Raw genomic sequence first — 72,089 nt, forward strand, 5'->3', positions numbered from 1 at the left:
GTAGTGTTATTCATTTAGGTTTGTTATCTCCGTTACAACTAAACTGTTTTTGCTCACAACTATATTCGTAATGGGTAGCGCAGTGAATATAATTGCATGACCTAATGTTTGTTAATATTCGTAACCCTTTAATGTGCAGGATAGATCTTTGAATACCTAACTTCCTTAAGCCTCAGTTTTCTCATTTGTCAAAGGGGGGACAATAATAGGATTCATTCAGAGTTACTCTGAAATGAAATGCAGTAATGTATAGAAACCTTAACGCCTAGCACAGCAAGCGCTCATTGAACACCAGCTTTTGTGAGATGCACCTCACTATGAAATAGGCGTAGAAACAGAAAACGACTAGCTCTCTTAGCCCCGTTTTCTTTTCTACATTCATATGTTGCTTTGAATTGGCAAGCAGCTTTTATTTGGACCCTCAAACGCTAAAACCTTGGTCTCTGCTTCGCGTCCTAACTGCGCTATGAGTCTAGTCATTTTCGTTGGAACGTGATAGATTTCCAAGCTCCAGAGTGGGGCCCTGACCAGGGAGGAAGTGTCCGCTTTAAGAGCTCCTGGAGGGGAGGAAGGGGCTCCTCAGCCCGGGTGCGAGAGTGAGTGAGTGAGTGAGTGGGCGGGCGGGCAGGGGGCGGTCCCGCCGCTCCTGCGTCAGAAGGGGTCCGGTTTTCGCACCTTCCCTGACGTCAAACCTCCATCAGGGTTGCAACGCCACGTTGCCTTGGATGCCTGCGTGAGTGGAGTCGCCACTCGGAGCCCGCGTCCTGCGAGACGCGCTCCCTCCCCGCTTCTCCCCTGCGGATTGCAGGGGCCGAAGGCGCCTATTTCTGGCTCCGCGGGCAGCGGGGCCGCGGCGCTTGGACGGTGTGGGGTTCGGCCGCCGCCACGGAACCGGAATAAGAAGGGCGACCGCCCGGCGCGGTCCTCGGTCTCCACCGCGGCCCGGAAGGAATCCGGGAGGCCTCCGCGGAGGTGAGTGCCACGGCGGGGGCGGGGCGCGGCCGGGGCGACGCCCGCGGGCGGGGCGTGCTCGCCGGGCGCCCGGGGCGCCTTCTTCCTGAGGGACGCCAGGACCACTCGCTGGGCTCCCGCGGCCGCCTCGCAGGTCCTCGGCTTCCCCCAATCCCGCGTCCCTTTCTGCCCCTGCTGCGTGAGAGGTGTCAGCGGCTCCGGGCCGGGATCGAGGTGGCGGGGCGAGGGGAGGGGAGGAGGTGGGGCGCGGGCTGCACTGCGCTTCTGTCCGGGGCCCTGGGTCAGAGAGGCCTCGGGCCCGGGCTCGGGGAGGGGGCGGCCTGCGGGGTCGGATTGAGGGCCGGGAACCCGCGGAGTCTTGCCCCTGGGCACCTGTGGGGCCGAGATTCCGAGCCACCTGTCCACACACCCCCTTTCCCCAGCGCCCTGCGTTGGGTGCAGTTGGCCCCAGACCTAGGCCTTTCCCAGCCTCGGGCTATTGTAGTTTATTTGGAAACGTTTGATTTTTGTGTTAGTGATCCTTTTACTACCGCCGTGCAACAGTTGTGTAAATGTGGTCATGTTACGCCATCGTTTTTACTTGCTCCTAAGAAGGCCCTTGCCAGCTCCTGCGATTATCCCACGCGATGATTCTTGGTAGCTCGTGGAAAAAATGCGTAACAAGATACTGGTTCTCAAGGGACCAAAACCCCACCCCCACCTAAAGGAAATAGCTTGTTTTTGTTTTTCTTTTTTACAGCAATATGCTACGTGTGGGGAGGGGGAGGGACGACGGAGGCAGCCTGTAGCGATCTCATCCTCGGGAGAATCTGCTAACAATTTGGGGGTGTATCTTTCCCTTCTCATTAATTAATACACAAACGTGTGTTACATAAGGGGTGTTTATTTGCTTTTTTCACTAAATACATGGAAGACCTTTTCTCTATCGTTTGAACCCAAAGCCTAGAAGGCAAGAAAGCAACTCGTTAGAGAGTTGATAAAGTATCACTGCAGTGGCCAGTGATTTGGATAGAAATAAGCTGAATTCAGGGTAAGAACTGGTTTCTATAAAATATTGTTTACTCTGCGTAATAATTGGAGGCAGTGTTTTTTCAAACTGAGTTTTTTCAGCCGGTTCGTGAATTGTGAAATTAATTTAGTGGGTCATGACTAGCATGCAATTTTTTTTAAAAAGATTGCATTAAAAAATCAGAATGCATTACATGTAGTGAGAGTATTGTTTTGTGAAAAATGTTTGTGCGCGTGTGCATTGTGAAATTTAGTGGGTCGTGACTAGCATGAAAGATCGCATAGAAAATATCAGAATGCGTTACATGTAATGAGAGTATTGTTTTGTGAAAAATGTTTTAACTGTGCGTGTGTGCCTGTGAGTGTGTGCTCGGTTGTAATTAAAAATGTATTGGTTCCTGTGTGTCATGTTAAATAATCTTGAAAGTCGCTAATCCAAGGTACTGTCAGCACTCAGCTGAGCAATGATGCAATTAAAATAAACATTAGTTTTATTTTTTTCTTTGGAATAGTGGTGTTGTTGATTGCAGCAAATAAGAGTCCTAATTATTTGTTTTCACCTAATATTAAAGCAAGTAGTATTCCTAAAAATACAGAGAGGAAGTGTCAAAGTCGTTAAAAGGTTAAAGCATAAACTACTCAAATTGACCAGTGATCACATCTCAGTTACGCTGGTTATTGGTGTGAGACCTGCAATGAGATACCTCTTTTCTCTCAGCCTCAGTTCCCTGATTTGTTAAATGGGAATTAATCATGGCAGCTACCTTATAAAGCTGTTTGTTATTTAGATGAGATAATGCACAGGAAGCTGTTGACAGAGCGCCTAGCTCAGATTAAGTACTAAGTATTAGCTATTATTATTTTATTAAGACTGAATAGAGGTGTCTAGGATAATGCTTGTCACCAGAGGAAAGCCAGCATAGCGTGGATAATCCAAAAAAGGGGAAAACTGAAAATTAGTAGTGTTGTGTGGAGGAACTGACACTGAATTAGTGTGGTCTTTTTATGTCATTCAGCCATTGTTTTGTCATTGCCCCTCAATTGCTTCCCTACTACTGGACAGAAAATTCAGATTGTCTTATTCAGAAAACCAAATGCCTTTCTATTGTCTTTCCTTATTACTATTTTTTATTAAGTTGATGTCTCTTTTGTCAGGCATTTGAAAAATATGTTTTATGAGGATTGTGGGTTTTGTTGGTTCTTACCACACTGCCACACTCAGTTTGAGAAATACACACACGACAACTCCAAACTCATTTCAGAAATATTTTTATCGATGTTTACCTCTGCAGCTGGTGCAGATCTCAGGTGTGCAAGAAATATTTCTTAAAAAAAAAAAAAAAACCAAAATTCTGTTTTATTTTTATTTTAAGACATTTCTACCTTAAGTCATCTGGGTAGCTCAGAAATCTCTGTTCACTGCCTGGGATAGGTTTATGCAATTTTAAATGTTACATAAATGAATGAAATAAGAAGGTGAACATAGTCATTTTTTAAAAATAGCATTGTTATTTTTATGAAAAATAAATAGAATGCTTTGGATTCATAAAAAGGTTATATTTGCAAAAGAACTGGGTATGATAACTGTGAAAGATTAGGGAAAAATGTTTACCATTGATCATAATTCTGCTCTCAGATTTGAAACTGCCTTCAGATTTTTGTTCTGCTTTAGAGGAACAAAAATGGAAACTCAGGGGTGAATTACGATGTAGTTTATGAAAAGACATGTCTTGAAACTCTAATCTGTCAAAAAAGAAAAAAAAAAAAAGCAACAACCCCCATACTAAAAATACCAGTGAAACAAAAAAAGCCCAATTTGGTCTTAAACATATATAAATTTAGAAGTTTTAAGTTAAATATTAAGGTTATGTGTAGATTTAAAAAATTATCTTACTGATTGACTTTAAGAAGTTAACCCACCAACTGCTGGTTCTTGTCTTGACAGGGCTTTTATCTACACTGACAAAATACCATGCAATCATTAAACATTCTATTTTATTTTACTTTATTTTCTTCTATTTTATAATAGCATTTTATAATGATATATAAAGGTACTCATTATATGTGGTTCAGTGAGAGAGGGTGGCTATAGAATAGAATGTACTGTACCATCCCATTTTTGTAAAAATATGTTTAGAACAAAGAAGAATACGACACGTTAATGGTGGGTAGATTATGACTGATTTTTATGCTCTTTATTTTTATAATTGTACTATTATAAATGTTTTACTTTTGTAATAATTAATAAAAGTCATTTTTAAAAGAAAAATTAAATGTGTGTTTTCTTGTTTTATAAGCATACATGACTATGCTTTAAGGGATACTGACTCTCAACTTGGAGATTTTGGGAATTGACTAATTCTCCAGTATTTTAGGAAATGGTGCTGAGTAGTTAATAGTTATGTCCCTTACCCTTTGGAAAGCTGTTTTGAGTAGGAGAGAATCATTTTTCCAGAATTTTCTTAAACCACTCTCAAGTATACCTCTTTCCAAAAAAAACTTCTACAGTGCCTAAAGGTACGGTCTAAGTTCTTTAGTCTGCATTTGAATACTACCATGTCAAAATCCAGTCTACTTTCCCTGCTTTATTGCCCCTTAAATTCTCAAATGAAACCTTAGATTCAGCTGGATTTGTTAATTTACTGTCTCCAAATGTACCTTGTATTTTCTTGCTTTTGTACCTTTGCTTGTTTGTTAATTGGAATATCATTTCCCAACCTTTGAGTGAGTAAATCCCGCCCATTTTCCAGTATCTGGTTAAAAAACCATATCCACAGTGGCATCCCTGGCCACTCTAGCTAAAACTGAACTTTGCAGTTGAACTCATTGCATTTATTATTTTTGCTGAGGCATTTCTTAGGCAGCACCTCATTCTTTGGCTTGAATTTCTCAATTTCATTTAAAATTTTTTTGAGGGCAAGAAAACTTGTCTCATATTTGTCTCTATCCCTTAAAGTTTCTACCATGGAACTCTGCATTGAGTAGGTGCTTAGTAGTTATTCTTTAGGCCGGGCGTGGTGACTCACTCCTGTAATCCCAGCACTTTGGGATGCCGAGGCAGGTGGATCACCTGAGGTCGGGAGTTCAAGACCAGCCTGACCAACATGGAGAAACCCTGTCTCTACTAAAAATACAAAATTAGCCAGGCATGGTGGCGCATGCCTGTAATCCCAGCTACTCGGGAGGCTGAGGCAGGAGAATTGCTTGAACCCAGGAGGTGGAGGTTGTGGTGAGCTGAGATCGTGCCATTGCACTCCAGCCTGGGCAAAAAGAGCGAAACTCCGTCTCAAAAAAAAAAAAAAGTTATTCTTTGATTATACCGTGGTGTCACTGGCTTTCTTGAGCCCATGTGTTGGAATTTTTTCTTAATCAGTGATCCTGGATAAGGAGCAGCGCTTTGCCCACAACAATGCGGAAGAATAAAAAACATGCTTCTGCTTAATAGTGTATTGATGTAGATAGGTGATAAAAGAATTGACAGTATTTTTCATTAAAGCTAACGTGTACCTAAGCCTCGGGAAGTTTCTTATGAAGCTAATTTTGGGTTTGACAGCATTTTTGTTCTCAACCTTACCAGAGGCACAATTCAGCCTTACAGTCTTTTACAGCTACAGTTCCAGGAACCCAGAGACCTGCAGTGTTTGATGGTGGGTTAGATGGGCCATCACAGTCACTGCGCCAGAACTTTAGGAGGTCATGTGTGAGATTCAGTGGGTCATAGTATGTAAAGTGCTTTGTGTTCCAAAGTTAATATTTTTTCTTTTATTATTGGGAACATGTCACTTTTCAAAATATATCTGGATATGTTTGGTCAATGGTAGACACTTATGGGACCTCTTTTTAAAAATGATTTTATTTTAATTTACAGATATTTGCCTGAACTAATACAGCTGATGAAATACCTGACTTTTTCCTGCTCCAGGTAAATAATTTGTTACTTTAGAAATATCAGGTTCTAGTAGAATTCAGAGTTTGTATAAAAAGACCTATTTAGGCATGCAAAGTAATGTAAATCCAGACCCTAAAGAGGTGATTCTTTAATAAATAAGTTTTATTAGTTTATAAAAAATGATGACTTATGTTATTGAGTCAACTTATAGCAGAATCACCTTGAGCATTTTATTTTATTTTATTTTTTTGAGACAAAGCCTTGCTCTGTCGCCCAGGCTGGAGTGCAGTGGCGTGACCTTTGCACACTGCAGCCTCCACCTCCTGGGTTCAGACGATTTTCTTGCCTCAGCCTCCCAAGTAGCTGGGACTATAGGCATCTGCCACCACACCTAGCTAATTTTTGTATTTCTGGTAGTGATGGGGTTTTGCTGTGTTGGCCAGGCTGTTCTCGAACTCCTGACCTCAGGCGATCCACCTGCCTTGGCCTCCCAAAGTTCTGGGATTAGAGGCATGAGCCACCATGCCCGGCCACCTTGAGCATTTTAAATATGCTTCATAATGTATGTCCTGGGTTCCCTCAACCCATGGGATTTTGATTTGGTAAGTTTCTGATGGGGTCCTAGCATGTTAATTTTAAAAAATGCCAACACATGCTTCTGGTTTATTGTAACTCACTGCCATTATGGCACTAGAGATGACGGAAGTGGCAGGTGATAATGCCACAAGAGTTAAGGACCATAGGGTTAAAGACTAAAAATATTTAAGTATTTACATTTTGTGTGTATGTGATATTAGATTAATGGTTTACTTTTGTCCTTTATTTAATGAATGTTTTAATTATATTTTCAATCCCCCAAAAGTTTATTTTAGGATTTTGCAAAGCTTACATTTAAGCTCTAGGCTCTCTCAGCTTGAAATTTGCCTTATGTGTAAGTACAATTTAAAATAAAAGTTTGTTCTGTTTTATTGCTGTAGGTTAATAAGTGAAGTAAATTAGTGGAAAAAAGACCAAATTTTAAGTAAGTAATGTCTTACATGTTTTTTGTGTCAGAGGCTGATTTAATTGATTAATTTTCCCCATAAATGTGAGAAGTCAGAAAATCAATTTCTCATAATAAGAAGTAATAGGTAAGTAAATATTATGCTAGCATTTTGACTTAATTAAGTTTTTTTCACCTCATCTTATGGTTTTAAGGCTGTGATTTCATTTTTCAGTTATTGATTTTAATGATTAAATTTTTCCCATTGCAGAAATACTCATAACACATTATAGAATGATTGTTACATATTTTCCAACAGATGAGAATGCTTAAATTAATTGAAATACAAAATTATTTGCAGTTCTATTTTCAGCTTAACAAAGCAGCAAATAAACTGCATTAAAGTTTTTACTTAAAATAATCATAAATTATATGTACTTTGTGTCAGTTAATACATTGGGCATGAAAATTACTGGGGGAATTTAAAAAATTCTGAATCCTAGGCTTACCTCAGCTCTACTAAAATTTTGGGTATTCATCCTGGTTTGGCAGCCATGCAGTGTGTAATGTTGAAGGATTACACTTTTAGGTGAGTGGAAACTGGAAAACTATTTATTTGTAGAGAAATCTAAACACTAGTAGGAAAAAGAATCTGTCCTGTTTCTCTGGCTTACATCATTCTCAGAAGAAAACTGTTTTGTGTTTCAGAGGCTAAATTCGTTATTCTGATTTTTAGCAACTGTGTTGGATAAATTATTTAAAAATCTGCCTCTTTGTGAGCTGAGCAGAAAATGCCATGTGGTGTCTTTACACTCATGATGACAGAGAATGAGACGTCGTCAGATAATCTGGGGTTTGATATGGAAACATGATGGAGAAATTAATGAGCTCCATTAGAGTATAGTAAATATACCATAACAATATCATAGAAGTAATTGGTCTTCACAAATTTAATCTTGTATTCTTTGTTACTAAATCAGTATCTAATATCTCTGATAAGTTATTAGAAAAACTAAATATTTAGTCATCTAGTCTTCAAATATTGGCAACTAACTATTCTTTCATAAGATACATAGTTCTTGTCTCTGCTCCAGGCTCACTTATTTATTCAGTGGCTCATAGCAGCCTTGTATATTTTCCTAATTATTAGAAGTAGAAGTGAATTTCTGTTTTCTGCTAATTATCATAGCCATTTTCCTCATAAGATAAGGAATTATCATGATTTTTGCCATTTTTCTATTTGTTTTTCAGCTTGAGTATTCAAAGACAGTAGACATCTGACTTCAGTTATTTATTCAAGATGCAGAAAAGACAAGGATATTGCAGTTATTGCCGTGTGCAGTATCATAACCTGGAACAGGTGAGAGGTTTCTATTAATATGATAATATCTCAAAGGACCTAGTTGTGACTTTCTCTTACATTTTATTAAATTCATTTATTTATTTATTGAACAGATCATATTGGGAATCTGTTAGTTGGCAGACACTGTTTAAGGTTCTAGGGATATGACCATGAACAAAAACCAAGCCTCTTTTTTCATGAAGCTTGTATTCTAGTGTAGTAAGACAGAAGATAAATAATATATAAATTTAGTACATAATATGTGAGATTGTGATAAATGTTATGAGGAAAACAAAATAGGGAAGGGGTAGGGTAGCCAGGTAAGGCCTTTTTAAGGAAGTGACATTGAGTTGAGATTTGGAGTTTGGGTCTCAGGTTTACATTTATCTGGGGAAAGAGTTTCTAGGTAGAGGGAAGAGACAGAGACCCCGAGGTTACGGAGTGGTTGGCACACTAACGAAGAGTCAGGAGGCTGGTGGCTGCATGGATATGGGGAGGTGGGTGAGAAGTAATAGGCAAAGAATTCAGACTAGTAAATTGTGTATTTTAGATTCAGGAGGTATATGGGCTTGTTTGTTACATGGGTATATTGCATACCTGGTGGGGATTGGGCTTCTACTGTACCCATTACCCAAATCAGAGAAGTCGATTCTTTAAGACATTGTAGGCTAATGTAAGGACTTTGAATTTTATTTCAAGTGAGATGGGAGAGCATCTCAAAGTTTGAGCATAGGAGTTAAGTCATCTACTTTGTGTTTTAAAAGGCTCATTCTGGCTGCTGAGGGAAAAATAGTTGGTGTAGAGATTTAAAAATTTTGTTATCGTGATATAACTCATACACCATATACTTGACCCTTTAAGGTGTATAATTCAGTGAGGTTTTGTTATGTTCACAAAGTTGTACAACCATTGTCTAATTCCAGAACATTTTCATCACCCTAGAAGGAAGCCCTGTACCCATTGAGCAGTAACTGACTCCTCCCTTCTATCACTAGCCCCTGGCAACCACTTGTCTATTTCCTGTCTGTGTAGATTTGCTTATTCTGGATATTGCATGTAAATGGAATCAAACATTGTGTGGCCTTTTGTGTCTGCTTTCTTTAATGTAGCATAATATTTTCACGGTTCATCCATGTTGTAACGTGCATCACGACCTCCTTCCTTTTTATGGCTGACAATGTTCCATTACATGGGTATATCATATTTTGTTTATTCATTGAGCAATTTATGGATATTTGGGTTATTTTTACTTTTTGACTGTTTTGAATAGTGCTGCTATGGATATATGTGTACAAGTTTTTGTGTGGACATATGCTTTCACTTTTCTTAGGTTTACGTGTAGGATGGAATTGTTCGGTCATGTGGTAATTGTGTTTAACTTTTTTGAGAGGGTGCCTCACTGTTTGTCAAAGTGGCTGTACCTTACCACCAGCAATGTATGAGGGTTCCAGTTTCTCCACATTCTTGTCAGCACTTGTGGTTGTCTTTTTTGTTGTTGTTGTTGTTGTTGTTGTTATAGCCATCTTAGTGGATGTGAGATGGTATCATTTTGGTTTTGATTTGCATTTCCCTAATGACATACAGTGTCTTTTCATTCGCCATTTGTATATCTTGTTTAGAGGGATGCCTATTCAGATCCTTTTCCTGTTTTTAATTGTGTTGTGTTTTTATTGTTGAGTTGTAGAAGTCTTTATATATTTTGGATACTTGACTTTTATCAGACATATAATTTACAAATACTTTCTCCATTCTGTGGGTTGTCTTGTTACTTACTCCTTTTTTTTTTGAGATGGGGTCTTACATCGTTGCCCAGGCTGGAGGGCAGTAGTGCGATCATGGCACACTGTAGCCTCAGCCTCCTGGGCTCAAGCAGCTCTCCTGCCTCAGCCTCCCAAGTAGCTGGGACTACTGGTGTGCACCACCATACCCAGCTAATGTTTTATTTTTTGTAGAGATGGGGTCTCACCATGTTTCCCAGGCTGGTCTCAAACTCCTGGGCCCAAGTGATTCTCCTGCTTTGGCCTCTGAAAGTTTTGGGATTACAGGCATGAGCCACCACACCTGGCCTTCTTTTCACTTTCTTGATGCTATGTTTTGATGCACAAAAATTTTAAGTTTTGCTATGTTTTGCTCATGTTTTTGGTGTCAGAAGTGTTGCCTAATCTCAGGATTGAAGACATATGCCTATGTTTTCTTCTAAGAGTTTTATAGTTACTCTTACATTTAGGTCTTTTATCCGTTTTGAGTTCATTTTTGTATAAGGGTGTGAGATAGGGCTATACTTTTTTTTTCTTGCATCTGTAAAATTAAATCTATTTCCTAGAAATCATGTTAAAATTCATGCTCATCAGAGCTCACCCTGTGCTACCCATAGTGGATTTATATATGTATGTATTTATATTGATTTGTTTACTTTTATTATTTTTACAATAATTATACGTATTTATGGGGTACAGTGTGATATTTTGATACATGTATATAATGTGTAATAATCAAACTGGTAATTAGCATACTAATCGCCTCAAACATTTATCATTTCTTTGTGTTGGAAACATTTAAAATCCTCTCTTCAATTGTTTGGAAATTTACAATCAATTATTGTTAACTATAGTCATCCTACAGTGTTATATAGGATACTAGAACAACTAGAACGTATTCCTCCTATCTAGCTGTAATTTTGTATTTATTAATTATCGTCTCCTAATTTCTCTCCCCTGACTTCTTCCCAGCTTCTAGTAATCACCATTCTGTTCTCTACTTTTATGAGCACAACTTTGATGACAAGATTTTCTTCTTTTATGGCTGAATTGTATTCCACTGTGTATATATACCACATTTCCTTTTTTTTTTTCTTTTTTCCTTTTTTTTTTGTGAGGTAGAGTCTTGTTCTGTCACCCAGGCTGGAGTGCAGTGGCATGATCTTGGCTCAGTGCAACCTTTACCTCTTGGGTTCAAGCAATTCTCCTGCCTCAGCCTCCTGAGTAGCTGGGATTACAGGAGCATGCCAACATACCTGACTGATTTTTGTATTTTTAGTAGAGATGTGGTTTCACCATGTTGGCCAGGCTGGTCTTGAACTCCTGACCTCATGTGATCCACCTGCCTCAGCCTCCAAAAGTGTTGGGATTACAGGCATGAACCTCTGTGTCTGGCCCTTTTTTCTTTTATCTGTTGATGGACACTTAGATTGATTCTATATCTTAGCTATTGTGAACAGTGCTGTAGTAATAAACATTGGGGTGCAGATATCTCTTTGATATACTGATTTCCTTTCTTTTGCATAAATACCTAGTCAGTAGGATTGCTGGATCATATGATAGTTATATTTTTAGGTTAGTTAGAAAACAGTTGTAGGTGCTTGGAGTGACTGTGGGACCAGAGTCCTAGGCTCATAGGTTTATGAACTTATTGTTGCACCTGGATCTTGGGGTACAGATTTGCTCTTTGGTGGAGTTGGATGTCTTTTCTCTTTCTCCTTTGCACGTCTGTTCTGCCAGTGAGTTTTTTACTTTTGGAAGTTTTCATGACAGTAACTATTGTCTTTTTTACTTGCCAGATGTAGGACTCCTTTGATCATTTCTTGTAAGACTGATCTAGTGGTGATGAATTCCTTCAGTTTTTGTTTCTCTGGGAAAGACTTGATTTTTCTTTCATGTCTGAAGGATAGCTTTGCTGGGTATAGTATTGTTTGGCTGTTGGAATGGTTTTAGCACTTTTAATATATCATCCCGTTCTTTGCTGGCCTTTGAAGTTTCGCAGATAAATCTGCTGTTAGTCTAATGATGATTCCCTTATATGTGACTTGATGCTTTTGCTGTTTTTCAGATTCCATCTTTGGGGGTCTTCGACCTTTGACAGTTTATAATGTGCCTCAAGGAGGACATTTTTGGGTTGAATGTATTTGGGATTCTTCGAGCTTCCCATATCTGAATGTCCATAGACTTGGGAAGTTTTTTGCTATTAGTTCATTAAATAGGTTTTCTATGCCTTTCTTCTTGTCTTCCCTGTCTGGATTCCCCTAACACAAATATTTGTTCACTCAGTGGTGTCCCATAAGTCTTGTAGGTTTTTTTCACCTCTTTTGCATCATTTCTTTTTTTTCCCTCTTACTGGGTAATTTCAAATGACTGATCTAAAAATTTAGAGATTTCTTTCTTCTATTTTATCAAATCTGCTGTTGAATCTCTCTATTGTATTTTTTATTTCATTCATTGAATTCTTTAGCTGTAGGATTCCTGTTTGGTTCTTTTTTATGATTTTTTTCTGTGTTGAATTTTTGCTCATATGTGAATGGTTTTTCTGATTTTGTTGAATTGTCTATGTATATTTTCTTGTCTCATTGAGTTTCCTTAAGATCTTTATTTTGAATTCTTTTTCAGAATTAGTTTATTTTCTTTTCATTGTTTTTTTTTTTTTTTTAAATGAGAAAGTTATGTTCCTTTGGTGGTGTTATATTTCTTTGCTTTTTTATGTTTCTTATATCCCTGCATTGATGTGTCTGCATCTGGTGGAATAGTCACTTCTTCCATACTTTCTGGAGTGGCTTTCATATTGAATAACTTTCACCTGCAGCTGGGCTTTAATGTGCTACTTGGGAGAGTGTGGTTACTCTGTTGCCAGATAGATGCAGTGGTATATAGTCTTCTTTCCGTTTCTTCAGCTGTGTTCACCATCAGCAATAACTGTGGGCACCTCAGTGGCCTACACTGTAGAAGTCTGTGGCGGTGGCAGCAGCATAGGCTGAATGTCCTTGATGTCAAGGGCTTCTGGAATCCACCAATGGGGAGACTTAGCTGAGGAGATTCCTCTTGGTGTTAGGTCTGATACGGCCTGTAAGCAGCTTTAGTAGCACTGTGTTCCAGTTGCAGGTGTTTGGAGTGGCTGTGGTACCAGGGTCCTAGGCTCATAGGCTTATGAACCTATTGTTGCACCTGAATCTTGGGGTACAGATTTGCTTTTTGGTGGGGTTGGATGTAGGTTGCCCACAGAGCCAGGACCTGTCACTTTTAGGCACCCCCTAGTAGCTGGGGCCCAGGGAGTCAGGTTGTAGCTGAGATTTCTACCCCTGAAGGGCAGGGCACAGCACTGACCTGACTCCAGGGAAAAATAGTTGCTCTGGAGGTTTGATCCTGGGGAACAGGGTGTGGCTGCAGTTCAGAAACGTGAGCCAGTAGAGCTCAGTGGCAACTTAGGTCTCAGGGGATGAGGCATTGTGTAGTAATGACTCTAGACACTGGAATGGTAGGACTCAGCAGCAGCAGATACATAGCTATTGTTTGGACCCTGGGTAGGGCAGGGAACAGTACAGTGACTCCATTCCCCAGGTAAAGGCATGTCTCAGCAGCTCAGACTCTAGGGGTCTAGTCTGGTCTAGGAAAGCAGAGTACTAGAGTTGTTTGGCTAGTAGGATGAGGTGTCTAAGCTTAGCCACTGCTCTCTTTCCCTGGGACATGAGGTACTCAGCCCTGGGGTACACAGCTGCTCAGCTTGGCCAGGACACCATTTCCCAGGGGGGCATGTGCTGCTTCAGTTCAGGTTTGGGAGGGGATCGGGGACAGTGGCGTGACTGTTCCGGGTGGCCATTTCTCTGGGTGCCACTTCAGCTTAGGTACTGGGTTGTGTGACTACTCTAAATATCTAAGGCAGTTTCCTGCAATTCAGGATGCTACTTCAACCTAGGCACTGGGGACGCGTGACTGCTTTGAGCCACAAAGGTACTATTTTCCTGGGAGGCAGGGTACCACTTTAGCTCCAGCCTGATAGGGTGAGAGCAGAGGTGGGTGAAGTGGCTTCATTTCTTCTTGATTCTATGAGGAAGGATTTAACTACTGTTTGTATCTTGGCCTGAGGATGTCAGGCCACTGGGCTGGGATGATTCAGCAGTGGCTTAGCCTCAGGGATGAAAGGGAGCCATGGCTGCTTGCCCTTGGAGCAAAACACGTTTCAGCCATAGTTCCACTTGCAAGGTGGTGTAGCCACATGTCCTTTCCAAATAGTTTACAGGGGCCAGGGCACAGTATTGGCTTCTTCTTTCAGGGGAACACAGTGGTGTAGACTCCAGATAGCGCCTTCAGCTGGTCTTCGTCCTTGTGAGGACTGCAGGGGTGAGGTCTGTAGGTGTACAAGGTATTAATGGGGGTTGATTGTTGGAATCCTCTTGCTTGCCTCCTTGCTATAGGGAGAAGTTCTTCCTGGTTCCCCGCTGATCCCGGTTGGGAATCGGGTGCTGGAGGCCTGGCATTCCCTTCTGCTTTCTGTGTTGCCATTCTGAGTTCTTTGCTCACCCTGGTTTCTGTTTCTCCTCTGATGCACTCCATTGCCCTTCTTAAGTTGTTTTTGTTAAGATATAGTGGTTTGTTCATTGTGCTGGCCATCTTTTTCCAAGTTTATTCTTTTGCATGTGATGTACAGTAGTACCAGCACCATTTGTTGAAGACTATCCTTTCCTGATTCAATTGCCTTGACATCCTTGTTGAAAATCAGTTGACCATAAATATAAGGTTTACCTCTAGACTTTCAATTCCATTTTATTTATCTATATATCTGCTCTGATGCCAGCACCACATAGTCTTGATTACTGCAGCTTTGTAGTAAAATTTGGAATCATGACATTTGAGTCCTCCAACTTTGTTCCTCTTTTTCAAGATTGTTTTGGCTATTCTTGGTTCCTTGTATTTCCATATGAATTTAAAGATTACCTTGTTGGTTTCTGCAGAAAAGCAGCTGGAATTCTGATAGGGATTGTGTTGAATCTGTAGATACATTCATGGGGAATATACATCTTAATATTAAGTCTTCCAGTCCATGAATAGAGGTATGTATTTCCATTTACGGAGAGATTTAAAATCTTTCAACAGTGTTTTGTAATTTTCAGTGTACAAGTTTTACACTTCTTATGCTAAATTTATTCCTAAGCATTTTATTCATTTTGATGCTATTGTAAATGGAATAGTTTTCTTAAGTTCATTTTGGATTGTTTGTTGGGAGTGTATGGAGAGCTTCAATAGATTTTTAAATATTGATCTTGTGTCATACAACCTTGCTGACCTTGTTTATTAGTGCTAATTGTTTTTTTGTCAATTCCTTAGGATTTTCTATATACTAGATTATGTCCTTTCCAAATAGTTTTACTGCTTTTTTCCCCAATCTGGATGCCATTATTTCTTTTTCTTGCCTAATTGCTCTTGCTAGAATTTCTAGTATGATGAGTGTTAAATTACGGTAGTGAGAATGGATATCCTTGTTTTGTTTTGAATCTTGGGAGAAAACTTTCAGTCTTTTGTCATTAAGTTTGATGTTAGTTGTGGGTTTTAGCCTTCTATTCCTAATTTGATAAGTGTTTAATCATGAAAGGGTATAGGCTTTTGTCAAACGCTTTTCTGCAACTATTAGATAAGTATGCGTTTTTTTCCTTTAGTCTATTAATATAATATATTACAGTATTCGTCAGCTCAGGCTGCCATAATAAAATACCATAGACTAGTTAACTTAAATCAGCAGTCCCCAGCCTTTTTGGCACCAGGGACCAGTTTTGTGGAAGACAATTTTTCCACAGACAGGGTGGAGGGGTGGTTTTGGGATTTAACTGTTCCACCTCAGATCATCAGGCATTAGATTCTCATAAGGAGCACGCAACCTAGATCCCTTGCATGCACAGTTCACAATAGAGTTTATGCTCCTATGAGAATCTAATGTCTCCACTGATCTGACAGGAGGTGGAGCTCAGGTAGTAGCGCTTGCTTGCCTGCCGCTTACCTCCTGCTGTGTGGCCCGGTTCCTAGCAGGCCATGGACCAATTCCTAACAGCCCTTCTTACTGTGTCCTTCTGTAGCAGAGGGAGAGGGCAATTTCTCTTCCTATTTTATAAGGCCACCAATCCTATTGAATGATGTCGCTACTGTTATGACTTCATTTAACCTAAATTACCTCCTAAAAGCCCTGCTTCCAAATACAGTCACATTAGGGGTTAGAACCTCAACATGTGAATTTTGGGGGGGATGCAGTTCAACCTATAGCAGTTAGATTGGTTGGTTTTCAGATGTTAAACTAATCTTGCATTTGTGGGCTAAATCCCACTTGGTCATGGTATATAATCCTTTTTATATGTTGCTGGATTTGGTTTGCTATTAATAATATTTTGTTGAGGATGTTTGCAGCCTTGTATTTCAAGGCTTTGGAGAACTATAAAAGCAGTGAAGTAATATGGGGCCCATATCTAGTGAAGTACTTAACAGAAACAATGGAAGCCAAAAGAAAGAAAACAACTGCGCCTAGAATTCTCTACTCAATACGTATATCTTTTAATAAGGAAGGTGAAATAAAACTATTTTCAGGAAATAAAAATTAAGGGAATTTGTCACCAGCAGACTCTCACTAAAGGAAAAACTAAAAAGGAGTTCTTCAGGCAGAAGGAAAATGATTCCCGATGGAAGCTCAGAGATACAGGAAGTAATGAAGAACAGTGGAAAGGTAAATATGTAGGCAATCTAAGTGAATTCTGTCTTGTGGGATGAACAACAATGGCATATAAATTGGGAGGGGAGTAAATAATGTTAATTTCTAAGGACTTTGCATTGTTTATAAAGAGAATAAAAGTAACAAGTAATTTTAGACATTGACAGTTCAGGGTTGCTCATTGTAATCTCTTACCAAAATAGACTATGAAAAGTCTATAACTAACTACAGAGTTAACAGAAAGGGAAAAATTGAAATGATGAAATGTAGTCCACAAGAAGACAAGAAAGGAGAGGAAAAGGGATAATTGTATAGGCAAGAATAACAGATTGAAAAAGAAAAAGTTAAATACAACTCTATCAATAATATATTAAGTGAAAATAGATTTGATGCTTGAATTACAACTGTATTCAATATTTTGTCAGAGGTCCTACTCAAGGAAATAAGGAAAGGAAAATAAAAATGATGAAGACTGGATAAGAAGAAATAAAACTATTATTTATACACAACATGTGGCCATAAAAACTCAAAAGATATCTAGGTAAACCATTAGAATCAATAAGTGAGTTAAAAAAGGTGGTTAGACCAATGTAAAAAGAAACTATTTTTATATACAGATACCATGTAGAAAATGAGATAAAAAAATTACAATAGCATCAAAGAACATCAAAATCTAGGGAATAAACATGAGAAAATGTGAGATCTTTAAACTAGAAACTATAAACATTGAAAGAAATTTTCATGTTCATGGATTGAAGAATCAATATTGTAAACATGTCATTTGTGCCTAGATTGTTATATTTATCCAATGTAATTTCAATCAAAATCCCAGAGAATTATTTTTTTTAATGAAAAGCCAATTCCAAAAATAAATGTGGGAAAGTAAAAGGCTCCAGAAGAACTAGGATAATCTTAAGAACAAAGTGAATAGATGTCCTCTATTAGATACTAAAACTTATGAAACTTTAGTCTTTAAAATAATATAGTCTTGCTGCAGAGTTAGACCATGGAAACAAACCAGGAATTCCAGAAACAGACACATATATGGACGTCTGATTTGTAACAAAGGTGGTGCTGCACAGCAGTGAGGACAGAACTTTCTTCAATAAGTGATACTGGGTCAGTTGAATATTCATATGGAGAGGAAAGTGAAACTTTATTGCCGAATCACCCTGCATATAAAAATCAGTTAGAAGTAGACTATAGACATAAATATTGTAGCCAAAATAGTAAAGCTTCTAGAAACAGGAGAAAATCTCTAGGACTTTGATGGTAAAGAGAGATTTCTGGCCACAAAAACCACTGACAAAAAAAGAAAAACTCTGGACTGAGAAACAATGGAAGATGTTTAAGAAAGTGAAAAGAAGCTCCAGAGAGGAAGATGGTACTCGAAACACATATAATTGAGCAAAGAACTGGTGTCCAGAATAAGGAATTTCTACACATCCATAAGGAAGAGACAGAACATCCATTTGAAAAATAGAGAGACTTAACAGACCCAACATAAAAGAGGATATCCAGATGGCCAGTAAATATGAAAAGCTATCACAAAAATTACAGATTAAGGCCACAGTGATATAACAATAAACATCCTTATAATTGCTAAAATGAAACAGACTGACAATACCAAGTGTTGATGAGGAGCTAGGAATACTGCTGGTAGGAATATACATTGGTACAGCCACTTTGGAAGACTGGTCGATAGTGAGTACTAAAGCTGAGCGTGCGCAAATTTTTATGACCCAGAAGTTTCACTCCTATTAATGTACTCAACAAAAATACATGCACATTGGCACCAAAAGACACATACAAGAAGGTTCTTCACAGCATTATTAGTAATAGCCAAAAGCTGGAAACAACACAATTGTCCGTCAAGAGTAGAATGAATGAATGAAATATGGCATATTCATACAATGAAATATTATGCAGAAAAGAAGATGAACAGATTCAGCTAATATGGATGAATGTCACATATATAATTTGAGTAAAATAAGCTGAATGCAAAAGCATACATATTATATGACTCCATTTATATACATTTCAGAAAATTTCAAAACTATAGTATTAAAAGTTAGGTAATAGTTACTTTTGGGGAAAAGGGAAGGGATATTAGATTGGGATGGGACATTACAGGGATTTCTGGATGCTTGTCAACTTTTCATGGATAGATGGTAAGGATGTGTCCACTTTGTGATAGTTGATTGAGCTGTATGCATATGATTTGTGTACTTTATGTATGTTATACATCAATTCAAAAAATCTAAAGGAACTGACACCTTATGGGATGTAAATGAAGTTTTCTATTCACATTTCTTTTTTCTTTTTGCCTTGGCAGAGAGAGGACAAGGTTGGATTTTATTATTTATTTTTGTAATTTCAACTTTTATTTTAGATTTGGGGGGACACATGTCCAGGCTTGTTACGTGGGTATATTGTGTGATGCTGAGGTTTGGGTTACAAATGATTCCATCATTCAGGTAGTGAGCATAGTACCTGATAGGTAGTTTTTCAGCCCTTGCCCCCTGCCCTGCCTCTCCTGACCCAGTATCTCCCAGTGCCTTTTATTCCCATCTTTATGTCCACATGTACCTAATGTTTAGCTCCCACTTAAAAGTGAGAACATGCGGTATTTGGTTTTCTGTTCCTGTGTAAATTTGCTTAGGATGATGGCCTCCAGCTGCATCCATGTTGCTGCAAATGACACCATCTCATTTTTTATGGCTGTGTAGCATTCCATGATGTATATGTACCACATATTCTTCATTCAGTAAGGTTGGATTTTAACTGAATATTTACTTGTTTCCTTGTGCATTTGTCCCCTTTAACCACCAGGCATTCTAACTCTGGTGATGGGTCCTGGACAGTGGAGAGTTTTGTAGCAGGATTTTGAAAGTGTCATAATGTAGATTGTTCCTGGGGCTAGGAGCACTAGCTAGCATGGACCTCTGAAGTCAACATGGAAGAAGATAATGCCAAGAGTTGTAACAGTGGTCAGGAGTTAGCAACCTGATTTAAGTTCTTTAACACCTTTACCGGGATATTTTAAAATATCTTTTCTAAGTATTGTTAAATTAAAATGCACTATTAAATTATAAATAACATGTTAGAAATATGCCATTTCCTAGCATGATACAAAGAAAGAGGATAAGCTTTGGAGTTATTAAAATCCTGGCCTTGCTGTTTGCTCAGTATAAAACTTTGGGCAGTTTACTCTAATTCTTTTTTTTTTTTTCTTTTCTTTTCTGTTTTTTTTGTTGTTGTTGTTTGAGACAGAATCTCCCTCTGTCACCCAGGTTGGAGTGCAGTGATGCAGTCTCAGCTCACTGCAACCTCCGCCTCCAGGGTTCAAGCAGTTCTCCTGCCTGAGCCTCCCCAGTAGCTAGGACTAGGCACGCAGCACCACCATGCCTGGGTAATTTTTTTTTTGTTCACTAGAGACGGGGTTTCGCCTTGTTGGCCAGGCTGGTCTTAAACTGACCTCAGGTGATCTGCCCACCGCAGCCTCCCAAAGTGCTGGGATTACAGGCCTGAGCCACTGTGCCCAGCCCAGTTTACTCTTAATTTTTTGTACCTTAGTCTTTTCATGCTAAATGGGGACAATATTCTTAGTGAAAAGTCAGTGAAGATTACTGTGTAAATGGAATAGCACTGTGTTTGGTACATCATAGGTGCTCCATAGGTAGACTTTTTCCCATTCTGCTTGCTAGTCCACTAAATAATATTAGTAAAGAAAGAATCTTTCTAACTGTAGAGAGAATTACAAGTCTGAGAAATTTAGTGTATTTATTTTAATTTTGTGTTCAAGTTAGGATTTTTAATTTCTGAAAGAAAATAAAGGGGCCTTTTTTGTCAGTTAATCTTTGACCTCTTTTAATACAATAATCCAACCCTGTTCTCTCTCTTAACAGATTTTCATTTTAAAAAACATTTACTCATTGAAAAAGATAAGAATTTATAAGAAAAATTGAAAAATTACCCATAACTGCACCACACTGACATCTGTACTAGTAAGGTTTGGTATACATACACACTAGTCCCCCCTTATCTGTCGTTGGTTTCAGTTACAGCCAAACATGACTGGAAAATATTATATGGAAAATTCCAGAAATAAATGGGCAAATAAATTGCACGTCATTCTGAGTAGCTTGATGAAATCCTTTGCTGTTACTCATTGTCCCACTCAGAATATGAATCATCCATTTGTCCAGCATATTCCTGCTGTATATACCATCTGCCCATTAGTCACTCAGTAACTGTCTTGGTTATTAGATCAATTGTTGGATATCATGGTGCTTGTGTTCAAGTAACCCTTATTTTACTTTTATTACAGTGTATTGTTATAATTGTTTTGTTTCATTATCAGTTATTGTCGTTAATCCCTTACTGTGTCTAGTTTATAAATTAATCTTTATCATAGGTACGTAAGGAAAAACATATATAGGTTTGGTACTATCCACCGTTTCAGGCATCCACTGGGGGGGTCTTGGAACAAATCCCCTGAGGATAATAGGGGACTACTGTAATTTCTTCCATTTACTTGTCTGTATGTTTTTAAACTGTAGTTTGACATGAAACCATACATGTAGTTTTTGCATTCCTCATTTTTTTCTAAATCCAGCACCTTAGACCGCTTGGCCACACTACCACACTCATTTTTTCTTAATATGTAACGTTTCCCCATGTTATTAAAAATTCTTTGTATTATTTTAGATAGCTGCGTAGTATTACATCTTAGAGCCTATTATAACTGAAGTCTTTTACTGTTAGAAACTTAGGAGGTTTCCAGTTTTTTGTTATACTATGATAATGGTATCTTTTTTGCATGAATCATTTACCTTTAAGACTATTTCCTTAGGCTATACTTAAGGAAATCTCATTATTTTACCTAAGGGAAAGTAGTTTTATGGTTTTTAGATGCAAATTTCAGAATTGCTTTATAGAAAAGCTGTCAGTTCATAATTTAACCAGGAGTATATAAATGAATCCGTTTTGTCGAACTCTCACTACTAAATACTATCCATTTAAAAATATTCCATTTCTTTTTTCTTTATAGCATTTGTTCAGTGCTCAGCACAGGAGTTTGACCAGACAGAGTAGACGTCAAATATGTACCAGCAGTTTGATGGAGCGTTTCTTACAGGATGTACTGCAGCACCACCCATATCACTGTCAAGAGAGCAGGTAAAGTAGTTGATTGGAATAATATTTATACGTAGTTATATGTTACAGTGGGTGTTTGTGTTCATGTCCCAATCAATACTTTAAGTGAATCTTTGAATCAAGGAATATAAAGTGAAATTTTAGTAACTTTCATTTGCAATTTTAAATTTTTCTTAGCTTAAGTAAGAAATTTCACTATAGAAGATATGGACTACATTATGTTTTTTTCCTAAATAAAAGTCTTAGGCTAATAAATAATTGTATATCATTAAGATGTTTTATAAGTATGTTATAGGATTAAGCAGGGGGAAAAGGAGGAAGAAATAGTTTTTATCTGTTTGTTTGTTTGTTTTTTCTGAGGTGGAGTTTCGCTCTTGTTGCCCAGGGTAGAGTGCAATGGCATGATCTCAGCTCACCGCAACCTCCACCTCCCAGGTTCAAGCGATTCTCCTGCCTCAGCCTCCCGAGTAGCTGGGATTACAGGCATGCGCCACCAAGCCTGGCTAATTTTTTGTATTTTTATTAGAGGCGAGGTTTCCCCATGTTGGTCAGGCTGGTCTGGAACTACCGACCTCAGGTGATCCACCCAGCTTGGCCTCCCAAAGTGCTGAGATTACAGGTGTGAGCCACCGCACCTGCAAAATAGTTTTTGGAAGGTTAGCAACAGAAAATCTGATGACAAAAGCAGAGTAAGGACAATCAAGTCAAAACTGAGTCAGTTCCACATTAATAGAACTCTTTGCTAATTCTGAGTAAAAGAGATATCAAAAAGAATTGGGTTTTTAAATAACTGTCTTTATTTTGATAGCTTTTCTTGTATCCATTTGTTTTAGTTGTTTTTAATAAAAGTAATTATTTTGATAACATTTAAGAGTTAATGCCCTATGTTAAAGAAAAACATTGGTAGAAAATCAGATTAAATACTGTGGTAAGTTTTTAGCTCCAGCTGTACAAGATAAGGTAAAAATAGATCATTAGCACATCTGTGCAGAATTAACTGAGATGTGCACCAATTAGTAGAAAAAGAGATAAACTTCTTTGCCTTGCAGATCACTAACATAGACCTTAGAAATGGCAAAAATATTTTAATGGGGAAAAGTTAGAGGAAAACAAGATGATTTCTTAGCTGATGGGAAGATAGAATTAGCCTATCCTGGGGTCAGTATAAATTTCCAGTTTTTTTGTTTTTTTTTGAGACGGAGTCTTGCTCTGTCACGATCTCAGCTCACTGCAACCTCCGCCTTCCTGATTCAAGCAGTTCTTCCTGCCTCAGTCTCCTGAGTAGCTGGGATTAGAGGCACACATCACCACGCCTGGCTAATTTTTTTGTATGTTTAGTAGAGACTGGGTTTTGCCATGTTGGCCAGGCTGGTCTTGAACTCCTGACCTCAGATGATCTGCCCGCCTTGGCTTCCCAAAGTGCTGGGATTACAGGCATGAGTCACCGTGCCCAGCTCCATTGTATAACTCTCATGAGCAGTGCTTCAGCAAACATGTTTTTACATGAAACTGTTTCTTTTTTGTTTTGTTTTGTTTTTTTGAGACAGAGTCTCACTCTGTTGGCCAGGTTGGAGTGCTATGGCATGGTCTTGGGTCATTGCAACCTCCATCTCCCGGACTCAAGCAATTCTCCTGCCTCAGCCTCCCGAGTAGCTGGGATTACAGGCATGTGCCACCATGCCTGGCTAATCTGTGTATTTTTAGTAGAGATGGGTTTCACCATGTTGGCCAGGCTGGTCTCAAACTCCCGACCTCAGGTAATCTGCCCACCTCGCCCTCCCAGAGTGCTGGGATTACAGGCGTGAGCTACTGCACGCGGCCACATGCAACTATTTCTATGTTATATCTTGCTAGAATTTGAAGTTCTGGGTCAGAGTTTATGGACCTTAAAAATGTTTTTTTAATTTTTTTTTTTATTTTTTAACTTTCCTTTTTGGAATAATTTCAGGCTTACAAAAATGTTGCAAAACGGGTACAAGAAGTTCTTGGATCACCTTCCCCTGGCTTTCTCAAATATTAAATCCAAAATAACCACAGAGGGCCAGGAGTGGTGGCTCACACCTGTAATCCCAGCACTTTGGGAAGCCAAGGAGGGCTGATGGCTTGAGGTCAGGAGTTCAAGACCAGCCTGGCCAACATGGTGAAACCCCTGTCTCTACTAAGAATATAAAAATTTGCTAGGCATGTTGGCACATGCCTGTAGTCCCAGCTACTCGGGAGGCTGAGGTAGAATAGTTCCTTGAACTGTACTCCAGCCTGGGTGACAAAGCTAGACTCCATCTTAAAAAAAAAGATAAAAAAAACCACAGTACAATGATAAAAACCAGGAAACTACAAATGCAGTAGGAGGATTACTTGACTACGGGAGTTGGAGGCTGCAGTGTACTTTGACCTCCCCGCAGCCCGTGAATAGGTGCATCCAGCCTGGGCAACAAAGTGAGGCCTGTTCTGGCCTCTAAAAAAAACAAGCCCCAAGCTGGACGCAGTGGCTCACACCTATAATACCACCACTTTGGGAGGCCGAGGCGGGCGGATCACCTGAGGTTGGGAGTTTGAGACCAGCCTGACCAACATGGAGAAACCCTGCCTCTACTAAAAATACAAAAAATTAGCTGGGCATGGTGGTGCATGCCTGTAATCCCAGGTACTCAGGAGGCTGAGGCAGGAGAATTGCTTGAACCCGGGAGGTGGAGGTTGTGGTGAGTCGAGATTGTGCCATTGCACTCCAGTCTGGGCAACAAGAGCGAAACTTCGTCTCAAAACAAACAAACCCAAAGCAAAATCTCCCTGAACCCTGCTCAGAGGGAGCCAATTTTAAAAACACAAAAACCAGAAACCAAGAAATTACATTGATACCATACTAACAGCTAATCTATAGACCTTGTTTAAATTTTGTTGGTTGTCTTAACTCATGTCCATTTCTTGGACCAGAAGCCAATCCAGAATCACACATTGCATTTTGTTGTCAGCATCTCCCTAGTTTTCCTTTATCTTAAATCGTTCCTCAGTTTTTCTTTGTTTTTAAGACCATGATACTTTCTTTATAGAGTACTGGCCAGTTAATTTATGGGATAGCCTTCAATTTTTGTCTGTCTGATATTTTCTTATGATTAAACTTTGGTCATGCATTTTGGGCACGAATATCTTAGAATCGATGTTGTGCCCTTCTCAGTGTGGAATCAGGAGACACATAAGGTTGCCCTATCATTTGGGTGATGTTAGCTTGAGCCACTTGATTAAGGTACTACTGTCTGCCAAGTTACTCCACTGTGAAGTTACTGTTTTTCCTAATTAATAAGGATCGGTATGGGGGAGAACTTTGAGACTGAGTAAATACCCTGTTTCTTATCTTACTTTTGCCCACTTATTTTGTGCAGCCATTAATGATTCTTTAATCAAAATTCTACCATAAAGAAGATCTTGTTCTTTCACTTATTTATTCAAGTATTTAATATTTATTTATATCATTATAGACTCATGGATATTTCTTTTATTCTATGGGTTTTAATTTGTTACTAGTTATTATTTATTTTGTTGCTCACATTGTGTATGGACATTTGAAATCCTTGCTAGACACTTCCTAGAAGGCTATACCAATTTATACTCACACCAGCAGCATAAGAGAATGCCGATTTCCTGTCACTGTTGCTAACCCTGGGATTATCAGCTTCTTTTTTCCCTACCAAAATAATGGGCCAAAAATGTGTAGATATACATACTGATAATCCCATATTATCTATTTTCAGGTAGAACTTTTTTGTGTATTGATTGGCCATATTTTATTCTATGATATGTTTGTTAATATACTTTGCCCATTTTTCTATTGAGTTATTTGTATATTTTGGCTTTGTAAGCAATATTTGAGTATGAGTAATATCCTTTGTATTTTAAATGTGTTACAGATTTTTTTTCGGAACCCAGTTGTTTGTCTTTTAACTGTATATGTTACTCTTTATCATACAGAAATTAAAATTTTTGATTTAATCAGATGTAAGGAGAATTTTTCTTTACGGCTTCTTTTATGCCTTTTTCTTCATGCCTTTGTTTTTTGTTTTAAATACTTGTAATCATCTTGGAGTTTCTTTTTATATGTGGTGTGAGGCAGGACTTCTTGTATCTCTCATTATCCCTGCTGATATAAAATGTCACCACCTGTGTCATAACCTGAGTTCTTGTATTTGTGTATATGTGTGTATGTAGATCTTTTTGCATATCATTTTGTTTCCTTGATTTTAAAAAAATCACATGCCAATAGTACATTATTTTATTATATATGTATAAACTTTCTAACTTACAGGATTTATGATTTAAAAAAATTTCCTTTCTGTTCTCTTCTTGTCTAGACATTGTAAATTTTTCTATTTTAGCTTTCCTGAAAGTCAGCTCTTGCTTTATTTTTGTTTTGTCTTCATTAATTTTTTCCTTTTCTTAATATATTTCATCTACCTTCTTATGGGGGCAATTTGGTTGTTATTTTTTTCATCTTAAATTGGATGCCCAGTTGTATTTATGAATTCTTTTCTTAATGGAAGTATTTAACAGTATGATGTTTTTATTTTGGCCATATATCATAGTTTTTATTTCTTTTAGATAATTTAAAAAATATTTTCTTTTTAGCGCAAGAGTTTTTCTTTTTAGCTCAAGAGTTTAGCTGTTTTTTGTTCGTTTGTAGGTCTCACTCTGTGGCCCAGGCTGGAGTGCAGCGCGTGATTATAGCTCACTGTAGTCTCAAAGTCCTGGGCTCAAGTGACCCACCTGCTTCAAACTCTCGAGTATCTGGGACTATAGGCATGTACCACCATGCCTGGCTTATTTTTTAAAATTTTTGTAGAAACAGGATCTCATTATGTTGCCAAGGCTGTTCTCGAACTCTTGGCCTCAAGTGATCTTCTCACTTGAGTCTTCCAAAGTGAGGGGATTACAGGCATGAACCACCACACCTGGCCAAAAGAGTGGTTTTTAATCTTTAATGGTTAGCTTTTTAGAGAGCTTTTTTTTGTTGTGTAGTTACAAATGATGTGTTAAATGTGGATTATGATTTAATTGTTAAACATATTATACACACACAAATACAGATGCAGATCAAAGCATCCAGATGGCAGTTCATGACCTTCTTGGGATTTTACAAACTGTATGATTTTATGATTCTACCTTCTTTTCTTTTCTCCCTTTTCTTTCTTTTCTTAGCTACATGTTGCAAAATTGGTTTTATTTTGAGAATGTTGTGGTAGTCCTTAAGACAAATGAAGAAGTCTAGGGTTCTGAAGAACTAGAGTAAAGTGGTTGTTGCACTGCAATGTCATTGTTGAGAAGTATGAAAAATTAGGATTGTTTTTTGCTGTATCACAATACTTTGGATGCCGGGTTAACTTTTTTATTTTCCAAATTCAAAATTAATATTAAGGCAATCAATTTATATGGGAAAGATAGTAACAGTAATACTTAGGCTAAAATAAAATTGCATATGGCTGACACATGTGCATGTTCTCTTAGACAAATGACATCTCAAATTGGAAAAATTCAATACATTTTTAGGTGTTTATTTTTAATTTTTATAGGCTGTTTTTATAAACAGTTTCAGATTAATGGAAACATTGAGGAAATAGTACAGAGTGGGCCTATAATGCTCTCTCACCCAGTTTCTCTATTATTAACGTTAATGTGGTATATTTGTTACAAGTAATGAACTGATATTAGTAAAGTCCATGGTTTATTCAGACTTCTTAGTTTCTACTTAAACTAAGTTTTCTTAAACTAAGATTTCCTTAGTTTTACTAGTTTTTCAGTTTCAGAATCACATCCAGGATACCACATTACATTCACTTGTAATGTCTCTTTAGATCTTTCTTGGCTGTGACAGTTTAATCTTTTTTTTTTTTTTTTTTTTTTCTTAAGTCTAGATGTGATGATACTTACCTCCTTGAATTGTTATTATTTTTTATGTGTCTGCCTTCTGCAGCTACTTGAATGGTCTTTAAGAGGCAGCTCAACTTTTTTTGAATTTGCCTTAGTACCTAGCATAGTGCCTGTAATGCAGTAGTAAGTCCTTAGTAGATGGTTGTTACGTGAATGAATGTTTGCCTGACTTTAAGAATTCAGGCTAGGCCGGGCGCGGTGGCTCAAGCCTGTAATCCCAGCACTTTGGGAGGCCGAGACGGGCGGATCACGAGGTCGGGAGATCGAGACCATCCTGGCTAATACGGTGAAACCCCGTCTCTACTAAAAAATACAAAAAACTAGCCGGGCGAGGTGGCGGGCGCCTGCAGTCCCAGCTACTCGGGAGGCTGAGGCAGGAGAATGGCATAAACCTGGGAGTCAGAGCTTGCAGTGAGCTGAGATCCGGCCACTGCACTCCAGCCTGGGCGACAGAGCAAGACTCCGTCTCAAAAAAAAAAAAAAGAGTTCAGGCCATGGCAATATCATTAGGTCAGCTGGTTATATACATGAAAGAGCAGTCCCTGAAATGCTTTGGTTAAACATGTTGTCTTGATACTGATAGAAGAGATTCATAGACTGATTTTAGATATGAAAATTTTGGGTCTTTTTAAAAATAATGGAATTTAAATTTTGAATGGGAAATGCATATACATAGACATAATTCACAGGGCACGTTCAAAAGTAAGTCTTCTTAAATTGCTGCCATCCTGTAATCACTTCACTAGAGGTAACACGTGATACCTCTAGACTTCTACAGTTGTATGTGCCATTCTCTAGATATTCTAAGTGCATTATTTTTTCCCTTCTATTTTACATAAATGGTAGCTTTCTGTGTACCCTTGCTTTTCACTGACAATGTTTATAGTAATTGGTTTTTATTTGTATGTATAGAGGTGTTTTATTATTTTTAAAAACCACATTGTATTCCATTAAATACCATTAATTATTTAACCAGTACCCAGTTACTGAGTATTCAGGTTGATTCTAGTCATTTGCTATTACTCCTCCCTCCTCTCAAAAGCAGCAGTAAATATTCTTGTACATGCCTCATTAAACCCATGAGAAAACCAAAAGTGGAATTAGAGGTCAGAGGGTATGTACATTCTTAATTTTAATAGACATTGCAAAATTGCTTTTTGTAGAGGTTACAAATCTACATAGAGGTTAACCAGTAACCGTTAACTGATCTATATTCCTGTGAACAATGTATTAAAGTGCCTTTGTTCTTACACCTTCACCAAAACATTGTGTTAAGATTAATAATAGCTAACATTTGTGAATGCTTACTATGTGTCGAGCTGTTTCTTCATTTTAATGCTCCTTACATGTAACAATTAATTTACTCATCAAAACAATCTCATGAGGAAAATAGTGTAAGATTCCCTTTTTTTGGAGGCAGAAACTGAAGCATACAAAGTTAAGTAACATATGTCAAACTTTTTGCTGTTACTACTCTGATAATTGAAAAATAATATATGATTTTATTTGATTAATCATTTATGTTTAGGGGCCATTTGTATTTCAGTAGCAATTGGTAGCACCACCTCCACCTTCTGCAGTAATTCCCTCCCCGCAGTCCATGCGGTGTTCAGCCTGTGGTGACTGCCTGGATTCCTTGTCCTTTAAGGATAGTCCAGAATAGAAAGCAAATAACGTTTATTATGCCTCTCTTTTAATATTTTAAACAGATATTAGAATATGTTTATGAGTCTCCCCCCTTTCTTTTTAGTTCAACACGAGATGAGACACATGTGAATACTGGGTCATCATCTGAAGTGGTGCATTTGGATGATGATTTTTCTGAAGAAGAGGAAGAGGATGAGGATAAGATTGAGGATGAGGATGCTACTGAAGAGAGACCCTCCGAGGCTTCAGAACCTATTGAAGAGTTACATTCCAGACCTCATAAATCTCAGGAAGGCACACAGGAGGTTTCAGTTCGACCATCAGTTATTCAAAAACTGGAGAAGGGACAGCAGCAGCCCTTGGAGTTTGTTCATAAAATTGGGGCCGGTGTGAAAAAATGTAATCTAGTAGATATTGGTCAGGCTACAAATAATGGAAGCAACTTGGTACGCCCGCCAGTGATTTATAATGCTCCTGCTAGTTGTTTATCTGAAAGCTCTAATGATAGACCAGTTACAACTAATACAACTGGTTTACCGGCAGCAGCTCATTTGGATTCAGTTAGCAAATGTGACCCAAACAAAGTTGACAAATACCTTGAACAGCCAGACGGGGCCTCTAGAAATCCTGTGCCATCATCCCATGTAGAAACTTCTTCATTTTCACATCAGAAACCTAAAGAATCAAATAGGAAATACTTACGCATGAATTCAGATAAGTTGGTTTTGTGGAGAGATGTAAAATCTCAGGGTAAAACTTTGTCAGCTGGCTTGAAATTCCAGGAACGCATGGGTACTAAGGACTCCTTAAGAGTTAAATCTCCTTCCAAATTAGCAGTAAACCCGAATAAAACTGACATGCCTTTGAATAAAGGAATCTTTGAAGATACTATTCCAAAGCACCATGAGGAATTCTTTTCTAATATGGATTGTACCCAAGAAGAAAAGCACTTGGTTTTTAACAAGAAAGCCTTTTGGGAACAGAAGTGCTCAGTGAGTTCCGAAATGAAGTTTGATTGTAGCTCTCTTCAGTCAGCATCTGATCAGCCCCAAGAGACTGCACAAGACATAAATCTTTGGAAGGAGGAGCGAATTGACCAAGAAGATAACTATGAATCTAGAGGTTCAGAAATGAGTTTTGATTGCAGTTCCTCTTTTCATTCACTGACTGACCAATCTAAAGTGAGTGCCAAAGAAGTAAACCTTTCCAAGGAAGTATGTACTGATGTACAGTATAAGAATAATACATCTTATGTTTCTAAAAGAAGTTCTGATTGCGGTGACATTCTTCACTTGGTTACGAACCAATCCCAAATGACTGTTAAAGAAATAAGTCTTCAGAATGCAAGGCGTATTAGCCTGGTTGACCAAAGCTATGAATCTAGTGATTCTGAAACAAATTTTGATTGTGATGCTTCACCTCAGTCCACTAGTGACTACCCTCACCAATCTGTAAAAGAAGTAAGCCTTTCTAAGGAAGTGCACATTGGTTTGGTTGATAAGAACTATGGTTCCAGTAGTTCTGAAGTAAGTGCTGATTCTGTTTTCCCACTGCAGTCAGTGGTTGACCGACCACCGGTGGTTGTCAGAGAAACAAAACTTCGGAAGAAGGCTCATTCTGGCTTGGTTGATAACTATGGATCGAGTTGTTCTGAAACAAGTTTTGATTGTGATGTTTCTCTTGAGTCAGTAGTTGATCATCCCCAGCTGACTGTCAAAGGAAGAAACCTGAAAGGTAGACAAGTCCACCTAAAACATAAGAAGCGTAAACCCAGTAGTGCTAAAGCACGTTTTGATTGTGATGTCTCACTCGGGACAGTTGCAGATGAATCCCAGAGGGCCGTTGAAAAGATAAATCTTCTAAAGGAGAAGAATGCTGACCTTATGGATGTGAACTATGAATCCCATGGTCTTGTAATGGGTTTTCACACCGGTGCTCAGTTAGTGGCTGACCAGCCTCAAGTAGCAGAAATAGAGCCTCAGAAAGTGGATGTTGACCTTGAGAATAAGAGTGTTCAGTCTAGCAGTTCTTCTCTAAGTTCTGATTCTCCGGCTTCTCTTTATCATTCAGCTCACGATGAGCCTCAAGAAGCTTTGGATGAAGTAAATCTTAAAGAGTTAAATATTGACATGGAAGTTAAGAGCTATGATTGCTCCAGCTCTGAGTTGACTTTTGATTCTGACCCGCCTCTTCTGTCAGTTTCTGAGCAGTCTCATCTGGATGCTGAAGGAAAAGAACGGCACATTGACCTGGAAGATGAGAGCTGTGAGTCAGATAGTTCTGAAATAACTTTTGATTCTGATATTCCTCTTTATTCAGTAATTGACCAACCTGAAGTAGCTGTTTATGAGGAAGAAACTGTTGATCTGGAAAGTAAAAGTAATGAATCTTGTGTTTCTGAAATAACTTTTGATTCTGATATTCCTCTTCATTCAGGAAATGATCACCCTGAAGTAGCTGTTAAAGAAGTAATTCAGAAAGAAGAGTACATTCACTTAGAAAGGAAGAATGATGAACCCAGTGGTTCTGAAATAAGTTTGGATTCCTATGCCCCTCGTCATTCAGTGACTAATTCTCCCGAAGTAGCTGTTAAAAAGCTAAATCCTCAAAAAGAAGACCAGGTACACTTAGAAAATAAGGAAAATGAACCTATTGATTCGGAAGTAAGTTTGGATTATAATATCATTTTTCATTCAGTGACTGGACATTCTGAAGATCCCATTAAAAAAATAAACCTTCACACAAAAGAGCACATGTACTTAGAAAATAAGAGTGGTTTTGAAACAAGTTTGGATTCTGATGTCCCTCTTCGGCCAGCGACTCACAAACCTGAAGTAATTGTCAAAGAAACATGGCTTCAAAGAGAAAAGCATGCTGAATTCCAAGGTGGAAGTGCTGAATTCAGTGGTTCAAAAACAAGTTTAGATTCTAGTGTCCCTCATTATTCAGTAACTGAATCTCAAGTAGCTGTTAACAAAATAAACAGAAAGAAGCAATATGTTCTAGAAAACTATGATAAATGTAGTGGTTCTGAAATAATTTTGGATTCTAATGTTCCACCTCAGTCAATGACTGACCAAACTCAGCTAGCTTTTTTGAAGGAAAAACATGTTAATCTGAGAGACAAAAACAGTAAATCAGGTGATTCTGAAATAACTTTTGATTCTGAACAACTTCAGGAAGCGGTTAAAAAAATAGACCAATGGAAGGAAGAGGTTATTGGCCTGAAAAATAAGATTAATGAACCTAGTACTTCTAAATTAATACATGATTCTGATGTTTCTGTCCAATCTGTGGCTGATCAACCCAAAGTAGCTATTAAACATGTAAACCTTGAGAATGAAAACCATATGTACTTGGAAGTTAAGAACAGCCAATATCGTTGTTCTGAAATGAATTTGGACTCTCGTTTCTTGGTTCAGTCAATAGTCAATCGACCTCAAATAACTATTTTGGAGCGGGACCACATTGAGCTAGAAGGTAAGCACAATCAGCGTTGTGGTTCTGAAATAAGTTTTGATTCTGATGACCCTCTTCAGTCAGTGGCTGACCAGCTGAGAGAAACCGTTAAAGAAATAAGCCTTTGGAAGGATGAAGAAGTTGACATGGAAGATAGCAGGAATGAAGCTAAGGGTTTTGAAATTATGTATGATTCTGCTGTTCTTCAGCCAGTGGCTGGCCAACCTGAAGGAGTAGTTAAGGAGGTCAGTCTTTGGAAAGAGCATGTTGACTTGGAAAATAAGATTGTCAAACCTACCAATACTAAAATAAATTTTGATTCTCATGAACCCCTTCTGTCTGTGACTAATAAAATTCAAGGGGTGAATAAAGAAAGAAATCTTTTGAGGGAGGAACGTGTTTGTCTGGATGATAAGGGCTATGTGCCCAGTGATTCTGGAATAATTTATGTTTCAAATATCCCTCCTCAGTCAGTGATAAAACAACCCCAAATTTTGCAAGAGGAGCATGCCAGTCTGGAAGATAAGAGCAGTATTTCTTACAGTCCTGAAGAAAGTTCTGATTCCAGTGACTCTTTCCAGGCAGCAGCAGATGAGCTTCAAAAATCTGCCAAAGAAATAAATCTTTGGAAGGAAGACCATATTTATCTGGAAGATAAGAGCTATAAATTAGGTGATTTTGATGTAAGTTATGCTTCTCATATTCCTGTTCAGTTTGTGACTGATCAATCTTCTGTGCCTGTCAAAGAAATAAACGTGCAAAAGAAGAATCATAATAATCTAGCAAGTAAGAACTGTGAAGTCTGTGGTTCTAAAATAAAATGTGATTCTTGTGTTCGTCTTCAGTCAGAAGTTGACCAACCTCAAGTGTCTTACAAAGAGGCAGACCTTCAGAAGGAAGAGCATGTTGTCATGGAAGAAAAGACCGGTGGACCTAGTGATTCAGAAATGATGTATGATTCTGATGTTCCTTTTCAAATAGTGGTTAACCAGTTTCCAGGGTCAGTCAAAGAAACACATCTTCCAAAGGTGATACTTTTGGATCTGGTGCCCAGTGATAGTGATTATGAAGTAATTTCAGATGATATTCCCCTTCAGTTAGTGACTGACCCACCTCAGTTGACTGTCAAAGATATCAACTGTATAAATACAGAATGTATTGATATAGAAGATAAGAGCTGTGACTCTTTTGGTTCTGAAGTCAGGTGTAGTTGTAAAGCCTCTACTCCCTCAATGACAAACCAATGCAAAGAGACTTTCAAAATAATAAACCGGAAGAAAGACTATATTATTCTGGGAGAGCCAAGTTGTCAGTCTTGTGGTTCTGAAATGAGTTTTAATGTTGATGCCTCTGATGAGTCCATGACTTACGAGTCACAAGGACCTGATGAGAAAATGGCGAAATATATTGACTCAGAAGATAAGAGCTGTGGATATAATGGTTCTAAAGGAAAATTTAATTTGGGAGACACTTCTCATCGAACGACTCACCGACTGCAGAAAGCTCGCAAAGAAGCCAAGCTTCGGAAAGATCCAAGAAATGCTGGCCTAAAAGGTAAGAGCTGTCAGTCTAGTGCTTCTGCAGTTGATTTTGGTGCCTCTTCCAAGTCAGCGCTCCATCGAAGGGCCGATAAAAAAAAACGTTCAAAGCTAAAACATAGAGATTTAGAAGATGTGAGCTGTGAACCGGATGGTTTTGAGATGAATTTTCAGTGTGCTCCCCCTCTTCTGTCTGATACTGATCAGCCTCAAGAAACTGTTAAGAAAAGACACCCTTGTAAGAAGGTGTCTTTTGACTTGAAAGAAAAGAACCGTGATTCCCAGTCAAGCTGTGTTCCCAAGGTTGATTCTGTAAGGAACCTGAAAAAAGCAAAGGGTGTCATAGAAGATAATACTGATGAACCAGTTCTTGAAGCCTTACCTCATGTACCTCCTTCATTTGTGGGGAAAACATGGTCTCAGATAATGAGAGAAGATGACATGAAAATTAATGCTCTTGTGAAGGAATTTAGGGAAGGTCGTTTCCACTGTTACTTTGATGATGACTGTGAGACCAAAAAAGTTTCTTTGAAGGGAAAAAAAAAGGTTACCTGGGCTGACTTGCAGGGTAAGGAGGACACTGCATCAACTCAAGCTCTGTCAGAAAGTGATGATATTGTCTGTGGTATTTCAGATATTGATGACTTGTCAGTGGCCTTAGATAAACCATGCCATCGTCATCCTTCAGCAGAGAGGCCTCCTAAGCAAAAGTGGCGTGTGGCTTCTCAACGCCAGACAGCGAAAATCAGCCATAGTACTCAGACCAGTTGTAAGAATTACCCAGTGATGAAAAGAAAAATAATTAGACAAGAGGAAGACCCACCAAAAAGTAAGTGTTCACGTTTACAGGATGACAGAAAAACTAAAAAGAAAGTCAAAATTGGGACAGTTGAATTTCCTGCATCATGTACTAAAGTTTTGAAGCCCGTGCAACCCAAAGCCTTAGTCTGTATTCTTTCTTCTTTAAATATTAAACTGAAGGAGGGTGAAGGCCTCCACTTCCCTAAAATGAGGCACCATAGTTGGGATAATGATATTCAGTTTATATGCAAATATAAACGGAATATCTTTGATTATTATGAGCCCCTGATTAAGCAAATTGTAATTAATCCTCCCCTGAATGTACTAGTACCAGAGTTTGAGAGGCGTAACTGGGTTAAAATTCATTTTAATAGGAGCAACCAAAACTCCAGTGCAGGAGATAATGATGCTGATGGACAAGGCTCTGCTTCAGCACCTTTAATGGCAGTGCCGGCAAGATACGGATTTAATTCACGTCAGGGAACCAGTGACCCTTCTCTGTTTCTGGAAGAATCAAAGATTCTGCATGCTCATGAGGTTCCAAAGAAAAGAAATTTCCAGCTAACATTTTTAAATCGTGATGTTGTCAAAATCTCTCCAAAATCAGTTAGAAATAAGTTTTTGGAAAGTAAAAGTAAAAAGAAAATTCATGGAAAGAAGGTGACAACCAGTAGTAATAAGTTAGGTTGTCCCAAAAAGGTTTATAAACCAATTATTCTCCAGCAAAAACCCAGAAAAGCTTCAGAGAAACAGTCAATTTGGATTCGGACCAAACCAAGTGATATAATTAGAAAGTATATTTCAAAATACTCTGTTTTTTTACGTCATAGATATCAGTCCAGGAGGGCTTTTCTTGGAATGTATCTGAAAAAGAAAAAATCTGTTGTCAGTAGGCTAAAGGAGGTGAAGAGAACAGCTAAAGTGCTTTTGAATTCCTCAGTTCCACCAGCTGGTGCTGAAGAGCTGTCGAGCGCTACGGCAAATCCTCCTGCAAAGCGACCTGTGCCTGTGCGGGCTTCTTGCCACATCACACGAAGGAAGAAGAGGAGTGATGAAAGCTACCATGGCCGAAAGAGAAGTCCTGCTGGACCTGTGAGAGCATATGATCTGAGAAGCTCATCTTGTTTACAACAATGTGGAAGAAGGATGACTCGGCTAGCAAACAAATTGAGAGGTAATGAGACAAAATAGAAGTTGTTTTTGTGTTTAGGCTAGTTGAGGATTCAGTACTTCAATTGAAATATATTTGGTACTTTGCACACACAGCTTTCCCAACTTTGGTGAGAAAACTAATCTTGAACTATTTTGCTATCAATATTATTTTTCACAATTTTTATATTCATTTAAAATTAGTGTTTAGAGTCCTTTCATTTTAAGATTCAAAGCAACCTTTGTCCAACATTTTCTGTAGAAGAACTTCATCTTAATTTATGTCACAAAGTAATTTAGCACCATATATAGAATTTTGTTCCTCAAATCATATCCCTCTTATTTTTTATGATTATCTCTCTCATCCCTGCAAATTTAACATTGTGAGAATGAATATAGCAAACTTATTACAAAGAAGGAACTATAATGAATTATGTCAGCTTTTGAATGGAGTTGACTTAAATGAATACAAACAAAATGTAGTTTGTCTTTCTTTTTAAAACATTCCAGAAAATGAGATTCCGTAATCTTTAATACAGTTTTTAAAAACTGGTGATTTTTTTTTATGCCTAACACAAACTCCTCCTGCTTCATTTAAATTGGATCTGCAAGTCTCTAACTTTTATCATTTGGATGCATGCACACATACAGTCTCTATAAGTTTTTTGGGTTAGCCTTATTAGATCTTAAAAGGGAAAATAATTTTGCCCATGTGTTTAAGCATTCCCCCCCCTTTTTTTAACCACCTTTACTCCCTTCTACATGAAGAGTTGGTGGTTTAATATGAAAATCCAGGTTACTTTGTGGCCTTATCTCCTAAAAATATTTTAGGCATTACCATATTAGTTTTTATTTTTATTTTTATTTTTATTTTTATTTATTATTATTATTTTTGAGACGGAGTCTCACTCCGTTGCCCAGGCTGGAGTGCAGTGGCCTGATCTCGGCTCACCGCAACCTCCGCCTCCTGGGTTCAAGTGATTCTCCTGCCTGAGCCTCCCAAGTAGCTGGGACTACAGGCGTGCGCCACCATGCCTGGCTAATTTTTGTATTTTTAGTAGAGGTGGGGGTTTTACTGTGTTGGCCAGGCTGGTCTCTAACTCCTGACCTTGTGATCCACCTGCCTTAGCCTCCCAAAGTGCTGGGATTACAGGCGTGAGCCACCGCACCCAGCTTACCATATCAGTTTTTAATAATTTGTACTGAAATTATTGGCTTGGTAATATTTGGGCAGGCCATTAATTCTCATTAGAAAATTACTTAATATTTCAAAGAATTGAATAAAACTGGTAATCTTTGTGGAGGCCCATTTTGCGAGTGGAAACCTGTATTTATACATTAGTTTGTCTTTAACTTGTTAACAGATTTTAACAGTTCAAATAAAAGATGTTAACGAGATGCAGTTTGAGTCTGGGATACTCAGAATACATCCAGAACTTGCATTCAGGGACACTGATTGAGTTGGTACAGATGCATTCAGTTGTCGTTCATTCATGTTAAGCCAAGATCCTGGATCTTCTATCATTAATGTTAAGGGGAAACATGAATTACAACTATATTGTATGACTGCCGTATTTTCTTGAAACTAAGGTCAGTGTTAAACCATATCTTGATTTCAGAATTTAAAATGTGTTACCTTAGAAATAATGAAATATAGTGTAACAGTTGGTTTCTAAATGTGGTTTTATTTCAGGGGCCATTGTTTAACCTGTGTGTATGCTATGATGGAGTTCTTTTGTAATTTCTTTACTTCTAAATTTAAATAGTAATTGTGTTTAAAAACAATGTTTTTGTTTTTAGTTGCAAAGCAGCATATATCTCATTTCCTTCGACCTTGCCTCCTCATACACAAATATATTTTCATTTCTCTTCTTAAAAGATCACTGTGGGCCAGTAGTTTAAAATAATCCTCCAATTTTAACTTAGAAACAAAGCTTTATCCTAGTGACTAGGAAGTAAACAAACAGCTGATGTATAAAATATTCTATTTGTGGGTATTGGTGTCTTTTTTCCCTGTGGAATATACACATAGTTCCCTTAAATTTTATTAATAGACATTCTGTATTCTTTTGGTGTAAGTTTAAAAGCAAGAGATCAAATGAAAATATATATTACGTACTTATGATGTGTTATATCTATTGTGATTACATCATGTGAGATAACAGTTCTTATAATTCAAGTAATTCAAATTTCAAGTTATACAAATGTTACCATTTTCACATTGGAAGCCCTTCTAAGTACCATTTTCATTGGGGGCAGGGAGAAGGTTTATGTTTAAATTTTATATTACCAAACATAGAAGTACAGTGCTGTACTGATGGTTTTGTTTAAAGTTTTTGAAATGTTTAGTAGTTCTTGTAATCATTATTTTAGACAAGCGTGAAAACTTGAAATTGTTGAAACTTATAATTTAAATTAAATTGGAAATTACTTTCAGAATTTGGTAGTATACAAGATGTGCCCCTTTGTCTAAATAAATGTTGGCTTAATTTGCAGATTAGATAAAACAATTGATGTTTTTGTGTATTCAAGAGTGCATTAAATTCTTTTAATAGTAAAAAGTCAAATTACAACCATAATGAGTATTTTATTAATCTTGTTCTTGTTCAGTATTTTGCATAGATTTTTATTGTAATTGTCCTGAGTTCTACAGTATGTGGACAGTATCGTGTGAAGTGTGTTTTTGCATTTGTGCATTTAAATTATTTATGTAACTAGGGCTCTGAGTAACACTTTTTTTTTTTGGTTGAAGAAAAGCTATATTTAAATATTCAAATAATTATATATTTCCATGTAAAACTAATGTGAAGACTAATGTATTTTTTATATTGCAATGTAAAAGCTAAACTTGTTTTTGATGTTATCAAGATAAAATTTATTAAACCTTGAAATTTGTCTCTGTTCTCTCTTCATGTTAGAAACTTTTTCTGGGAATACTCGAAGAATAAGAGAATAATGGCCTGAGAGATTATAAATGAGAGAATGTAAATGTTGATGCCAGCGAGAAAATAGTTTAACCAAAGATATACAGATTATATTTGATGCAGTAGTTATTTCAAAGGATTAAAATTAAACCATTTATTTGGCTGGTAGAGTGGTGGATTAGCAGCTTTTCACTTTGTGTACCTGGATTGAAAGGGCCCGTGAACAAGACTGAGTTCATGAGGCTGCATCTATATCACTGTTTGACACCTACTGGGAAGGGAGGACTTGGGAGCCTCCACTGCCACAGCATGTATTATAAAGGACAAGAAAACATGAGAAAGTGTATGTGGGTCAGTGAGGTAGGTGCCTTTGGCCCCAGTAGTACTGACTTCCAGAGTTTATTGGCCTAGATGTTATTGCCAGGATGAACAACATCGTAATATTTTTTTTCTTTCTTGAGGCGGAGCCTTTCTTCGTTGCCCAGGCTGGAGTGCAGTGGTGCAATTTCAGCTCACTGCAACCTCTGCCTTCCAGGTTCAAGTGATTCTCCTGCCTCAGCCTCCCGAGTAGCTGGAATTACATGCATGTGCCACCACACCCAGCTAATTTTTGTATTTTTTGTAGAGACTGGGTTTTACCATGTTGGCCAGGCTGGTCTCGAACTCCAGACCTCAGTTTGAGACCACCTGCCTTGGCCTCCCAAAGTGCTGGGATTACAAGCATGAGCCACCACACCCGGCCTCTAATATTTATAATAAAAATCACGGCTGGGCATGGTGGCTCACGTCTGTAGTCCTAGCACTTTGGGAGGCCGAGGTGGGTGGATCACGAGGTCAGGAGATCAAGACCATCCTGGATAACATGGTGAAACCCCATCTCTACTAAATACAAAAAAGTAACCTGGCCTGGTGGCAGGTGCCTGTAGTCCCCACTACTCAGGAGGCTGAGGCAGGAGAATGGCGTGAATCCGGGAGGTGGAGCTTGCAGTGAGCCGAGATCACGCCACTGCACTCCAGCCCGGGAGACAGAGCGAGACTCCGTCTCAAAAAATAAATAAATAAATAAATGACTAGAGTGAAAATGTAAAATGGAGTCCATTTTCAGCAAAGGGCTTCTATGTAAAGAAAATATAGTTTGTTGTTGAATCTTTAAGTATAAACTTATAATTTTCTGTGTTTATAATTTATTACATGAATGTTACAATAAATTTATTTCCAGGTTTCCTTATTTTAAGGTTAAAAGGGGTGTGTGTGTGTGTGTGTGTGTGTGTGTGTGTGTGTGAATATCTTGGCCCTTACTGAGTGCCAGACATTGTTCTAAGTTTTTAATCTGTTATCTCATTTGATCTTCAAAGGACCATTATGAGTTAGATACTGTAATTTTCACGATATATTAGATGAGAAAATTGTGGCATATTGTAGTTTATAGTTAATCATCATTCCCACCCTCCAGTTCCAAGCCAGCACTAATCTAATTTCTGTCTTTGTAGTATAGCCTTTTCTGGATAGTTCATATGAATGGAGTAGTAAAATACGTGGCCTTTTGTGTTGGCTACTTTCATTTACCACGATGTTTTGTCGTTGTGTTGTAGCACAAAATTTGTTCCTTTTTATTGCTGAATAATACTTACAGTTCGTTTTTAATGAAAATAATAACACAGCCCTGGTCTCCTGGTAGCAAATATGAGAAAACCACTAGGTTTGAGCCTAGCTGTTCCCTTTATCCCTCTTCTATGTGTTATCCTTGGTAACTCCCCAGACCCAAGACCAGACAGGACCATTGCCTTCTAGAGTTCTCTTATTCCATACCTGGATGTTTGTGCTTCCTCTCTTGGACTTTTTGTCCCTTTACTACCCTTCCTGGCATTCTTTTCACTGTTCTGTGAATTCTCATTTTCAGTGTCAACACATTACCCTGTGTTCTCAGTGCGTTCATAGTGGATTGTTGGCAGGTAATTGGAATCTGAGAATTTTATCCAAGTTGCTCATTATTCTAATCTCCATGAGCCACAGAGCCAGGAACTGCTTGATGGTGTACTGGTTGTGGCGAACACTCTTTTTTGAAAATTACTCTCTTACATAACCACAGCATGTATCATCAAAATCAGGAAATCAGCATTGATCTGATAAGACCATCTACTCCACAGACGTTGTTCAGGTTTGGGGGATTATTCCAGAATGTTCTCTCCTGGTCCAGGATTTGATCCAAGATTATCTACTGGCATGACTCTAATTTTCTTCAGTATGGAGCAGTTCCTCAGCCTTTCTTTGTATTTCATAGCATAACTTATTGAAGATAACTAGGTTTTTTTTGGTGGAAACTCAGTTTAATGTTTCTTCATAATCTGCTTTTCTAGGGGAGGAGCAGAAATTCTGTATTCTTAGTGAACTAGAGCCATGTGATGTCAATTTGAATAAATGTGATAGAAGATACCCAGTGTTGGTCCTTAGGGAAAAAGGTTTTCATAATCAGAAGTAGGGGCTCTCACTGAGGTTGAGTTATCAACAAATAGTTACATTTTCTGGCAGTATTGACTGTGAATTTTATCTAATTATTTAACTCATAGATAAGACAATCACTTATTCATACATTTAACAAATATTACTTCTACCCCTACTACATGCTTACCCCTGTGTGGGTGCCAGGGATCCAGGCATCAACCAAACAGGTTGCTCACCCTTATGCACTGTGCATAAGGTTGCTCACCCTTATGCACTGATACGTGTGAGGGGGAATTTGAATAGTGGTAAGTCAGTGGGCTTGCAACATAATTCTTGTGCTTTCAAAAATCGTTCATAGACTCATATAGCTAACACTCACAGGATACTGCTCTTTGGCATTGACCAATTCCTCCACTTTCTGCCTTGAGACCCATTGCAAGCTGTTTCTGATCATTGTCTGGAAAGATTGTTTTCCTGTGTTTGTGTTATTTTGAAAAGGCTCTCTGTGTTGGTTTGGTGCACCAGGATAGTGTTATGTAGACTCACTTGCCACAGCAAAAAAAAAAAAAAAAAAAAAAAAATCCTAAGGAGAAGTTGGTATACTCATCAGATGTTAAGTTTTTGAGCTGAGATTTTGTCAGCTTTTTTGACCTGGAAAAATAGAAGGCTTACTATTTTTTTTTTTTTTTTTTTTTTTTTGAGAGTTGTCACTGGTCACAGATAATTAAATAAGTAAAGTGAGTGGTGTTTATCCATTGAGCTAGACCTAGTTTACTAGCTGATTGACTACCTGAAAATCTGAGTTTGAATGTGGTTATTTCACTGTGTCAAATGGTAGCCTAGTAATTGATTATTAGTGCTGTTTTACACAGTTGCCTTCTTATGTCTAGGATATATTTAGGTGAGTGAGTGAGGTAGCTTTGATGCCTTAATAGAACCAGAGAAACCACTTGGCCATAATAACTGATAGTTTTCGGGTTTTCATACTGTGCTTACTACTTAACACATCTGTAACCTAGCAGAGCTGCAACGTTCCTCTTCTTTTTGTTCCTACAGAGAAAGGATCTCAAGTCTAACTTAGAATGTGGCATAACAATGTGTGACAGTCTTTTGAGGAACAAATCACAGTAATCCCAAATTGCCCAGGGTAATCGATAGCAACTGCCAGATTGCATTTGGAGCCAGGACATTTCTTTGGCTATACTGGATGATCATGTAAGATCTGGAAGAACATGAGGATGGTTATAAGTGGCTGGATAAAAACAAAATGAAAATATATGAGTTCCTGTTGTGCTAAAGATGTTGATGAGAATTATTCTGAAGAAAAATGGCCACTACATTTTAAGTGCTAATTTAAGAATGGCTGCTGCTGCTTAGAGATTGTTGAGTATACTGATTCTAAATTACGTAGTTTAAGTTGTGTAAATTTAAATTCTGGAGTAGGTTTTTTTTTTTTAATACCATATCCATCATAAAACAGCTGTTTTCACTTGCCATAGGTGAAACTATGGGCAAACATTTATGTGCAGGTGTGTTGTAGCAACAGATCTTGTTAACAGTGTAAGTGCTTAAGGAATTTTTAGTACAGATTCTGTGAGTTAAAATTACAGTATGGAATGGTCATGAAGCCTGATTCCCTTCCTCAGCCCCACTGTCCAGTAGAAAAACAATCCTGATTTAGTCTTCAGTATGTAATCTATCTTCTTCTTGGACATACAGAAGGGTTTGTATTATATAGTATTTAGGGCTTAACATCTTGTGCCAAGTAATTTTGGTTTTCTTCTGAATCACAGTAAAACTATGTGGAAATCAATTCAAGAAAAATTTGCTTGATGCTAGTGCATGACGGTAAGTGGGGGCATTGGGAGTTCATCCTGAGTAAAGGAAGAGAGCCTGTTCCTTAAGCAGAGTCCATTCTGCCAGTGAATTGCCCACATCTCCAAATGAACATAATGCAGTTGGGTCGGGGAGAATGACACAGGAGGCTCAGCATCATTTCTGTCTCCTCACTTTTCTTGGCACCATATCCTAACACAAAGTTTTATTGAATATTTACCTAAAATTTCTCCCACATTGGTTATTTTCACTTCTGTGGTTTGACACTGTGATAACAGATGGAACAAACAAGAGCCTGGTCAAAACTTCAAACAAAAAATCTGGGGAACAAGCTGTCCACAGGGTCTTTGAAAAGCTCTGATACATTCCCAGGGATCTAAAAGGTTGCATAAATGTGCAAAGCTGTGGGCATGCCTGGGAAAGACCTGAGAGGGCCCTACTCTTTCACCTCTGGCTGATTGGAGTTTCTGTGCAAGTAGGAAGTGAAGGCTAAGGCAGAGTTCTAAGCTGCCTGAATGTTGAGGGCATGTCTTAACACACATACATACATCTAGAGCTTCTCAGCAAATAATGGAATATTTATTGGTTCACAGAATTTAAGGAAATGTCTGTCAAATCATTGGCTGACCACTAAGTTAACTGAGCAGAGACTTCAGTTGCTGTACAGTACAGGGAGTAAAGACTATTGAATTAGTCCCGGAAGGTCACTATGCTAACAAATAGCAGCAGCAGAAACAACAAAACAGCAATTACAACAAACCCTAAGGGTGGGGGAAATCTGATTTCCAGAGTTTCTACATTATATTATCTAAAATACTTAGTTTTCAATTAAAAATATTGAAATATGCAAAGAAATAGGAAAGTATGACCTATGCACAGGAAAAGAACTGTCAATAGAAACCATTCCTGAGAGGTCTTATTGTTGGACTTACAAATACTTTAAATGAGCTATTAAATATATGTATTATTTATAGGATAAATATAAAAATATTATAGACCAGGTGCAGTGACTCATGCCTATAATCCCAGCACTTTGGGAGGCTGAGATGGGTGGATTGCTTTGAGCCTAGAAGTTCAAGACCAGCCTGGGCAACATGGTGAAAGCCCATCATGCATGCCTGTGGTCCCAGCTACTCTGGTGGCTGAGGTGGGAGGATCGTTTGAGCCTAGGAAGTTGAGGCTGCAGTGAGCTGTGATTGCACCACTGCACTCCAACCTGCACAACAGAGTGGGATCCTGTCTCAAAAAATATTTTTAAATATTAATATATACATAAAAATGAAGTCTAAAGGAAACCATGTCTAAATAATTAAAATACGAGAACAATGCTTAACCGAATAGATAATATCAATAAAGAAAAACTGGAAAAAAGAACTAAATTATAAAGTTGGAAAACTTTTTAAAATATATTTCTTGATAAAAATGTGTAAACCTTGTCCTCTTCACTAGGTTATGTAGACTTCTTAAAGGTGTTAACAGTTATTGTGTACATTACATTTTTGTGTCGGTCAATATGCCTACTGTAATAAAAGGTTTTCCTTCTTTCCACCTAGCATCACTTGTGTATATATATTTATTGTGTATATATATTATATTTATTATGTGCCTGTCTTCCCTACTAACTTGATGAGAATGGGGCCTTGTTTACTCACCAATTTCTATCCAGCATGTGTGTATTAGTCCGTTTTCACACTGCTATAAAGACACACTTGAGACTGGGTTGTTTATAAAGAAAAGAGATTTAATTGACTCACAGTTCTTCATGACTGGGGAGGCCCCAGGAAACTTACAATCATGGTGGAAGGGGAAGCAGGCACATCTTACATGGTGGCAGGTGAAAGAGCATGCAAGAGCAGAGAAAACTGCCGTATGAAATCATCGGATCTCGTCAGAACTCACTATCACAAGAACAGCATGGGGGAAACCACCCCCATGATCCAATCACCTCCCTCCCTTGACACGTGGGGAGTCGACACAATTCAAGATGAGATTTGGGTGGAGATACAGAGGCAAGCCGTATCAGTGTGATTCAATATCTGGATGATAGTAAGTTTTCAAAACATATATGTGCAATCAAGAAATTACAAAATAAACATGGTATAAAATATTAAAAATATGGTATAAAAAATAAAAAATAGTACACCTGTATAGGGCTCTTAGCATAAATGGAACTTGCAGTTTAGACGTTGCTCTGGGTGAGAGTGAGTGATGAGTGAATGTGAAGGCTATGACATTACTGTATAATACTGTAGACTTTAAAAACACCCTACATTTAGCTACACTAAATTTATGTAAAAATATTTTTCTTTGATAATAACCTTAGCTTAGTGTAACATTTTTACTTTCTAAGCTTTTACATTTTTAAACCTTTTTTGATGTTATAATAACATTAAATACTTTGTGTAGCTGTATAAAAATATTTTTTTATATTCATACTCTATAAGCTTTTTTCTATTTCCTTTTTTTTTTTTTTTTTAACTTTTAAACTATTTTGGTAAAAACTAAGACACAAACACATACATTAGCCTGGGCCTACACAGGGTCAGGATCATCAATATCACTGTCTGCCACCTCCACATCTTGTCCCAATGGAAGGTCTTCAGGGACAGTAACAAGCATGGAGCTGTCATCCCCTGTGATAAAAATGCCTTCTTCTCAAACACCTTCTAAAGAACCTGCCTGAGGCTGTTTTATAGTTAATCTTTTAACAAACAAAAGGAGCCAGGTGCAGTGGCTCAAGCCTATAATCCCAGCACTTTGGGAGGCTGAGGCGGGCAGAGCCCTTGAGGTCAGGAGTTTGAGACTAGCCTGGCTGACATGGTGAACTCCCGCCTCTACTAAAAATACAAAAATTAGCTGGGTGTGGTGGTGTGCACCTGTAATCCCAGCTACTCAGGAGGCTGAGGCAGGAGAATCTCTTGAACCCAGGAGGCAGAGGTTGCAGTGAGCCAAGATCACGCCACTGCACTCCAGCCTGGGTGACAGAGTGAGACTACGTCTCGAAAAAAAAAAAAAAAAACAGAAACAAAAATAACCTAAGTAAAAGGAGTATATTCTATTAAAATAACAATAAAAAGTATAGCACAATAAATACATGAACCAGTAGCATAGTTGCTTATTACCACTATCGGGTATTATGTACTGTACATAATTGTATGTGCTATAGTTTTATGTGACTGGAAGCACGATCGGTTTGTTTTACATGAGCATCATCACAAACACAAAATGTTATGTCGCATTACAACATTGAGGTGGCTATGACATCACTAGATGATAGGAATTTTTCAGCTCCATCATAATCTTACGGGACAACCATCATATATGCAGTCTCTTCTTGACCAAAACGTTGTTCTGTGGCACATGACTGTATTATTAGATGTCAAAATTCCTGTAACCTCGGCACTAATTTCCTTATCTTGGAAGTGGGAAAGAATATTAATTAAACTGGCACTATGTGCAGTTTAACAATCATATGGTCTCTAGATCAGGAATTCTTAGCCTCCCTGGCTGTCCCTACTGAGTATGATTGGTTGAACAATAGGTGTCCTCCTGTCCTTTGCAAGAAAGCACGCACAGAACTCCAAAAGTTATTGTCTTTACATGAGATTCCCAATGATAGACTCCCTGTGGGGTCGCTAGGGGAATGGGCTCCACTATGGCACACTGGGTGATCTTGGACATATCCACATAGGCTGTGCAGGCAAAGGCTGGAACCACAGCTAACCTGAGTCTTGGCGGAAGCACCTTATTATTCTCCCAGCACATGACAGAATGTGAGGTCCATGATTAGTGGCTCCAAGGCCATCTCTCAGGAGTCTTTCATGCCTCCTGGGTTCTGGTGAGGTATGAAGTTTTCTGGCTTAGAATACAGCTGCAGACTCTAAAACTGCCTACCTGCAGTTTAGAATGGGCTTCTCAGCAATGCGATGGCCCACAGCTCACATGGCAATCATCTGGCCCCCTTTGTTTTGGGTCATCCTTTTTGTTGTATGAGACAAGGATCACAGGGAGCTGGAACTTTTGGCTACCTTCTGTCTAGGTAAGTAATACATTGTCTAAGTCTAAAAAGGATTCGTGTGTCTCCTCTGATTGAATCTGTCCACCAGGCCTTGGTCTTGGCCCTGCTTGCTGCTCTGTGCTTTACGGGGCCCTGATCCCAGTGTGGGAGGCCTCTCAACCCAGACCTGGGGGGCCACTCTCTCACCTGGCTGCGTCTCCCCTCCTCTGTGGGATTAGCCCACAGAATTTTAAGTCCAGATCCTGGTTCTTTCTCCTAGGTAGCTTTTAATCTTCCATACTTTGTTGTAGGGGATGAGTTTTGTTTTGTTGTTTTTTCCCCTAATTTTCAAAGTTGGACAGAAGAAGGTCCTGAGATTCACGGAGGGCCATAGACTTGGTGTGGCAGCTGGCTTCTTTTTTCTTTATAATTGGCCTTGAAAAAAATTTATACATGTATAAAATTATGTATATAATTGACCTATATTAAAATTCAAATACCTAACACTGGGATTCTGGAAGGGTTAATTTCTATCATGCTACAACATGAATGAACCTTGAAATCATGATGCTTAGTGAAAGAAACCAGACCAAAAAGCAACATTTTATATGATTGCATTTCTATGAATGGTTCAGAGCAGGCACATTCAAGACATGGAGCAGTGATTGCTAGGAAACAGTGAAAGGGGAGATGGACAGTGACTGCTAATGGGTTTTTTTGGGGGAGTAATAAAAATATTCTGGTATTAGATAGTGGTAATGGTTGTACAACTTGTGACTACATTAAAAATTACTTATTATACAGTTTAAAAGGGTGAATTTTGTATGTAAATGATGTCTGAGTTTTTTAAATTACATAAGATAAATTATAAACTTGGTGTATTAGTTTCCATGGCTGCTGTAACAACCAACCATCAACTTGGAACTTGTGGCGTAAAACAACAGAAATCTACCCTCTCACAATTCTGAGGCCAAATGTCTGAAATCAAGTTGTCGGCAGGCCTCTTCTACCTCTGGAAGCTCTATGAGAGAATCTGTTCCTTGCCTGACAGCTTTGGTGGCTGCCGGCATACCTTGGTCACATTACTCTAATCTGCCTCTGTCCTCACATTGCCTTCTCGTGTGTGTGTGTGTGTGTGTGTGTGTGTGTGTGTGTGTGTCCTCTCCCTCTGACTCTGTGGTGTCAATTCCCACACAGCTTTTGCTTCTTATTATGCAGAAGAGGGTTTGTTTCATTGAATTTCATTTAAAAATACTCTCTAATAACTTTCCATTTTAGTCAGTCTACCAAAAAAAAAATGCAACAGAGATTTTACATATGGTTCTTTCTTCTATTTGTTCATAATAAAAAGCCAAGGCTGATGTTTGCACTGTCACACTGTGAAAGGCAAATCCATTGAGGAATAAAAAGCAATATGCATCTTTCTGCTGTTTTTTTTTTTTTTTTTTTTTTTTTTTTTTGAGACTGGGTCTCCCTCTGTCTCCCAGGCTGAAATGCAGTAGTGCCGTCATATCTCACTGCAGCCTTCATCTACCAGGCTCAAGCAATCCTCCCACCTCAGCCTCCCGAGTAACTAGCACTAGGGGCGCCCACCAACATGCCTGGCTATTTTTTATTTTTGCTTTTTGTAGAGAAGGGGTCTCTTTATGATTCCCAGGCTCTTCCCGAACTCCTGGACGCAAGTGATCCTCCTGCCTTGGCCTCTCAAAGTGCTGGGATTTCAGGCATGAGTCACCGCATTCGGTCTGGTCAATTTTTAATTGTCTGTCTGCCTGTCTCATTAGAATGTAAGTTTCATGAAGATAAGAACTTTTTTCTGTTTTGGTTCCTGTTGTATTCCCATTGCGTACCAGAGTATCTAGAATAGAGTAGATACTTCATAAATAATTGTTGAATGAATGAATTAGTGACTTTAGGTTTATTACAGGTGCTGTAGCTAACAGTACAAATTGAGATCCTTAATGAGTACTTCAGTGTGTGCTGTTATTTAGAGGCCCATTGGTGGGGTGATGGTGAAGTAAGAAATATAAGTTAATGTTATTAGATTGGCTGGTAAGAAAAATCGATCACATGTGTCAGTTTAGGCCCTCCAGGAAGGAGACACTGGGATGAGTTAGACATGCAACAGCTGTACTGTGAAAGACACCTGTCAAAACTGCCTGGGAATTAGAAAGAAGGCGGAGCAAGAGGAGGCGGAGGAAGTCTTCAGATGCAGTGCAAGTCTGATGCCTATGTAAGGAGATGGGGGAAAGAAAGAGGGTTGTGTGGGAACAGCCACAGACAATAGTGCCTGTCTGAGAAAGTCTCAGCCAGCCCACCAGAAAGCTCCGGTATAAAGATTTCCCATAGATGAGTTCCAACCCGGGCAGCAATGGCTCAGTCGTTAGCTGGGGGCTATCCAGGAGGATCATGGACTGAGCCCAAATACTTCAGGTTCTTGAAGGGAGATCCACGAGGTGCACTTCGTGGTTACCACGGTCCTCCCATGCCATGCAGATCCACTTCTCCACACACAATTGGGGAGCAACTTTTTCAGGGTTTGCTACAGTGTTGCCTCTCAGCTTGGGTCTTGGCAGGTCATCTCACCAGCCAGCCAGATCTAGAAGCCTGGTTGCATTTTGGATGGCATTGTGTCTGGTATAACCAGAGGATCCCATGGTCATGGACCCACTACTCTACTTCCTTTGCTATCAAGTAGGTTGGACGCTATGTTGTGTGTGAGTTCATGCCTGCAGATTAGCTACTCTAAGCTCCCAGATCATGGTGCTGGCAAGAAAGGTATAAGTAGGAAAGACAAGCCCTTACTTGAAGTAAGTGTTTATTCCTGAGAGAATAAATCACTGGTCCTTCCATAACATAAGAGGTCCAATGTAGTCAACTTGACCAGAAATGGCTAGTTGGTCCCCTCGAGGAACAGTGCCATCTCACGGGTTCAGTATTGGTCTCTATTGTTGGCAGATTAGACACTCAGTGGTAACAGTACCTAGATGAGCACTGGCAAGTAAATGCTGTTGTCTACACTGTTGGGTCCATATGTTTCCCCATCTTTGCCAGGGTAACTACTCCATTTGCATGCCATTCGTTTCAGTTGTATTTTATTTTATTTTTTGAGATGGAGTCTCACTTTGTTGCTCATGCTAGAGTGCAGTGGCCTGATCTTGGCTCACTGCAACCTCCGCCTCCAGGTTCAAGTGACTCTCCTGCCTCAGCTTCCTGATGAGCTGGGACTACAGGCATGCGCCACCACGCCTGGCTAATTTTTGTACTTTTAGTAGAGATGGGGTTTCACCATGTTAGTTAGACTGGTCTCGATCTCCTGACCTCAGATGATCTGCCCGCCTTGGCCTCTCAAAGTCCTGGGATTACAGGTGTGAGCCACCGCACCCAGCCCTTTCCAGTTCTTAAGTGATGGATAATGAAGACTGGCTAATGTCAGTTGGCTAAGCCATTTTATCTACTTGGTTGCTTATTGCCTCTTCTCTGGTACATGCTTTCTGGTGGGCATTAATGTGTGATACAACAATTTACACTTTGTGCTTATCTCCATATGTCCACCCACTTGTCCCTACTCCAGAATTCTTTACATCAGTCTCTCAGAATTTGCTTTCTAGGCTCTTGACCAGCCTCCCGGGCCATTAATTACTGCCTGTGATTCCATATGTATTCTTATGTCAGACCACCTCTCCTTCCACACAAAGTGAATGACCAAGTGTACCTGGTGAAGCTTCTGTCATTGGAAAGATTGTATCTTGCTACTGTTTTTCAAGGGCAGTCCTGAAGGGGACTGTAAAGCAGCCTCCATTTATTTTCAGCTTTTATCCACAAACAAAGCCAACACATTTATAAATGAAGCTCAGATTGTCTCTTCTGACTTCAGCTGGTCATGTGGGACCCTCTGTATGCCCAGTAGGTATAAGCTAAAGAAGGAGCATTGAAGTGGGAGCCTGCACTACCGCCTCAGGCAGGTCACAGTGCTACTTGTTCTGCCTGGGCTAATCCTAGGTGTACCCTTTTCTATCCTTATGGGGGACTTCTGCTGGGCAGTTTTCTACCACCACCTGGCCTCTACTCGTTGTCACCACTGCTATTAGCAAGCTACTCTCTGAGACTGCTTCTCCTTTAGTCAGCCCTGGACTATGGAAGAGGACCACTCCTGAATTCCTTAGTTATGTTGGTACTTCTCTAACCACTGCATTTCTGATGGCCTTTAGGTGTCTTCTAGGTTCTCCTATGAAGCATAATCCTCTGATTGGTTTTCTGGCCCTACATAATACATACATTCCAGCATGCCTATTTCCCTGCCTTATCATTATTTCACCCCTACTTGATAGTAATTCATGCATTTCAAGTTCACTCAGTATGGGCCATCACTTTCTCCAGGTTTTTAAAACCACCCTTAGGCCAGGTGTGATGGCTCATACCTGTAATCCCAGCACTTTGGGAGGCCAAGACAGGTGGATCACTTGAGGTCAGGCGTTTGAGACCTGCCTGGCCAATATGGTGAAAATTAGCTGGACATGGTGGTGCATACCTGAAATCCCAGACACTCAGGAGGCTGAGGCAGGAAAATCTCTTGAACCCGGGAGGCAGAGATTGCAGTGAGTCGAGATTGCACCATTGCACTCCAGCCTGGGCAACTAAAGTGAAACTCCGTCTCAAAAAATAAAATAAAACCACCGTTTCAGTTAGTTTGTCCCATCCCCTTCCTAGGGTGTTAAATCCCGTGTTCTAAGAAAGTGCTCCTAAGTCAATAAACTCTTAAACAAACAGCAGTTGATCAGGCATACTCAAAATCCAATCCCATGGTTTCTGCTAGTATATCCTAGCTAATCCTTACAGCATCTGTCTTATCATTGCCAGTATGTGCCCAGTTGTTTTAGTTGAGATTTAACCCTAGTTATCAATCTGGCAGCCAGGTGAGAAGAGGGGTCAGCTTCTGAAGGGAAATCAGTTGTCTTGCAGAGGAGGGGTCTTTTCACATAGGGGAAATGCTAACTCAAATAGGGTCTCATGGAAGAATCACTAACTCTGAATACGGAGGGGTAGGGAACCTCAGCATGCTCTGAGAGCCAAAGTCTTTGAGGATTCATCCACGTCCCATGATTCAGGGTCCCGTAGTTTCTAAACAAAGCCTCGATCTTAGCATAACAGACTTGCCTTGGCTGAGTATTCATTGTCTTTGAAGTTTGGCTACCCTGAATTTGCTCCACAGCTGTGTCTGTTCTCTCACTGCAGGAGATAAAGGCCTCTTTGTAAGCTGCCAGAGAGGTCCTTTGGCTCTCATACTTAGTTTTTAAATGTTTGTTAACTGCCTTCAATTTCTCATTATCCTATTGTATGGCATCAATACAAATTAATAACCAGCCAATTCCATTGTCCTTGTATGCATCATTCACCCTCAACTGCCTGAATTATCACACTGGCCAGAGAAGTTGCCTCTACCGGAATACTGTTCTGAGTCACCATTGGTAAAAGTTTAGCAAACAGACCCCTACATTTTGCCAGAGACTAGCCATGCCACCATGGGGTCATCATTTCTAGCAAGGAAGTGAGTTACCTAATCCCCGAGGTCCATCTTGCTATCTGCTGTCTTGGACCACTCTCAGTTATCAATGGATTAAGTCTGGTTTCTCTAAGGGAGAGGACGCCAAACCCAAGTTGGCAATGCGAGAGATTCATGAAAGTGACCCTGTGAAATGTAAAAGGAAGAAGAAATAGGAATGGGTAGGTAAGGAGAAGAAGAGAGGTAGATTAAGGAGGAAGAGCTAAATCTCAGGCAAGCCAATGGGGACTCTGGCATAAAGACTGCCAGGAGGTGAATTCCATGCTGGGCGAATGAGTAGCTTCTCATATATCGCCAGACTCAGTTACTGGCTTGGGACTGCTTGAGAAGAACGTAGCTTCAGCTCAAATGATGTGGCATATCCTGAAGGTAATATAGCTGGAGGCTGCCAGCTAATATACAGCTTCATGCTGACTGGCAAGTTCTTTCTTTCTTTTTCCTTTTTTATTTTACTTTAAGTTCTGGGATACATGTACCGAACATGCAGATTTGTTACATAGATATACACGTGCCATGGTGGTTTGTTGCACCTATCAACCTGTTGTCTAGGTTTTAAGCCCCGCATGAATTAGGTATTTGTCCTAATGGTCTCCCCCACCTTGCCCCCCACCCCCCGACAAGCCCCAGTGTGTGATGTTCCCCTCCCTGTGTCCGTGTGTTCTCATTGTTCATCTCCCACTTATGAGTGAGAGGCAAGTTCTTTCTTGAAGGAAAATTCAAGTGGCACACATGAATGGCTGCCATACCACATCAGTTATTCATCTATAAACCCAGGTGTGGTAGGTTGATAATGACTCTCAAAGATACGTCCACTTCAGAATCACCAGAACCTGTGAATATTTGGAAAATGGGTCTTTGCAGATATGATTAAGTTGAGAACCTTGAGATGAGATGATCTTGATGGACCCTAAATGCTACAAGTGTTTTTACTAGAAAGAGGCAGAGGCAAAGGGGACACACACACACAAACACACACACACACACACACACACACACACACGCACAAGAAGGCAATGTGAGGACAGAGGCAGAGATTGGAGTAATGTGACCAAGGAATGCCAGCAGCCACCAAAGCTGTCAGGCAAGGAATAGAATATCTCATAGAGCTTCCAGAGGGAGTGGAGCCCTGCCGACACCTTGATTTCAGACTTTTGGCCTCAGAACTATGAGAGAATATATTTCTGTTGTTTTAAGCCACAGGTTATACCTTTAGAGTTGTTTGTTACAGCAGCCATGGAAACTAATACACCAAGTTTATAAGTTATTTTATGTAATTTTTAAAGCTCAGACATCATTTACATAGCATTAAATTCATCACTTTAAAGTGTATAATTGATTTTTAGTGTAGTTACAAGTTGTACAACCATTACCACTATCTAATTCCAGAACATTTTCATCACCCCTAAAAGAAACTCCATCCCCCATAGCAATCCCTCAGCATCTCCTCTCACTCTGCTTCCTAGCAATCACGAATCCATGTTAAGTCTCTATGTATTTGCCTGTTCTGACCTTTCATATAAAGGCAATTGGCTGGGCACGGTGGCTCACGCCTTTAATCCCAGCACTTTGGGAGGCTGAGGCAGGTGGATCACCTGAGGTCAGGAGCATGAGACCAGCCTGGCCAATGTGGTGAAACCCCGTCTCTACTAAAAATACAAAAATGGCCAGGCGTGGTGGTAGGCACCTCTAATCCCAGCTATTAGGGAGGCTGAGGCAAGAGAATTGCTTGAATCTGGGAGGCGGAGGTTGCAGTGAGCGGAAATTGCACCACTAACCTGAGCAACAGAGTGAGACTCCATCTCCATAGATAGATAGATAGATAGATAGATAGATAGATAGATAGATAGATAAATCAATAATGGCAATCATACAATATGTTGCTTTTTGGCCCAGTTTCTTTCATGTATCATTATGTTTTCAAAGTTCATCCATGAATGTTGTGGCATGAATCAGTACTTCATTCTTTTTCATGGTCAAATAATATTCCAATGTACAGCTATACCCCCTTTAGTTTGTCCATCAGTGATGGACTTTTGGGCATAATTTCTTGAAATCAAATTTCTATAGGTAAAAAATTTTTATTTGAACCATGTGTTACCCAGATGTCAATTTGAATCATTGTTTCTCTTAATATTTTGAATAAATCTCAATTCTGAATCTGGTAGAAAGTCCAAAATGCCCTCAATATATTTCCAGCAAGTCCAAGTTTGTTCTGCCTGTGAGCAGTAAATCAATCACTGTGACACGAGTTTTAGAAAAGAGAAAAGACTTATTTGCAAGGGCACTGATTGAAGAGACAGGAGAACAGCTCTTGAATGCACCTCCCCAAAGATAAGGCTTAGGGATGTTTACGCATCAGGGAAGTGGGTGGTCTAAGGTGTGGGGAAAGGTGACTGGTAGTGGGGAAAAATGAAGCAACAGGTTCATTCTGTGCAAATATAGCTGAAGTTCATGGCATTTTGGAGGACATATGTACAGAAAATGATGGTGCTACCATAATCTAAGGATGAAGTTTTTGGCCCTCTGATGTCAAAAAACCACCCCTCAGGCACTTGCACAGGCCCAATTCAAGGGCTGGTGGTCTCCACTAGTTTGAACCGGACAGGAGCTAGCCCAAGTTTCTGAAAAACAACTGAAGTGACCATTCCTATGGTGATCTATGAATGTTATTTCTAAAGTAGCTAGTGAAGGTTAAGTTTTGACGTCCAGTGGCAAGGCCTCCAGCTTCGTGGAAAAAGAAAACAAAAAAACAAAACAAAACAATAACACCCAAAACACAAAAAGCAAGTGAACACAAGCAAGAAGGGCAGGCAGACCTGATCAAATTGACCTCTTGGTTTCCAATGTTTTTATAGATCCTTAAGTTGGGAGAGCAAGGAAGGCTTAAATTATCACAATCACCTCTGGTTCCTATAGTTTGCATTCACTGAATTCTTGTTGTTTGTTCTGAATATTGAGGCTGATTCTTTATCTTGGCATTGGAATGTTCCCAAACTTGGAACTCAGCTCCTTTCCTCTTCTCCTATATCAGTTTTGATTTTTGTTGCAAATGGCAAAAAACTGCCTCAAACTGGCTTGGGCAAAATAAGTACATGAGCATCTCGAGTAGCAGTTCTCAAGCTTTCTGAGCTCAGGATGTCTCACACTCTTCAAAATTACTAAGGATCCCAAAGAACTTTTGGGTTACATCTATTGTTATGTATTGCATTAGAAATTAAAACTAAGAAAGGTTTAACATTTTTACTCATTAATTCAATTAAAAACAGCAATAATAATCCTAGTATATGCTACCACAAATAACACATTTTAAATAAAAGAGAATTATATTTTCCAAAACAAAAAATTAGTGTGAAGAGTGACATTGACATTTAAAAAATATTTTAGTGCTTAATTTAATAGAAGACTGCTGGATTCTTATATCTTCTTCTGCATTCAATCTGTTGTAAAATGTGGCTTCTAGATAACTATAAAGAAAATTTGGCTTCTTAGAGATATAAATTAGAATGAACAAGGAGTATTTTAATAGCTTGTCAGATAATTATTGATCTTGTTCTTTGAAATTTCACCAAAATTTGATAAGTGGTAGTTTCTTAAAGATTAGTTGCAATGTGGAATGTAAAACCATACCAGTGATTTTTTTTTTTTTTTTTTTTTTGAGAGGCAGTCTCGCTCTGCTGCCCAGGCTACAGTGCAGTGGTGTAATCTCGGCTCACTGCAACCTCCGCCTTCCAGGTTCAAGCAATTATCCTGCCTCAGCCTCCCAAGTAGCTGGGATTATGGGTGCTCGCCACCATGCCCAGCTAACTTTTGTCTTTTTAGTAGAGACGGGGTTTCACCATTTTGGCCTGGCTGGTCTTGAACTCCTGACCTCACATGATCCACCTGCCTAGGCCTCCCAAAGTACTGGATTACAGGCATGAGCCACTGCACCTGGCCCATACCGGTGATCTTTTTATGCTTTCTTACATTCAAATCCATTGCTCTAATTTGCACTTTGAACGGATCTTTTACCCATGCATGATTTTGTAACATTATGAATTAGTTGTCTGGAAAGTATCGTTTCCCTGAGTTATGTAGATCTTTCAAATGTTGGCACATTTCATTATACAATATCAAAAAAAGCACATTTGTTATATTATTACCAATTTAATCATAAAAGCCGTTAAGTATGGGTAAACTGTTATGTACTCAGTGTTGGATACAAGTTTTCCGAAATCTTAAGTGTTTACTTGAAAGCTAGCATTTTATCATTAGGAACAAAATTGTCAGCTGCTTTCTTTGAAGTTAAAGTCTCACTGTGTTCATTTTCAATAAAATGTCTGCCAAATACCCATATCTGAATTAGCATTGTGCCTGTCAGTTGTTCTTTCTAGTGAAATAGTGTTACATGAAAAAGCAGCTAGTTCAGCTCATGAATCAACTTCATAAATGCTTTCCTAGAGACAAAACTATTTTATTTTAGCATGCCGTAGAAGTTCCTTATGCATGTTTTCCATTTCATCTTACAGAATATTTTAAAATACATGTTCCCAACAGTTCAAATTTAAGAAAATTAACATTTTTTTGTGTGCTTTATGCAGGGCAGTATTAAGTGAAACTGACCTTTTCCCCCTCCAGGAAGTACATGTTGGTAAAGAATAAGAGGACCACTAGCATGGTTTGGTGCCACTATATTAAAATGTACCGAGGGGCAGCACTTTTCTTCACTATTGCCTTGTGATATCAATAGAAACGTTAACATGGTGAGAGGCAGAAGCAGAACCCCCAAATTATGTCTTAGTAATATTATAAAATTGATTTTTTGTCTCACGGACTCCCTGAAAGGGTCTTCCAGATTCCCAACAGTCCATGGGTCATCGTTTGGGAGCTGGTGACTTGCAGCATGCTGTTCTCGTAGGATTAAGCCTTCATCATCTCAGTCAAGGAACCCTGAGACAGGAGGCTGGGAGCTGCAAACATCACAATTTTGCATTGAAATTAGACTTGGACAAAGAGTATTTAAATTGTTTGATCTACCAATTATCTGTTTATCATGTGACATGTTTACTTATGTACTTATATCACTTAGTTCGTACGGTTTATCTTATAAGTTAGAGCAACGAATTCATCAGTGGAATTTTATAAATATTTTATAGTTAGTAAGAAATAGTTTGATGAGATAAAAGGTAATCTTTCAGCTTGAAAAATGAAGTTATTCAGTTACTGTAGAACTCTAGATGTTCCAAGGACATAAGTCACCTATAAGAATAGAGAAAAAGGCAGAAATCAATGATAGTATTTCATACGGGGAAAGTGCATTTTCACATTCCAAAATTAATCATTATTGTATTGGAATCTAAAAGGAGAACATTTTCAATACGAATTCTGTTTCTGTTACTTGCTATTGGAAATGGGTAACATTTATTGATAAGCAACTTTATAGAACACAGCAAGTTTTATATATACACACACACACACATATATACACATATATATACATACACACACACATACACACATATATTTTTTTTGAGATGGAGTCTTGCTCTGTTGCCCAGGCTGGAGTGCAGTGGCATGATCTCAGCTCACTGCAACCTCTGCCTCCCAGGTTCAAGTGATTCTCCTGCCTCAGCCTCCTGAGTAGCTGGGATTACAGGTGCACGCCACCACGCCTGGCTGATTTTTTATTTTTAGTAGAGACGGGGTTTCACCATGTTGGTCAGGATGGTCTCAAACTCTTGATCTCATGATCCACCTGCGTCGGCCTCCCAAAGTGCTGGGATTACAGGCGTGAGCCACCGCGCCTGGCCAAGTTCTATATTTTTTAAGGACACGTTTTTATTGAGGCCAGTTTCAGTTTAAGCAACAACAAGATTAAGAAGTTGTTATGTGAGTGGAGAGTTATACTAAAAGGTTTTTAAAATGGTCATGAGGATATGCAAAAAGAGAATTCCAGTGTGTCTTCAGGTGATAAGAAAGGACTCGCCTTACACATTAGTAGTAGCCAGTGAGAAAAAAATAGAAATCCATAGATACTACTGCTTTGAGAGAACCAAGATATGTAGTTGTCTTGCTATGAAGAATAATTGGGAGGTTTGATCAAATCTCTGCTAAGAAAAAGTGCTATGATCCTAAGAACTTAAAAGCTTCTTGTCAGGGAAGTATCTGATGCAGTGACCTTCACCATGGTGACGCATCTCGCTTATTCAGATAACACTTTTTAAAAATAAATTGAGGATCTGTTCTATTCAAGGCACAGAATAATTGCTCTGAGAAAAAATTGTAAATACGTGTCAAACCTGCGTGTTAGAATTAACCAAAAGCTTAACAATAGTTTAGTAACATGGTGATATGATACAAGAAAATTGAAACACGGCACAAGATTGGACGCACATATATACAGTCCTCCATCCCTTATTCATCTACTTTTATTCCGACTAACTTACACTTTATCCTTTCCTAGTCTTTCATCCTCTGAGAGAGTCCCAGGCATTACCCTCCTCCTTCCTTCTCTCTTCGTTCATTTATTCAGCAAATATGTATAGATCATTGCTTGTGTGCCAGGCTCCCTGTTAAGCACAAAGGATACAGCCGTGCACAAGGCACATAGGTCCATTTGACACTTACAGTCTCGTTGAGAAGATAAAAATTAAACAAATAATGACATAACCAATACTTATAGTTGTGATAAGTCCTACCCAGGAAAAATAGAGAGGGCCACGAAAATGTAAAGCAGATCTGACCTAGACTTGTGGGTTTGGACTGAGATTCAGTCCTGTGTACAGGTCAGATAGCCAGAGTCATCAGGCCAGTAACTAATTGTGTAAGCCCAAGGGACTAGGGGACATATGAAGCTACGGTAGGGTGACCAGTCAGATTGAGGTGCTTCCAGGGCCATGGGACTATTAGTGCTAAAATTAGGGAGGTCCTGGGTAAACTGATATGAGTTGGCCACCTAGGACTGTATTCATCCCAGAAAATTTTCTATCCAGTGACAGGCTCTAAGCACCTTTGAAATTGATGAATTTTAAAGAGGCACCTAGTAATGATACAGAATTTTCCCACCTTGTCATATAAAGGGATGGGTTGTGAAATGTATGAACTGGATCACAGGAGGTGAGACCCAAGGGCAGGTCTCTGCCACTGCAGAACATTGTTCAATGTGGCACTGGAGATTCCTGGTGGCCCCAAGCCCATTCAGTCAGACTGCTTCATTTACAGAGGGAGCGGTGATTAAGTGACTTTACTGTGGTCAACATCACTAGTTGACAATAGAAGTGATGCAGATCTGGTTTCCCTGGAAACAGACTCTGAGATGGAGATTCTATTGCAAATGATTTATTAAGGCTTGTTCTCAGGAGTGAGGGAAGCAGGATTGGGCAGAGAAATTGAACTCTGATGCAGCCTTAGCCTGGAAACAAAAGCTGGAGGAATCTTCAGAGATGTGCAGATAAAGATGAGGGGGCTGAGCCCCCCAGTCATTGCATGCAGACTGACTCCTGGGGGAGGCATAACCTTTTGGCTGAGGTCCCTTTTAATCAGCTGAGGCCATGAGTACTTAAGTCTTGAGGAGAGGACCTGGGTGGCACACAATCTCACACACCAGGTCTTCCAATTTCAGGTCAATGTTTCCATTTTATCAAGCGTCGACATTTACCAAGATTTGCCCAGAAACATCTTTCAGCTCTTGATTTAACATATAGTTAAATAAATGCCCTGGCTTCAGAAAGATACCGTTCAATAATGTAAAATCATAAAGCTGTTAATAATGAATTCATCTGTAGATTAAAAATGGGATATAATTACTGTATAATACTTTCACTGAAAAGACACTGATTATCTCAGGTGGAAGCTGACTTTTACAATATAAATTATGATGTGCCTATGACTAAAGAACCAGATATTTCTAGAATGCCAGCATTTGCCAAGATAAAATATGAGATGACATTTCTCTGATAGCTTAGAAAGTATTTCATGGACCTCTGAGAAGTTTCAACACAAAGTTAACAGAGTTGATAAAATATATCTAAAGACATAATTTTCAAAGATTTACATTAATCAATTATTTTTAAAAACTGTCAATGAAGCCAAGATTTCAGACCTTGATTTAATAGACTTTGGGCTTTTCCTCAATATTAACATAGTGTTATGTAAAAGCATAACCAAAAGTCTACATTTCATCATATAAAATTAGGACTTTTGGGATTGAGTCGGTTATAAACAAAAAAAAAATCACATTTTTGCCTTGAAATCTGATATGGTGAAATTGCAGAATAATAGCCTTCAACGCAGGTTACGTATTAGAATTGCCAGAGGAACATAAGAAAATGTTCAGACCCCACTCATTCTAGACATTTTGAGTTAGAATATTGATGTGGGTCCCAGAGTTTGGATTTTAGCCAAGCTCCCAAAGTAATTCCCAAACAGCTAGCCAGGCACTAGTCTAGTGTCCTCATTTACTTTTGTGAACTGCTGGCATAGAGTACAGCTTCTTTTCCAGGGCCATGTTTTGTTGTAGTTGCCTTTTTAAAAACAGTGGTAAAATATGCATAACATAAAATTTACTGGCTGGGCGTGGTGGCTCATACCTATAATCCCAGCACTTTGGAGGCCGAGACAGGAGGGCTGCTTGAGCCCAAGGGCTTGAGACCAGCCTGGACAAAATAGCAAAACTCTGTTTCTAAAGAAAATGAGCCGGGCATGGTGGTGCATGCCTGTGGTCCCAGCTACTCGGGAGGCTGAGGTATGTGGGTTATGTAAGCCTGGAGGCTGGGGATCAAGGCTGCAGTGAGCCGTGATTGTGCCACTGCACTCCAGCCTGGGTGACAGAGCAAGACCCCATCTCAGCCCCCCGAAATCTATACATCTATACCATTTTAACCATTTTTAAGTGTACAGTTCAGTAGCATTAAGTACCTTCCGTACATAACTACATTGCTGCATAGCCATCACCACTATCCATCACCAAAACTTTATCATCTTCCCTAACTGAAAATTTGTACCCATTAAACAATCATTCTCCATTCTCTGCCTCTTCCCAGGATCTAGTAACCACCATTCTATTTTCTTTGTGAATTTGACTTTCTGAGTTTCCTTATATAAGTGGTACTATACAGCATTTGTCCCTTTGGGACTGGCTTATTTCACTTGACATAACATCCTTAAGGTTCATCTGTGTTGTAGCATGTCTCAGAATTTCCTTCCTTCTTAAGGCTGAATACTATGCCTTCTCACCACATTGTAGATGGACACTTGTCTTGCCTCCACTTTTGGCTATTGTGAATAATACTGTTACGAACATAGAAATATAAATATCTGTTCAAGTCCCTGCTTTCATCTCTCTCGGATACATACCAGAAGTGGAGTTGCTTGATCAGATGATAATTCCATTTTTAATTTTTAAAGAAATCACCACAGCATTTCTCACAGCAGCTCCACCATTTTATCAACAACAATGCACAGGATTCCAATTTCTCCATATCCTCACCAATGATAATTATTTTGTTTTTTAAAAAATAATAGCCATCCTAAATGGTATGACGTATCTCATCGTGGTTTTGATTTACATTTCTCGAATGATTAGCGATGTTGCACATCCTTTCTGTGTTTATTGGCCATTTGTATATCTTCTTTGGAGAAATATCTATTCAAATCCTTTGCTCATTTTAAAAAGCACGGTTTTTTTGTTGTTGTTGAGTTGCAGGGGTTCTTCATTTATTATGGGTATTAACTCCTAGTCAGATATGTCAGTTGTGGATATTTTCTCTTATTCTGTGGGTTGCCTTTTAACTCTGTTAATAATGTCCTTTGATGCACAAAATTTTTATATGTACAGTCCAACTTAATCTGTTTTTTGTTGTTGCCTGAATTTTTGTTATCATATCCAAGAAATCATTTCCAAAATCCATGACACAAAGTTTTCTTCTATGAGTTTTATAACTTTAGCTCTTACATTTAAGTCTTTGATCTAGTTTGAGATAATTTTTATATATGGTCTAAAGTAAGAGTCCAACTTCATTTTTTAAAAAAATTTTTGCATGTGGATATCGGTTTTCCCAGCAGCATTTAGTTGAAAAGACTTGTCTTTTCCCCACTGAATGATCTTGGCATCCCTGTTGAAAATCATTTGACTATATATGCAAAGGTTTATTCCTGGGATCTCTTTTCTATTCTATTGGTCTATATGTCTATCTTTATGCTAGTACCACACTGCTTTGCTTACTGTAGTTTTGTAGTAAGTTCTGAAATCAGAAAGTGTGAGATCTGAAACTTTGTTTTCATTTTAAAGATTTGTTTTGGCTATTTGTGACCTCTTGAAATTCCATAGATGTAACTGACTTAACAATTGCTTCTTTTAAAGATGATTTTAGATGAAGTATATTACATATAAAGAAACGTACAGGCCAGGCTCACACCTGTAGTCCCAGCACTTTGGGAGGCCAAGGCAGGCAGATTGTTTGAGCTCAGGAGTTTAAGACCAGCCTGGGCAACATGGCGAAACCCCATCTCTACAAATAAATACAAAAACTAGCCAGGCAGAGTGGTGCATGCCTGTAGTCCCAGCTACTCAGGAGACTGAGATGACAGAATCACTTTTAGCTGGAGAGGCCGAGGCTGCAGTTAGCCATGATTGTGCCACTGCACTCTGGCCAAGGTGACAGAGTAAGACCCGATCTCAAAAAAGGGGGAAAGGGAGACAGAGAGAGAGAAAAAGAAGTGAAAATGAATTATCAATCAATTATAACAAAGTGAATACCTGGGTAACTATCACTTGGTTCAATAAATAGAACATTGCCAGGACACCAGAAGCCCCTTTTGTCTCATCCCAATTTCCATTACTTTACCCCCCCAAAATTTGGCCTTCCAATGCTATAGTTTAGTTTTGCCTGTTTTTGAACTTTATTTTAATGGAATTGTACAGTTGTACTCTTTTTATTTCTGGCTTCTTTTGTACAGTTGTTTGTGGGAGTCATCTGTTTTTACGTATAGCTGTAGTTTCTTCATGTTTCATTCCTGCAAGATTTGATTATTCACAAACAGGCTTACCTTTAATTTTTAAAAGAGCTAAGAGGACTGGGAACCTGTTTTACTTATATCTCTCAGGAGTCACATATTTAACAGTATGCATACTATTTTGTCTTAGTCATTTGCAGACCAGCCAGAATCTGTAGGCTTTAAAAATGCATAAAGTTAGCTTGGACAGCTGGGAAAGACTCAGTAGTGCTCTGTAGAAGGAAGTCTAGGCAGTAGGCAACAAAGTGGTCTGGTAGTAGGTACTAGGCAGAAGTGCTATGTCAAGCTGGAAATGCAAACATTTAGGATCAAATGGACCTTCCAGTATCTTTTAAATCACAGCATATAGATAGATGACTGCCAATTTTGTATTTATGAACAATTGGTTCCAAATCCGATCAAGCAACAACTTGCTGGGAGTTAAAGGTACTTACTTTATGAGGCACATTGAATTGAGACTATGTCGAAGAGTCCATGGTGCTGAAGTAATGCCAGTGAAATGACATGTGAATAGAATTCTACTTCCCATCCACGGCCCTAGCCTTTCTCTCAACTAATCTCTCCTCCCTTCCTCCTTTACTCCCTTCCCTAATTGCTTTCACATCTGCTGGAACTATTTTCAGAATTCGTTATTCAGGCCAATTCATTTTGACATAACTGGCAGGTTAATCATGTGACTGGTTAAATTAATCATGGGTTAGAAATCTGTCATTATGGTACCATATTGGAGCTATCATAACTCAAGTGTTATCTTTTGAACTAATTTTCCTCCCCCTTTCCTCAGCTTAACATCTAATTTCCATTTTAAAGGAGAGCTCCCTGAAACTGTCTTACTCACTGTTCTGATTTAATTCAATATCTTCATTGCTGACCTAATGAGAGTTGGAATCTTATTTCTTCTATTTTGGAAGGGACACACAAAATGGCTGGAATATGATTCAGAATTACAGAAGTTTCCACAGGGTGTACCTGTTTTACAGTAAATGCAATTATTGTAATACAAATTGTGCATATAAACTGTTCAGAGCATGATTGGGTCACAGGTATTCAGAGCTCAAAGGAACTCGGTTATAATTTAGCTAAGAGACTGGCCTGCTATAGAGTATAGTAATTTGGTCACATTGGAAAGTATTTTAGTAGCTATTTAGCAGCTACACTCTTTTTGTTGTTGTTGTTGTTGTTGTTGCTGTTGTTGTTGAGACAGGGTCTCACTCTGTTGCCCAGACTAGAGTGCAGTGGTATGATCTCGGCTTACTGCAACCTCTGCCTCCTGGGTTGAAATGATTCTCCTGCCTCAGCCTCCAGAGTAGCCGGTATTACAGGCGCATGCCACTACCGCCCAGCTGAGTTTTGTATTTTTAGTAGAGACGGGATTTCACCATTTTGGTCAAGCTGATCTCTAGCTCCTGACTTCAAATGATCCACCCACCTCGGCTTCCCAAAGTGCTGGGATTATAGGCATGAGCCACAGCGCCCAGCCGCAGCTACACTCTAATATGAGAATAAAACAAAATGAAAAGGGATGGATATGTAATATACGGTTCTTGAAACTGGGATCTAGGTTTGTTCATCTTTGAATGCCTACTAAGTGTTTACCATATATATGGCTGAAGGCATTTCCTTTATTAACCTCCTTTATTTATCTGTCATCTACGTTTGTGGTATAATTTAAGAGATATTAAAAGGTCCATTTGCCCTCCAATTTTTGCCATTCCAGTGTGATATGAGACTTGAAATCCTCACCATGATAGCTGTTCCTCACCATGATAGCCATCCCATTCAATTAAGTCATCCTATTGAAGGTCCCCAGGACTACGCAAATATTAATACTTCTGCCAGGTACCTACTGTCATTCATCTCCCTCGTAAAACTGCTCACTATTTTAAAAAGACGGTGTCTCACTCTGTCATCCAGGTTGCAACCTCAAACTCCTGGGATCAAGAAATCCTCCTGCCTCAGCTCAGCCTCCCAAGTAACTGGAATTAAATGTGAGCCACCACACTTAGCTAATTAAAATTTTTTTTTTTTTTTAAGAGATAGGAGCTTGCTATGTTGCTCAGGCTGATCTCAAACTCCCGGCCTCAAGCAATCCTTCTGCCTCAGCCTCCTGAATAGCTGAAATTACGGGCATGAGCCACCATGACCCACACTCACTATTTTTGATGCTATTCTCACTTTACCCATTCCAACCTTCCTTACCTCCTTCCTGAGAATTTCCCTAACTCCTTAATATTTAACCAGTTAGTGGCTGTGGGAAAACAGCTTGCTGTATGGCAAGAGTGATGCCATCTTGAAGTGAAACCTCCATGATGATTGATGTTTGAAACCCACATATCAAAGTGTTCTTTAAACAATGCCTGTAGCATAGATAACCCCTCATAAAGATGTTTACCTAACCTTCCCAGTGGTCATGAATTTCACAAGGAAGTCTGAGGCATAACTAGCTGCACATGTTTTACCCTAAAATCTTGCTATACAAAGAGTACTTTCTGGAGGACGGGTGTGGGGATCCATTATCTTGTGGCCACCAGAGAAATGGCTTCTATTGATAAGTCCCTATTAAATATTTCTTTCTGAGAAACTAGATTTGTCTGCTTCTTTCTTTGACCTCTCAGCACCCTTGGCCTTTGGGGGTAGGTTTGCATAGACTTGCTTACCTCGGAACAGTGGTTGTCTCTGCCTCTGTCATGGTCCCCACCAATCTTGAAGTAGGATTTAGTGAGTCTTTGCATTTCCGCAAATATAGTACATACCTGCTATAATGCAGGTATGTACAACCCCTTATCTCTACAGATAAGGGGTTCTCTGTGTTTCTCCCATCTGCTGGCTGAATACCATATTGTTACTGGACTTTCTGTCAGCCCTCATGGGCACTGCTCTTCTCTCATGGATCTGTGAGTAATAAAATGCTTGGGTTATTTCATGTGTTTTGGTATGCCCACTTCCTCTGTGTGCCACCTGACCAACACACCTGAACCCAACTCTCCTTATAGTCGGGGCTGTCCTAGAGAGTGGCTATCTTGGTAAGAATAAACTGGACACAGGTCAGACACAAGCTACAAGGGCATCTGTCAGTGTAAACAAGCTTCCTGTGAGAGGTACACGTGGTTACGGGTTGGAAATGTAGGCATTAGGCCAAGATAGATAAAGGAGTATTCTGTGAAGTGTATTGTAAATATCCACAACCACCTCCCTGGAGCCCTGTTAGGGGAGGGCTAGACTTTATAGCTACTCTCCCGGGAAAGATATTTTTCAAGACCAAATCCCATGGAAAGATCAAATGAGGGGAAAGTACTATTGGTACAGTGAGTAGGGGGTGTGGTCACAGCTGTGAGGGACACAGCAACATAGCTTTAGCCTGCTCTTGGCTTACTAACTGGCTCTCCCATGTGTCTGACACCATGTGGGAAGACCCCCTATTGCTGTGTGCTGCTGCCTGCTGTCTTAGTTGAGTGCTGCCAAAACTCCCCTCCCTGTGTTGGATGGGTCCTAGAAAGTCCAAGTCCTCCCTGGGAACCATAAATTGCCAACCTTAGTAGGGTAAGAGGGGTGACCATGGTCATTATCACTCCCCAGAATAGGAATTGCTGATCAGACTGAAATGGACTATATTCCAAGGCCATGAATGGCTCATTCTTATTCATTACTGGGAGGCAGAAGCAGGTGACATGGCTTGGATGTTTGTCCCCTCCAAATCTCATGTTGAAATGTAATCCCCAATGTTGGAAACGGGGCCTAGTGGGAGGTGTTGAATCATAGGAGCGGATCCCTCATAAATGGCTTAGGGTCATTCTCATGATAATGACTGAGTTCTTGAGATACCTGGTTGTTTAAAAGAGTGTGACACCTCCCCAATCCCCTTGTTCCCTCTCTTGCCATATGACATGTCTGCTCCTGCTTAGCCTTCTGCCACAATTGTAAGCTCCCTGAAACTTCACCTGAAGCTGAGCAGATGCTAGTATCATTCTTCTTGTATGGCCCATAGAACTGTGAGTCAATTAAACCTCTTTTCTTTATAAATTACCCAGTCTCAGGTACTTCTTTATAGCAATCCCAAATGGACTAAACAGAACATTGATAGCAAGAGTGGGGTGTTGCTATAAAGATGTTTGAAGATGTGGAAGTGGCCTTGGAACTGGGTAATGGGCAGAAGTTGTAGGAGTTTGGAAGGCTCAGAAGAAGATAGGAAGACAACAGAGAGTTTGAAACTTCTTAGAGACTGTGAGATGGTTGTGACCAATATGCTGATAGAAATACCAGCAGTGAAGGCCAGGCTGACCAGGTCTCAGATGGAAATGAGGAAGTTATTGGGAACTGAGTTAAGGTCACCTGTGTTATGCCCTAGCAAAGGGCTTGGCTGCATTGTGTCCATGTCCAAGTGTTACCAGAAAGGGGTCCTGATCCAGATCCCAAGAGGGTTCTTGGATCTGACGCGAGAAAGAATTCAGGGGGCTGGGTGCGGTGGCTCATGCCTGTCAACCCAGCACTTTGGGAGGCTGAGTCGCGTGGATCCCCTGAGGTCAGAAGTTTGAGACCAGACTGACCAACATGGTGAAACCCTATCTCTACTAAAAATACAAAAATTAGCCCAGTGTGGTGGCAAGCACCTGTATTCCCAGCCACTTGGGAGGCTGAGGCAGGAGAATTGCTTGAACTTGGGAGGCAGAGGTTGCAGTGAGCCGAGATCACACCACTGCACTCCACCGGCCTGGGCGACAGAGTGAGACTCCACTTCAAAAAAAAAAAAAAAGAAAAAAGGCCAGATGCAGTGGCTCATGCCTGTAATCCCAGCACTTTGGGAGGCTGAGGCAGGCGGATCACCTGAGATCAGGAGTTTGAGACCAGCCTGGCCAACATGGTAAAGTCGCTGGAACCCGGGAGACAAAGGCTGCAGTGGGCCGAGATTGCGCCACTGCACTCCAGCCTGGGTGACAGAGCAAGACTTCATCTCAAAAAAGAAAGAAAGAAAGAATGTGCAAAGTGAAAACAAGTTTATTAAGAAAGTAAAGGAATAAAAGAATGGCTACTCCTCAGGCAGAGCAGCCCTGAGGGCTGCTGGTTGACCATTTTTACGGTTATTTCTTGATGATATGCTAAACAAGGGGTGGATTATTCATGCCTCTCCTTTTTAGACCATATAGGGTAACTTCTTGATGTTGCCAGGGCATTTGTAAACTGTCATGGCACTGGTAGGAGTGTAGCAGTGAGGACGACCAGAGTCACTCTTGTGGCCATCTTGGTTTTGCAGGGTTTTGGCCGGCTTCTTTACTGCAAACTGTTTTACCAGCAAGGTCTTTATGACTTGTATTTTATGCTGACCTCGTATCTCATCCTGTGATTTAGAATGCCTTAACCATCTGGGAATGCAGGCCAGTAGGTTTCAGCCTCATTTTACCACGCTCCTATTTAAGATGGAGTTGCTCTGGTTCACACGCCTCTGACACTAGGGGTTTGTGGAAGGTTGAACTTAAGAGTATCAGGTGGAAGAAATTGCTAAGCAGTAAAGCATTCAACATGTATCCTGGCTGCTATGAACAGCCTACAAACAGATATGAGAGCAAATAAATGACTTAAAGTTGGAACTTATGGTTAAAAGGGAAGCAGAGTGTAAGAATTTGGAAAAATCACAGTCTAGCCATGTGGCAGAGAAGGAAAAAGCATTTTCCGAAAGGAAAACAAGCAGGCTGTGGAGCAATTACTTGCTAGAGAGATTGGCATGACTGAAAGAGAACCAGGTGAAATATCCAAGATAATGGGAAAAAGGCCTCGAAGGCATTTTAGAAATCCCTAAGGCAGCCCCTCCCATCCAAGGCCCAGAAGCCTAGGAGCCAAGAAAGGTTTCGTGAGCCAGGCCTAGGGCTCCAATGTCCTGTGCAGCCTCAGGACACTGCTCCCCACATCTCCGCTGCTCCAGCTGTGGCTCAAAGGTCCCCAGATACAGCTTTGCGCTGTTGCTGCGGAGAGTGCAAGCTTTAAGGCTTGGCAGCTTCCACACGGTGTTAAGCCTTCAGGTGCTCAGAATGCAAGAGTGAAGGCGGCTTGGCAGTGTCCACCTAGATTTCAGAGGATGTGTGGGAAAGTCTGTGTGCCCAAGCAGAAGCCTGCCACGGGGGCAGAACCCCCACAGAGAACCTTTACTAGGTGAGTACCTAGGGGAAATGTGGGGTTGGAGCCCCTAAACGGTCCCCACCAGGACACTGCTTAGCACAGCTGTGGGAAGGGGACTGCTATCCTCCAGACCCAAGAGCGGTACAGCCACCGGCAGCCTGCATTCTTAGTGTGGACAAGCTGCAGGCAATCAACTCCAGCCTACGAGAGCAGCCATGGGGCTAGCACTCTACAAAGGCCTTGTAAGTCGACCCCTTGCATCAGTGTGCCCAGGACGTGGGACATGGAGTCAAAGGAGATGATTTTTGAGTTTTAAAATGTAATGCCTATCCCCCTGGGTTTCAGAATTGTGTAGGAATTGTAGCCCCTTTCTTCTGGCCAATTTCTCCTTTTTGGAATGGTGATGTTTACTCAGTGCCTGTACCACCGCTGTGTCTTGGAAGTAAATAACTTGTTTTGATTTCACAGGCTCATAGGTGTAAGGAACTTGACTTGCATCTCAGATGAGACTTCGGGTTTTTGATTGAGTTGATGCTGGAATGAGCTAAGACTTTGGGGGATTATTGGGAAGGGATGACTGTATTTTGCAGTGTAAGGAGGACATAACATTTGAGGGGCCAGGGATGAAATGATGTGGTTTGGATGTTTGTCTGCTCCAAGTCTCATGTTGAGATGTAATCCCCAGTGTTGGAGGTGAGGCCTAATGTGAGGTGTTAAATCATAGGGGTGGGTGCCTCATTAATGGTTTAGTTCCTTTCCTGTGGTAATGAATGAGTTCTCGCTCTGAGTACATGTGAGATGTGGTTGTTTAAAAGAGGATGGCACCTCCCCCATCTCTCTCGTTCCCTCTCTTCCCATGTGATGTGCCCACTCCCCATTTGCCTTCTGCTGTAAATGTAAGCTCCCTTACCCCTTACCAAAGTGAAGCAGATGCCAGTGCCATGCTTCCTGTCCAGCCTGCAGAACTATGAGCCAATTAAACCTCCTTTCTTTATAAATTACTCAGCCTGGTGTTTCTTTATAACAAAGCAAAAACGCAGCAACGCAGGGAGTAACCTCCACCAAGGGCCTGTCAGGTAGATACTGGGCCAGTGCATAGCTTAGCAGAATACAAGTGAAACTCATTTTTATTACATTGTGGAGTAAGGTTTTTGGACCATTCTTTTAAAGTGTCAAGGGAGGCAATAACCTATGTTGTGTCAAAATTGTGAAATACAAAGATTGCTTTTCTTGGTGAAGTACACTAAGGGTCACACTTTACCAAATAACAATTGTATCATTGCCCAGGATCCTGTGGGGAAAATTTCACTTTAAAAAGAGAGGTTTTTGTCTAAGACAGGAATAGAAGCAGAACTGGTCAGCTACTATTGAACAACTCTACCTACAGTCTTAGAAGTGCAATTTGCCTGCATCCTTCTACAGACCCCTCTCACCCCACTGCCCTTCTGAAATACCTCCAATCTGTAAAGCATGTGTCCTATCAGCTGTGACTGCCCAGCACCACTCTTTCACCCGACTTGCTCCCCATGGGAACTCACCAGTGCCATTCCCAAATGAAAATTTATTTTTATTTTTATTTTTTTTTTTGAGACAGAGTCTCGCTTAGTCACCCAGGCTGGAGTGCAATGGCGCGATCTCGGCTCACTGCAAGCTCCGCCTCCCGGGTTCACGCCATTCTCCTGCCTCAGCCTCCCGAGTAGCTGGGACTACAGGCGCCCGCCGCCTCGCCCGGCTAATTTTTTGCATTTTTAGTAGAGACGGGGTTTCACCGTGTTAGCCAGGATGGTCTCGATCTCCTGACCTCGTGATCCGCCCGCCTCGGCCTCCCAAAGTGCTGGGATTACAGGCGTGAGCCACCGCGCCCGGCCCCAAATGAAAATTACTTTCTTATTTAGGATAAAGAGGAAAGA

General features: G+C 39.6%; 1 protein-coding gene across 15 annotated transcripts; it reads left to right on the forward strand.

Annotated features, from left to right (window-relative positions):
• Window positions 1–748: 748 nt before the first annotated feature.
• ZDBF2 (zinc finger DBF-type containing 2) lies at window positions 749–39,208 on the forward strand. Of its 15 annotated transcripts, XM_077957425.1 has the most exons (8): window positions 1,054–1,105; window positions 5,849–5,902; window positions 6,847–6,890; window positions 8,103–8,211; window positions 16,560–16,662; window positions 21,701–21,828; window positions 29,474–34,383; window positions 35,002–36,734. In XM_077957425.1, exons 5-8 carry the CDS (start codon window positions 16,609–16,611, stop codon window positions 36,357–36,359), a joined length of 6,450 nt encoding a protein of 2,149 aa, XP_077813551.1. In that variant the 5' UTR covers window positions 1,054–1,105; window positions 5,849–5,902; window positions 6,847–6,890; window positions 8,103–8,211; window positions 16,560–16,608; the 3' UTR covers window positions 36,360–36,734. The 15 variants fall into 15 exon arrangements, with proteins under 15 accessions (XP_077813545.1, XP_028686872.2, XP_028686857.2 ...); XM_077957419.1 differs by lacking the exon at window positions 1,054–1,105 and adding an exon at window positions 749–972 and having other exon boundaries at window positions 29,474–36,734; XM_028831039.2 differs by lacking the exons at window positions 1,054–1,105; window positions 16,560–16,662 and adding an exon at window positions 749–972 and having other exon boundaries at window positions 29,474–35,196; window positions 35,543–35,814.
• Window positions 39,209–72,089: the final 32,881 nt, after the last annotated feature.

Source organism: Macaca mulatta, chromosome 12 (assembly GCF_049350105.2).
Source record: "Macaca mulatta isolate MMU2019108-1 chromosome 12, T2T-MMU8v2.0, whole genome shotgun sequence".
NCBI classification, from domain to species: Eukaryota; Metazoa; Chordata; class Mammalia; order Primates; family Cercopithecidae; genus Macaca; species Macaca mulatta.

Coding starts and splice junctions, on each gene's coding strand:
- ZDBF2 (XM_028831024.2), top strand. CDS start 8,152: ATGCAGAAAAGACAAGGATATTGCAGTTATTGCCGTGTGCAGTATCAT. Junction 8,212..21,700: donor AGTATCATAACCTGGAACAG/GTGAGAGGTTTC, acceptor TTTTCTTTATAG/CATTTGTTCAGTGCTCAGCA. Junction 21,829..29,473: donor TATCACTGTCAAGAGAGCAG/GTAAAGTAGTTG, acceptor CTTTCTTTTTAG/TTCAACACGAGATGAGACAC.